At 41.3% G+C, this 72,089-nt stretch overlaps 3 protein-coding genes across 3 annotated transcripts; all 3 read left to right on the top strand.

Moving 5' to 3' along the window:
* Nucleotides 1-38,181: 38,181 nt before the first annotated feature.
* Nucleotides 38,182-46,052, top strand: LOC144308969 (odorant-binding protein-like). The gene is made up of 6 exons (XM_077889912.1): nt 38,182-38,259; nt 38,848-38,987; nt 41,541-41,611; nt 43,317-43,431; nt 44,441-44,538; nt 46,003-46,052. Exons 1-6 carry the CDS (start codon nt 38,182-38,184, stop codon nt 46,050-46,052), a joined length of 552 nt encoding a protein of 183 aa, XP_077746038.1.
* A 4,135-nt stretch (nt 46,053-50,187) lies between these two features.
* On the top strand, nt 50,188-56,035 carry LOC144308619 (odorant-binding protein-like). Its single transcript, XM_077889393.1, has 6 exons — nt 50,188-50,323; nt 50,901-51,040; nt 53,096-53,166; nt 54,406-54,516; nt 55,502-55,603; nt 56,013-56,035. Exons 1-6 carry the CDS (start codon nt 50,228-50,230, stop codon nt 56,033-56,035), a joined length of 543 nt encoding a protein of 180 aa, XP_077745519.1. The 5' UTR covers nt 50,188-50,227.
* Nucleotides 56,036-62,738: 6,703 nt separating this feature from the next.
* Nucleotides 62,739-68,354, top strand: LOC144307611 (odorant-binding protein-like). Its single transcript, XM_077887519.1, has 6 exons — nt 62,739-62,816; nt 63,298-63,437; nt 66,284-66,354; nt 66,855-66,965; nt 67,824-67,925; nt 68,332-68,354. Exons 1-6 carry the CDS (start codon nt 62,739-62,741, stop codon nt 68,352-68,354), a joined length of 525 nt encoding a protein of 174 aa, XP_077743645.1.
* The last annotated feature ends 3,735 nt before the right edge of the window (nt 68,355-72,089 follow it).

The raw sequence follows: 72,089 nt of genomic DNA, 5'->3' as shown, positions 1-72,089 counted from the left end.
TTTGCAAACTTTTTTTTTTTTTGAGCATTTGCAAACTTAATTCAAACTGCTCACCCTTCAGTTTTAAAAAATATATAGGCAGTGCCCAATGCACTGGATCTAACTCTGGTTTTAAGACAGTGGAGTGAATGACATTGTTTGCATGCTCGCGTGCATATTCTTCACACTGAAAATGAATAAAGTAAGGGGTGCCTGGGTGGCTCAGTCGGTTAAGCGCGGTTAAGTGTCTGACTTGGGCTCAGGTCATGATCCCCAGGTCCTGGGATGGGACCCTGCGTTGGGCTCAGCGGGGGGAGTCTGCTTCTCCCTCTCCCTCTGCCCCTCCTTCCTCGTCCTGCCCGTGCTCTCGCTCTTTCTCTCAAATAAATAAAACCTTTTAAAAAATGAGTAAGTTAAGAGAAGGAAAATTTGGAAAGGATGCCTCTGCCTGTCCACCTGCCTTATGCCAGGATAAAGGTAACTAAATGGTGCTTCGACCACTTGAATGAAATCACCCAATGGAAACAACTGAAAGACTAAAATACGGGATCGTTTACAAATTCAGAACGTGCACTCAAGGTGAAAAGATGTGCACACACAGGCATACACCTAATCCCCATGCATTAATGAAGCATTAATTTTCGCAGGAAGGTGGTAGTACATGTGGATTTAGCAAGCTGGTATTTATGAATGACGAGGAAGTCTGGAACACAGACGGGAGTAAGTGGTTCTGGAAAAATTCAAAACAGGTCACGAACACCTCTACTGAATAACGGCGATGTGCAGATGTCGAGTGATATTTGAATTCACACATAAACGGACTTGGATGTAGAAGAACCAAAAATTTCTCACATAGGTAAACATGTATGTAAAATTATTTTAGAAATCAAGAGTGATGGTCTAGCTAACTATAATTATCATTTTGGATATTTAATTCTTGCATTCAATAAATTATAATGCATCTTAAGGACTGGGCTATGTCTCTGAAGTCACGCTGCGTGTTATCTTTCTATCTGCTTTAGTGTATGAATCCACAGCCGTACGGATGTATCATTAAAAGCCAGGAGGCTGGTCTTCCGGAAGGGATGAGGTGATCATCAGGCGCTGTGTGTTAGGTAAGCGTCCACTCAATTACAGAGAGCATCACAACCTGACACGTGGATCAACGAGTCTTATAAAAAACCCATGCATAAATTCGACACAGAGACTTCCACATTTGAGATGAGAATCTAAAGAAAATTTAAAGAAAAACCCACGGATGATTTGACTCCTGGGCAAGTTGTAGAAATGAAGAGTCCTGACATCTACTCCGTTGTAACCTTCCTTATTACGTAGGCGCTCAACCGACGGATGGTACCTACCAACATATTCTCCGTCTACATAAACTCAGTTGGTAAAAGTGAAAATACAAAATAATAAGCTCCTGTTTTGAAAGAATGACTATTAAACAAAGTAGGTTAACTATTTCTCAAATGAATATTTTAATGTAATAATTAAACTGGAGAATCACCAGCCCTGCACAAGTATTGTTTCATTAACTTCCAGATTTCTGTAATTGACAGGTCCCCGAAGCAACCTGGTGTGTGCAGATAATAAAATGTTAACGCAAGAACATTCTGTTCACGCTCAGCTGCTTTTAGTTCCTGAAATAAATACTATTTCACTGGGTCCATTAGGTTTATTCCCCTTCTGCATGGAGCGTTGCTTCATCGTACTGGAAGCAACCACTGAGATCATCTTATTTTCTAGGAAAATGAGGCATTTAAAAGAAAAAGGACTTGCCCAAGGTCATCGATTTACCATTATGGCCGTACAAGTACGCTAGTTTAAAATGAGGCTTCTTTAAATAAGACACTTTCAGGTTGTTTTCCCCCTTTCAAATATGATTGTACAGTCAGGGAAAACTTATTTATCATTCTGAGAATTAGCTGGAAACCAATAAGCGGATGTATATTTTTAAGATTCCATTCTTACTGGCATATTTAGGGGAAAATCAATTTCTTCTATTTGTTTCCTATTAACATTTAAAAAAAAAAAACCGACGCAGGTGTTGAAAAATGGGCAGACTGTTGTATTTTATATGGGATACTGCCAAAATCCATTCAATGAAAATGATGGTGGGATCCCAATGACTAATCAAGATTGTTTAGATATAACTTTCTTGACATAAACATTTGGTAGAGATGACGTTAGACGGGGATATTCCAAAAACATCCATAGAGAGAATAATTATTAACTTTGGGATCCTCACATTTACTGCAATGACTGTTGTATTAACAGACTAGCAATATAGTTGGTGCCCACTAAATGTCTGCTGGATACATGAATGAATCGATGAGTGAATGAAGGCCCAGTGGGTGTTTCCAGTTGCCAATGCGCTTCTCATGCTTCCCCAAAATACAAGTTCAAGTAGATATTAGAGTATTTTTTTGCTGAGGCAGATATCTTAAACGCTGGAAGAATTAAATATCTTGAAAACATCTGTTAGCATAGCATGAAGCGCTTATGTGTCTTTCAACACCAGAAACTAGAGAAAAGGCAAGAGGAAAATGAATGATTCCAAAGCAAGGCATGCTAACGTGACAAGCGTAAAGGTGAGAGGAGCCGACTGCCATTACGATGGTCATCATATTACATGTGTAAAGGTGACCAATCAATATGTTGCACGACTTAAGTTCATACGTTCTATGCTGAATATGCCTTAATAATAAAAATAAATAAACAAAACAGTCAGTATACAACTAAGAAATAAAAAACGAGTTGAGGTCCAATTCCAATTTTAGCTTCCATTTTGAATTTCCACATCACTGTCTTACATTCAGATTGTTAGTATTTTCGTGTACATTGCCAAAATTTATATGTTCTTTGTTTATAATGCCATTCGCCTTTCATCAGGAATTAAAAATTGACCATAGTGGCGTTGCTGAGAACAACTGCGTAAAGACAGTTACTCGTGTTATTTAACACTGTGACCTTTGAATGGGATGACGCAACAAAGTTGAGCTCTGAACACGGATATATTTAAATATTTAATTTATTTATTCATGAGAGACACAGAGAGAGGCAGACACATAGGCAGAGGGAGAAGTAGGCTCCCTGTGGGGAGCCTGACGTGAACTCGATCCCAGGACCCCGGGGTCACACCCTGAGTCGAAGGCAGGTGCTTAACCGCTGAGCCACCCAAGCGTCCCTGAACAAGGGTATGTTTTGAAATAATCGAATCCACTGTTTCACACTAAAACTTATTTATATGTGACATCATCAACTCAACATTATCTTTCGAAACAAAAGTCTTGATTCTTTTCCCCACCTTTCCAGAAAGTGTTCTTTTTCTTGGGTTTTCCTTTTAGGAGATAACCGTTTCATCCAGTTGGTCAATCAGCCAAGCAAGCTGATAAGTCCTACCGTACTCCTGGATTACCACATTCACTTATCAGCACTCACATTGTGCACACCACTCCGTTTTCCATATAGCGGCCAGTAGGATGATCTCAAAATACAAATCAAATCATGGCACCCTCTACTTCAAACCCCCAATGTCTTCCCATAACACTTAAAGAAATTCCAAACTCGTAGCATGCCTTACTACCCCTGGCATGGTGGTAACGGTGTACTTCCCAGGTGTAACTTTATCATATCTTCTAGACCTCTTTTATTCCTCTAAGTTGCCGTTTCCACCTCAAAGATTTTTTTTGCCCATTTTTTCCAAATTCTTTTTCCTTTGTCTATTCAACTCCTCTGCTAGGACTTTTCGTGGCAACCCCAACCCCTCCTTTGGGGCTAGCTCAGATGTCCCATTCTGAGACACTGTCATTTGTCTGGTCTGCATGCGGTTTGTTGACTTTCAACGTCCCTCACTGGGATGCAAGTTTTATCAAGGGAGCTGTGTTGTCTTCTGTTTACTTTTACTGTCATATTTGGAGCCTCTAAATATACTTAGCACACACCAACCAATACAGGTAGGTACTTGCAATGGGCTGAATCGTGTCATGCAAAGTGCATATGTTGAAGCCATCATCCCCCAATACCTCTGGGTGTGGCTGTGTTTGGAGATACGGTCTTTAAAGAAGTAATTAAGGTAAACCGAGGTCATTTGGGGTGAACCCTAGTCCCATGTGATTGGAGTCCTTACAAGAAGGGATGAGGACACAGTATGCACAGAGGGACGACCACACGAGGACACAAGGAGAACATGGCATCTACACGCCAAGGAGAGAGGCCTCAGGGGGAACCTGTCTCAGCTCTGCCTGGATCTCAGACTCCCAGCCTCCAGGATGGGAACACGATACATGTCTGTGGTTTAAGCCATCCCATGTGTGGTATTTTGTTATGGCAACCCTAGCAGAACCAACACAGTACTGATCCAGGTTCATCAAACCTTCCAAGTAAAGGGGGAAAAAAAGAACTATTTCAGGGAATGTTGACTTTGTTTTGAGAGCTGGCTCTCTCCTTTGGCTTATTTAATATGTCACACCACTGTCGTTTATGACATCATGATTTTAATGTGGGCATAATTAAAATACCTACAAATAGTGAACATCTGTAAGAAAATAGCTCTTGGGAAGTCCTCTGTGACCCCGGAGTGTTACAACCCAGGATGCTTATTCAATGCCCGATCCTGCCACCAGTACAGATGTCAGAGTTCCTGGTATATAAGTAGGTGCAATCCAGGCTAGACAAGAAATGTACTTTTCTGATTTTAATAGATTCTAACATCAGAAAGCACTCCTGTTAAGCTCCAATAAGATGGAAGCTTGCACATAAAACTGTTTCTGATTTGCACTAAATCTCAGGTTTTGATCACTGCTGATTGAACGTTCTACGGGAGGAAAGTTAAGTGACAAAAGCTCATTTTTTCAATCGGCTTAGGCTGCAGAGATGAGGTGAGTAATCGCCAACTTTGGGACGGTGAACTCAGGAGCATCTCGATGTGAAGTGAGGCAGATCGCAGGACGTTCCCAAGCAGATTAACTCGCATCTGCGGAGAATCCTCCGAGTGCCGTGCTTGGAAAATAAATTTTTGCACAACGTGTAATTGAGGATTTGTATGTCGTCTACTGTAGGGGACCGATTTAAATGTGACTCGTTCAAGATGGTTTATTTTTTTATTTATTTTTTTTTTCAAGATGGTTTAGTAGGCAAAACGAGGGATGTGCATCAGAAGACACGGGATTAACTACTGCATTCACCCTTTTTTATGTCTGGGTGACGCAGGGTGAACGATTTAACGTACTTCTCTATTGATTTAGTTTTTTAAATAAATGTTTAATAGAATGAAACTGGAGTAATTTTTAAGGTCACTCGCTGTTCTGCAGGATTATGATTTTAAGTTCCCTACTGCCTGCTGGCTCATCTCAATAAACAGAGGTACCTCTTTCACAGATAAAGGAATTACCCCAAAAGGGACATTTCTAAAGAACACTGTGAAGTTAAAAGTAAGATCTGTCCCCACGCTTTAATAAAGCCTTTTGCACCAAGGCAGGCCCCGGGTGGCTCAGTGGTTGAGCGTCTGCCTTTAGCTCAGGTCATGACCCCGGGGTCCCAGGATTGAGTCCCGCATCGGGCTCCCTACATGGAGCCTGCTTCTCCCTGTGCCTGTGTCTCTGTCTCTCGCTCTGTGTCTCTCATGAATAAATAAATAAATACAATCTTTAAAAAAAAACTAACAACCTTTTGCACCAAAGATGGCTAAGGAATTCTTTCTTGGCCACTGGCTCTGGATCCCGCCATCTCAAATCACATTATTTGTATAAATGAACTCTTTCACTGATACTCATCTGGATGATAATCTGTAATACACGATAAAGCTGATGATGAGCATGATTATAATGACGGTGCTGGGGGCTGTGGCTTGATAAATACACGAGGGTTGGATATTTTGCTCGGACAGTGGTTTCTAAACTTCAGAACATGCAAGAATTACTTCAGCCCAGAAAGAAGTAAATCACAGGTCATCCTTGTACATATTATGAATCTGTAAATCTATGAAGCTCAGAAATCTCTCCATCATTACAGTGGTCAGAGTACACAACACCCCTATAGAGAAATCCTCCAGAAAATATACCCTCCTATCCTTTTGACTGTCACTAATTAATATAAAGGACTCTATAACAATCCCAGCAATGTCCAACAAGCTACTTTATCAACGAGCTGGTCACCTTTTAGTTGAAAGGAAGTAGTAGTTGCCTACAGGAGTGGACATCACTCACCTCTATCGTTTCTCATATAAAACAAATCCTTCCTCACTCCTTGTAAGTGTTATCTCAATACACAGGAGCCCGATCTCTCCAAATTTTCTCTTTCTTCTCTTCTCCATGTTAAGAGCAGAATGATGTTTCTGAGGTGTGGTGGCTTCCCTGATCCTCAGAGAAAGCCTAGTGGAATTATAGCAGCCAGAAGACCCTGCACAAGAGGATTCTTTAGGAAAACCTGTCTGGAATATGTAGCATTTATTTTTTTAGATGTATATGGTCCAGTGCCTACAACCCAGACCTAGTGATCACAGTTTCACATCACAGGTAAGGAAAGAGAATGTGGGGGATCCCAGGGTGGCTCAGCAGTTTAGCACCTGCCTTCGGCCCAGGGCGTGATCCTGGAGTCCTGGGATCAAGTCCCACATCAGGCTCCCTGCATGGAGCCTGCTTCTCCCTCTGCCTGTGTCTCTACCTCTCTCTCTCTCTCTCTCTTTCTCTCATGAATAAATAAATAAATAAAATCTTTAAAAAAAAAAGGAAAGAGAATGTGTACAAAGATATTGGAAGTACTTCTTGATTAACTCTTGTCAGCAGTATTCATCCACATGTCAGTCACTGGCGAGAACTCAATCATTAGGCCACACCATGTTTTAAGAGAGGATGACAAATGTGATTTATCTGCGTGCCCAGAAGATAGAAGGAGTGGGCGCGATGCTTCCGTAGCAAAGCTTACAGAGGTGGGGAAGATTGCCATAGAGAAGCAGTAGCTGAAGCAAGACATGCGGATGTGGAATGTGCACGATGGGTGTTTCACATCGTCCAACGTGACTGGAGTCTGGAGTGCGTGTGGGGGCAGAGGGTAAGTCTAAGAAATATACAGAAGGGACAAATCACAGAGCCCCTTACCTGTCATGTCAAGGAGTTTCCCTGATATCCTGTAAGCAGAGCAAGACCAGGGAATAATGACATGAGTCTTGGCCCCAGATCTGTTCTTTGAAAGATGATCCCACACAGCATTTGGAAGGGCACGTGGGAGGACTCCTGGGGTACCACAGTGGGTTCCCCGAAGAGGCCTCTAAGGCACAACAAATAGACCTTGCCTCAGTTCCTAGAAACATGCCCTTTAGCAAATGCTATATAGATATTTCCTCACAAGCAAAAGAAAATCTCAAAGTATTTCTCCAAAGGAACCGAGATCAGGATCTTGAGGAGATAGGTGCACCTCCATGTTAGTTGTAACACTGTCCACGATAGGCAAGATCAGGCTATAACCTGGATGTATGCTGGCAGGTGAACAGTGAAAGGCAATGGGTTACATACGCACAATGGAATGCTCTTCAGCCTTTCAAATAAATGGGTGATTCTGGACTCAAGGCCAACAATGCATGAACCGTTGAGGACACAACAGTGAGTGCAATCAGCCCATCACAGAAAGACAAATACTGCATGCTCCCACTTCCATGAGAATGTAAAATAGTCAGATACACAGAATCAGGGATGAGAACGGTGCTCACCACGGGCTGGGGAAAGGGGACAATGGCGCGTCATCATCAATCAACGGGCAGGAGGCTTCCGTTAATCAAGACGAGTAAGTTCTAGAGACCGACTGCACGGCATCATACATTTAGTCAACAATACCCTTTCGTACCCTTGAAACTTTAAGAGGGCAGATCTCTTGTTACGTGTTAAGTACGTGTTCTTACCAGGAGAAAAGAAGGCTTTGTGCAAAGAAAGCAAACCCCAAGAGCTAAAAATAATGCAAAATCAAAACAGCAACAATAATAAACATGAAATCCAGTGAGTTAAAACCAAACATGTAGGCAGTGGACCAAGTCAAAGGTTTGGAGCTTTCCTTTGTTTATTGAGATTATATGCCAGCACCAGAGAGGAGACTGCGAGCTTCAAGCCGGGGCCCAACCAACACGATGTGGGAGCAGGACTTGAGAATCCTGTAGGAGGCACAACTCTTGGCAGGAGCCACAGTGGCCTTATGTCAGTATTTACCTTTGCTCAAAGCGGAAGCAAGAGAAAACGACTTGGGAGAAAAAAAAAATTGTCCTGGAGTGTGCAGAGGCCAAAGATTACGGTGAATCAAATAATAGATCACAGAACGAACAGCGAAAATCAACGAGAAGAAGCCTCTGGGAAAGACAAACGCAAACACATCACTCAGGATCCCAAAGCCACCCTATACGGGGATGATCCTAGAATTATATCAAAGAATATACAAATTGCGTCTGAAATGTTTCAAAACGTTCAGAGGGTAATGAGAAATTCATCAGCGGGCAAGAGATTATCAAAAGTAATCAGAGTAATCCGAAAAAGGAACAGCACTGAAGATCCCCAGAAATCAAGCCTTTGATTTTAAAAATGCAAAAGGGACGAGCGACCATCAGTTTATCTGTGGGTCACGGGAGGGGATGCAAATAACAAAAGGGTTGGAAAATACATCCGGCGCAGAATGTCAAGATCGTCCACACATCTAACCTGCGAGAAAGGAAAAACAAAAAACAAAAAACAAACAAAACAAAAAGACCCAACAACAACAACAACAACCCAAAAAAACAAAAACAAAAACCAGGGAAATCAGGACAGGAGGCAATAAGTAATGTGTCTCTGGGATGGGGGCTGATTTTATTGGGTTTCTTTGTATGCTGTCCTAATCAGGAAACAGTCGATTAAGGATCTTTCATTAGGAGCCTAATTCTGTGTTGGTTTCTCTCACCTGTGCGAGGGATTTTGAGAAGCATTTTCTGTAGCTGGATAGTTTTGGATGGTTCGTTTGATTTGATTCAAAGAGCGGCTTCCTCTGAATGTCACCTGTCCTCTTTTTTTGCTCATTTGCCATTGGGCGAGTAGTCTCCAAGAGCGGATGCTCCAATGCGTGGGGTCGGGGCAGAGAGGTTTGGACAATCACCTGGTTTTTCTACTGAAGGACGTAGTGTTGGCTTCACTCAGTCAGGTTCCATCCTTCCAGATGGTTTGGGTGTGGCTTGGGTTGGGTTTTTGCTTGGCGGGTCCCCCAATGGTGGGACGGTCTTGATTCTGCCGAAGTCGTCGTTGTTACTACTTGCTTCTCGGTTTGGGTTCCTGTCTCGGAGGGGCAATTCCTGTCCCCAAAGTGCCCACTCCACGAAATGACGGTCAGTCTCTACCCTCACGTGCATTTGGATATAAATATAGAGGATCTTGCGTCTTGTTGTGGAAATGGATGTATGTCCCCGAGGCCACTGCTGGGCCAGAGCTGAAAAAGTGAAGACCCGTCCTAGTGCCACGTTTTTGATCATGAAGCACAGGATGGGGCCGAGTAAACCCCACAGAAACCAAGAGTTCTACTAAAAGGATAAACCTATGTCCTGCCTAAAGGAGACACCACAGCTGCCTTGCGATGTCTAGTAGTGAAGGAGACTGCAGATGTGGCCTGAAAAGGGAAAAAAAAATGCTCGATGTGGAGAAAAATGCTCAATGTGGAGTGGAAGAGAGCTTTCGCCATGCAGACCTGCATCATTTCATGAACGCACGATCGCCTGCAGATAAACGGAAATTCTACGTCAGGCCTGGCCTTCTGTTTGTTTCTGCTTTCGTTAAACACCAGGTTCCGTGAGATCAGTATCAATAAAAATGAAGGAATGCAAACTGTCTCCCCGACACCATGATACATTTGATTGCACTGGCACTTCACAACGAACGACACTGAGTTTTTGTGGTTATGTGTGTTTTCAACGAAAGGAAACAGAACACACAGTTGATGGTGCAAACGAGGTTCTGTACCCAGGCAGCTGTGTGCAAACAGGGGTTGCCCTTGTGTGCCGATGTGTGTATTGTATTCACTGGCTACCCTCTGAGTGACAAAACTAACGGCTAGAGAGACATTATTTCATAGTTTCTAAAGATTTAGAGAAACACAGAGAAACACAGGAAGCAGGGAACACAGAATACAGAAATCTGGTGCCAGGTGCACTTTAAATATCTGTTCAAACACGTCAAGCTTTGTACTGGTTTGAAGTCGAAGGTCCGGGTTATCTTTTTATTTTTTTTTTAAACACCTGGTTATTTTTTTCACATTTGTTAACCTGCTTTTTCTCTTGCTCTTAAAAATCACGAGCGTCCCTGAGAGATGATTTTCTATAATTGAAAGTAGAAGCTCTGGTTTTCCCAGGCTTTCCATGTTCACCTACTACTCCAGATGCTAAAGAAAACCAGTGCCTGCAGAGCTGGCGTTTTACATGCAATAAAGTGAGCTTCTTTAGAAGCGTGCACCTCACAGAGCACCTGCACACACCTTTATCCATTTGATAGAATATGAACTGGGTGTGCAGGGCGCCTGGGGGGTGCAGGTGGTTAAGCATCGGTTTTAGGTTTCAGCTCAGTCATGATCTCAGGGTCATGAGATGGAGCTCAAGACAGGCTCTGTGAGTCCATTTTCCTCCCTCTCTCTCTCCCTCTGCTCCTCTCCTTCCCACTTGTTTTCTCTCTAAAATAAATAATTCTAAAAATAAAAAAAAACTTATGAACTGGAAGGCACAAATATTTGTAGATAATCATTAACTTATAAATATGCACAATGAAATCAGACTTCAATAAAAACAAATAAAAAATAAAATAAATATGCACAATATTCTATACTAATATCATGTATTATAATAAGCATACTGTTATATAATTTGTAATAAATATAATGTTATGGGTAATTGACGGATAGTAATATTATATGCGCTGTGAAGAATACTGTTCCCAGGCATTGATTATACCGCACGCCGTGCGACGGCCACACTATAAACAGATATTACGAGATAACAGGTTTTCGTTTCCCTCAAATCATCTGCAAACAAGTGTCATGAAGTGATATTGCTCGTGAGTGATTTACTGAGACAAAACAAATATGTACAAAGCTCTGGCGTCCACATAACGAATACTGATGTGCAACAGTCACGCGCACAAAGCATCTGAACTCATGCTTCTCCCCGACACGTGCTTCGGCATCTCTCTGTAATGAGCGTTCGGTGATTTTCTTCTCACTACAATCGTGTTCTCAAGAAGACTGTTGTCTCATTTCTATTCTGTTCCACGTTACTGCGTCGCTGTCAGGGAGAGTTTTTGGGAAGCGGGGAGCATAGAATTAAGTGAAAGTCTTAGAAAAACAAATGAATAACGGGCCACGGATGAGCGTGACTGTGAGCAAGTGCATGTCATGAAAGCACTTGGCCGTTGGGTGTAGGGGTCCCGGCGAAGCCCGTCCTCCTGCTCTCTGCAGTTGGATGGGAACACGTTGGGTGCACATTCACAAACGGGGGCGCACAGACGCTTCCCTACCTCAAGGCTCATTCAGCATGCCGTAACGCCCGCCCTATTTCTGTTCATATCATTAGCTGTTATGGGCCTGTGAGGGTGACCAGGGTGTAGGCTGTCCTGGGTTGAGAGGATCCCCACCCCACGAAGCTCTGTGGGGCTCAGTGCCATTCCTGGCAGGCCCTCCATCCCGGCCTCTCGTGACAGCTCCTCAGGAGCACATCCCGGCACGCTGATATTTTTACTTTCGGGCCACTGGCCATGTTGTCCTCATGAGGACGTCCCCACTGGCTTGATAATTTGGGGTGATTTATTTTCCCAGTGATGTTTCTTAGAGAAGGCACAGCATCATTGTGTAGATGGAGGGCCGTGACAGAGCTGCAGAGCCTCCCAGATGATGTCCTGCGATCAGCTATAGACGTGGTGGTCTCAGTCTCCATGGTGGATGTCACGCTCGCGTTCGAGCATGGCTTTTGGGGGGGAGAAATCTGGACAGACACAGATACGGTACGGGTGGCCCTTGTGGGTTTGGGCAGACTCAAGCAGGCAGGCAGTGGTCTACTTACAGGACAGCATTAGTTTAGACCAGTGCTCAGGAGGGGTGGTGGTGGTGGTGGTGGTGGTGGTGGTGGTGGTGGTGGTGGTAGGGTTGACCAGAACACCAACATGTGCTTCCGTCATGGGATTTGTGTTTCTCATGGAATGAATTATGGGCTGCACCCCAGGAGACAGCACCTCATAAATGAGCACTGTGCAGAAACCAGGTGGAACCTGCAGGATCTTAAATGTGTGCACAGCATCATGGCGGCCATAACCAACCAGTCCAGGAAGACGCGGGCCGTCCCTGACTTAAAGGAAGGGGATTTTCTGCCACCTCCTATCTGATGGAGTCCATGACGAGGGTTTAATGGGCACTTTTTACAGTTGCTACAGAGAGACACACTCATGGGATTGACCCTCTACGGTCGGACATCACAGCCAAGATGTTGGGCCTCTGCCCTGTGGGAAACGGTGAGCTCCAAAGTTCTCAGCACTCCTCAGTGGGCTTCAAGAACCCAACGGGGAGGGCAGCCCGGGTGGCCCAGTGGTGTAGCACCACCTTTGGCCCAGGGTGTGATCCTGGAAACCTGGGATCCAGTCTCACATCGGGCTCCCTGCATGGAGCCTGCTTTTCCCTCTGCCTGTGTCTCTGCCTCTCGCTCTCTCTCTCTCTCTCTGTGTGTCTTTCATGAATAAATAAATAAAATATTAAAAAAAAAAAAGAACCCAACAGGGAGGCACATGGGAATAGTAGATCAAAGGTACCTTGGATTGCTCTGGCACGGCCAACCTCCAGCCTGCTGCTCTCCCGGGTCTCAGACCCTGGATATTTCCACAAGTGCGTGCAGACAACAGACTGTGAATGGTGCTATGTTTGCTCCTAGGAGGAAAATGAGAATCTTCGTTGCATCAGCGAGTGTGCGTGGCTCCTGGTAACCATGAGAGGATGCACATTTTGAGAAGGTGCACTAGCGGACAGACACCTCCAAGGATGGGCGTTTCTGGAATACGTAGGTTTCCAGTACTACAGGTGGTGACAAATACATGATTCCTTAAGGTTCCTTGCTTGGAGAAGATGTGACCTATCGTGTAGGACGCGTCTGCACGTTTCTTGATTTTGAAAGATTAAGTTGTAGCTATGAGAGGAGAGGGCAGGCCGTCCTGTTCCCTCTCTTACCCCAGCCGTCCTGGTATGAACCAGGTTGCCACACAGAATTATTTTTCCTTTCTAATTCTAAACGGGAGGCAATTGGGAAAATGACTTAAACTGTTACGTTTTCGCCTCCATGCTGTCATGACATCAACACCATAATGCACCCCTGGGATGCCCAGATGCCGCACATGTTAAATTCTGCAGATTGTCCACGAATATATGCTGCACTAAAATACTAAATTTCACTTGATTTTAGATTTTAGTCTGTTGATGGACAACTTGCCTTGCTGAAGGAACAAACCTTATACAGTGTTCTCCTTTCTCGTGGGACTTTGTAGACACGTCCTTGCCCTCACCTGCTAATGAGGTCACTCTGGGCGCACGTGAGACACATTCTATTTCATCTATTTTTATGAGACTCATTATGTTTCTCTTGAATGCACATTTAAATATTTTTGTCTTTTTTTTTTTTTTTTTTTTACTCCTTGCATTTCAGTACTTTCGTGGTGGATATTTTAGAATTGTTTTGTTCTTTTCCATCAGAACAAAAAACTTGACCATTTTTTTTTTTTAATTTCTGACATTGCTTTTTTGAGGGTATGCTATTTTCCCACTTAATTTTGCCGGGTTGCATTCTGCGTCTCCCCCTTGTCTATGAAGGTCTCCATCTGTGCTCTATTTATATAACCTACGCGATTTCAAATCCCATGGTGTTCAACTGTGCTTTCCATGTCTGTACGGACCCGTCTTGACTCCATTTGTTCCTCCTCCAGTCTCTTAACGTTCTCCTTTGAAACCAGTCACGTCAGTTGATTATCTAAGGAAGAGCACGCCAAGTGTACTTTACTTGGGTGTCTGGAGAGCAACTTGGTGAGCTCTGTATCTTTATAGAGTTGACCCGTAAACAACATGCGGTTGAACTGTGCAGATCCGCTTACCTGTAGAATTTTTTCCCCCAACCGTACAGATCTTTGTTCAATCGTACAGTCCTATAAATGTATTTTCTCTTCCTTACGATTTCCTTAGTAGCGTTTTCTTTTCTCCAGCCTACTCTGCTGTAACAATATGGTACATAACACCTATCACACACAAGCTATGTATTAACTGACTGGTCATATAATTGGTAAGGTTCCTGTCCACAGTTAAGCTATTAGTACTTAACTCTCGGGGTGGGGGTGGGGGTATCCAAAATTATATGGGGAAGGGATTTTCAACTGCTCAGGGGTGGGCATCCCAACCCTTGTGTTGTTCAAGGGTCAACTGTAGAATTCCCTTCTGTGCATGTGCTTTGCCCATCTGCTTTTTTCTTATGTCTTTGCTACCGGTTTTCTTATGTGAACACACTGCTGGCTCCTTTATGATCATCACCCACCGCGGAATGGTGGCACCTGATGGCCCAATTTTACTGGCGGGTGTGCCTCGGGGCAGCGTGCCAGGCAATGCTCTGGAGCGTTCCACCTCAGTTGTGCTCTTGAATGTCCTCACCCCCCACGTGGCATTGCCTTGTGCTGGGGCATGGATGCCCTCGGCGTGCAGTATTCCAGCTCTGTGTGGCTTGTCGCTGACGCCTGCTCATCTCAAGTGCTTTGTCTCACCCTAGACATCATGGTTTGTGTTCTGCGTTGAGTTCACGTCGCGCTTCAGATTTCTCAGCCTGCCGGCTAGGTCTTAAATAACAAAGGGGCATCTCAATATAAGGTATTATTGTGCCAAACCTTCCGAGCGACCCATGTCCCTCTTGGCTCCTGGGGGTCCCTAGATCACCTTCCTATATAGCTTCATGTGCTTTGGGGATTGTGGTCATAGCTCTTTGGAGAAATATGAATTCAGGCTGAGGTTTATAGTGGCTTATGTTGCTTCCTTCCCCTGCAACTCAAAGCCTGTACCCAACTGGGCACGCCGTACCCTCTGTGGCTCATGGTGTCCACTCTTACTTTTTTTTTTCTTTGTGTTTGTTTCCTAAGAATTTCACTGGAGAAGGAAGTCAGAAATCATGTCTCATTTTTCCTTTCTTAAAGAATATATGTTCTAATCTCTGGTGTTCTAGGAAAGCAATGATAAGAAACAAAAGCACACATTTAGAACACTAAATAGCTGACACGTTATAACTACAATGCTTTCCTCTGTAATTTTGTTTTTGCAACATCAGCTAAACTGAAAAATAGGACGCATGAAAAAGAATACATTAAATAAAAAGTGAAAACTAAAAAAATGGGAGTACTTTCTGAAAGAGGTCATTAGAACCGGGTCCCTCCCAGTCCAGCAGGTCCTAATACCATTTATTAATATGATTGGACATTTTCAAATCATACAGCGAGATCTATTTCTAATCTTTGTACACACTTTCTTCTTTGAGTCCTATTGTTTATTTTTTCTTTTTTCTCAGGTAAGCCTTTTACCTTTTATCTGAGACACATATTTATGTCGGTTGCTTTTGCTCTCAAATAATTATCCTGAAATCACATTCTTTTGTCTTGTTTCTTTGGTTTCTTGCTTTATTTTCATAGGCTTTATATTTTAGAGCACTCTGAGGTTTGCAGAAAAATCGAGAGGAGAGTAAATAACGTCTTGGGATAACGTGAACAATTACTAACTATTTAGAATTACTAAAAGTGATGTTTTGGAATAGCAATAGGTATGTATTTGTTCACCATACATCTGAAATTCTAGTCCTTTTTTTTTTTTAAAGGGCTGATTTATCTCTTTACAAACAAAGCAGCAGAACAGTGCTACTTTTATACTTTTCTCATCAATCTTAACTTCTCAAGATTTGCTAAACGACTGTTAATGATTCAATCTGTTCCTTCCCCTTCCATTAAATCATATTCTGTATAAGTAAACATAAGGATTGCTAATGCCTTTGCTTCTCAGAGGAAGGCAAACCTTACAACTACTACGTATCTGAAATCAATGTGTGCTTTATTTCCTCTTTACATCTCTGTAGTTGGCATTTTTTTTTTAAAGATATCTGCGCATGAATGGAGAAACAGCAATTCTAAAGCTCCCCAATGTGTTGGGTGATGTTTATGTTATAAGGATGCTACTGGTTTTATTAACTTGTTACCACTTGAGACTCCCAGGGGAAGGATTCCCCAAGGGCTGAGTTCAAGGAGGTGACCATCTGCAAGCAGAAGTTCAGCATAAGGGCATGTGAAGAAGCCAGTTCACGAGTCCGCTGCAGCAACAGAGCATGCTCCTGGACTGTCCTCGCTGTGTTCAGCAGCTGTCACTGTGCATAGCTTTTCACACCTCAGAAGCAATTTCTTTCTGTTTTTCTTTAAAGATTTTATTCATTTATTCTAATGAGAGACACAGAAAGAGAGGCAGAGACACAGGCAGAGGGAGAAGCAGGCTCCATGCAGGAAGCCCAATGTGGGACTCGATCCCAGGACCCCAGGATCATGCCCTAGGCCAAAGGCAGAGGCTCAACTGCTGAGCCACCCAGGCATCCCAGAAGCAATATCATTAAAAGGCAGAAATGATAAAATACCTACTTCCCAATGAGTTTAGCAGATAAAGGGTTCTGGTTTCCTCTCACAGACCGGTGAGAACTTTAGTTTCTTTACTTTCTAAACAAGTTTTATTTTTGCTTTTCTTTCTTTTCCCATCCTGTCTGTGTCTTCTCATCATTCCTTCCTTCCTTCTGGATTTTCCTCATCCACCTCTTCCCCCACTGACTGGCAGGGTCGGGGATCAAGAAGGACAGGTCCCCCCAGCTAGAACCTTACTTCATGGCACCCTCGTTGCACCCTTCATGGCAGCCTCAAGAAAGGCCCATGTTCCTCTAAACAAGTAGCACACATGTGTGTCTGCCTGCATAGGTCAGAATATGTTTTTCAGCGTTGTCACCTGTTCCTCTGCCTTATTCTGTGAAACGCTGGTCTCACACCAGTAGTATAATCCTTGCATTATCAAGTCATTGTTTATGATCAACATCTTGTTTAACTAACATCCTTATAGTTTATTCTTTCTTTTGCAACTTTTCACAGGTCATTCTTGGATTCGTTTATTGCATGCTCTGTAGAATTACTCTGTTTGGTATTCTTGATGTTACTAAAAATATATTTAAAAAAATTTTTTAAATAAATGTATATTTTATATAATTTATAGAAATTTCACGAAGGATGTATGTCATCCTGTTGTTCAATTTCTTCCTCCATTAACCCACTATGCATTTACACTTGATCAAATGCTATGCTCTACTCCTTAAGATCTATTTCTGTCCTATCCATATCCTGGATATGTTAAAAATTTAAACTTTCTGTTGTCCTTATAAAGTAGATCTTATCTTCGATTACATAGTGTAAATTGTTATTGCCTAAGTAGGTAAAAGGTATTGCTAAATATAATCATGTATGTGTATAGTCTATTTTCACGTTTTTTTTAAATAAAACATTCTCATCCTGTAGCACCTTCTCGATGATTTTACATTACTTGTTTAATATTATGCAACAGTGAGCACAATGATGTAGAAGTCGGCCATCCTGCATGACCAAGACTCTGCGTGGATTGATCAGCACTTCTCCCACTGCCCTTTGCTGCCACTTTTCTACATCCTGCTTCTGTGCATTGGAAACCATGCGTACTCTGTGTAAGTGGAATCATGAAGTATCTGTCCTTCTGTGATCTGTGTATGGCACTTAGTATACTGTCCTCCGGGTTCAACCTTTTTGGATTCATATATGATTTTCTACTTTTTTGAGGGTCTGTAATATAAATGCCAAGAGGTAGGATTCCTGGATGTTAGGGTGATTCTATTTTTAATTTTTTGAGGAATGTGCATGCTGTTCTCCAGGGTGGATGCACCAGTCTGCATTCCTACCAACCGAGCACGAGAGTTCCCCTTCCTACACATCCTCCCAACACTTGTTGTTTTTTGTCTTTTTAATGTTAGCCATTCTGACAGGTGTTGAGGTGATATTTCATTGTGGTTTCCATTTGCATTTCTCTGATGATGAGTGATATCTTCTTTGGAGAAATGTCTATTCATATTCTAGTCATTCAAGTTCTTTGTTTTTTTAAATCAAGTTGTTTGGTGTCTTGGTATTGAGCTGTACGACTTCCGTATGATTTTATTCTTTTGCGTTGGCTACTGGCAGAACAAATTCATTTAATACATGGTAAATATTGATACTAGTAGTGGGAATAAGCACTTTGGGATTTCCTTCACATTCATGGATAATTCCTTATCATTTCCTCTATAAGTACATGATAGCTTCTGAGCTAAACAAATTTAAGTTGGTATCATCATTCTGTTTGATTGTGTAGTTGGTTTTTATTTTCACCTAGGTTAGCAACACATGTGTGAATTTTCCCCATTAAAAAAAAATCAGGATTTAATTTAGATTATACTGATATTTTTGTGTGACTCATTTATGATCAGTTTTTATTAATATTTTCCTATGTTGTACATTAATATTGCAGTGATATTTGGTTGAATTTTTCTTTTCCTGATATTTAGGAAAGTTTGCATGTATTTTCCCTTTGACCCTTTATTATTTTTTTAAAAAATATTTATTTATTCATGAGAGACACAGAGAGAGAGAGAGGCAGGGACACAGGCAGAGGGAGAAGCAGGCTCCATGCAGGGAGCCTGACATGAGACTCGATCCTGGGTCTCCAGGATCACACCCTGGGCTGAAGGCAGCGCTAAACTGCTGCGTCACCTGGGCTGCCCCCCGCCTTGACCCTTTAGTTTTTGCTTAAAGCATGCACTCCGGAAATGTCCACAAAACACGTTCATGGTTACATTATGTTATCATTTTTTTAAATTGGAAATTATTTTATCATTATCTTGACACTCAAGACACAGTGCAGTTGAACGTAAAAAGCATTTGGTTCTCACTGTCTTATTTGCATTTTCTGTTACTCACTTGGAAAGGGCCTCTGCTACAGAGAAAGAGAGGTCAGTCTAAATCTCAGTGTTTATCAGCCTAGTATTTTTGTCATAGATACTTTGTACTGTGTTCAATAATATTTTTTTCTAATGTATGACTGGTTAATGACCCCTGACATGAGACCCTTCAAAGAGTGATATTAGGTGTTGTGTTCTCAAACACGTAGATTTGAGCTTTCTCTGTAGCATCCAATATGGAGCATGGTTTTGGTTTTCTGTTTCCCAATCCCCAAGTCTTTTAGAAATAGCCTGCCCAACCCTCCCAAATGACATTTTGTTTATATTTAATTGAATTTATTTCCACATTTTCCCCTACAGGCTGTAGTGTTTCTTGTGTTGCTTTAATCTCATCTCTGATTCTGTGACTTTTGTTTTTCATTATTGAGTTCCACTGCTTGTGATCCACATCCTGTTGTATCTTTGTCATGTCTTTCTTGAGCTATTGTATTTTGACTCTGTCCCCTTCTTTCATGGAAGGAATTTCTTTACTGAAGATGCTTAAGTGGTCCAGAAAGCAGTGTATATAAAGTTGTGTGTAAGACCGTTCGACTCTTTTTCTCTGTCTGAGCTCAAATCCTTGCTCTGAAGACAGTTCTATCTATGAGGGAGAGTGCAACCACACACTTCCCTCAGACTTCCAACATTAGGTCCCATTATCATTTGTAATTTCCCCTTGCCTCTTTTCTGTTTAGCCTGCTACCGTGATTACCTAAAATGCCCAGGGCTATCTAACAGGGTCAGAATCTACAGGATCCTTATTGTGAAACCCAGTGAAGTTATGAATCAGCTGCCAAATGTATCAGGATGTTTGAAAATGTGCTGCTCACACACAGTTGTCAACACTGTTTTCAGTGTAAATTAAGAACAAAATAATTAAAAAAAGAAGAGATAGTTTGCAAGGTTGAGTTATCCTTTGGGTGAACTTCACTTTCATATGAAAAGGCTGGATTAAATTCATATTGTAATCTCTCCAAAGTATCCATGTGATTTACTGACCCAGTATTGAACCTAACAGTCTTTGCAAAGATAGATGTTCCTTACTTTACGTTCCTGATTCCAGACTGCTGTAAGTGTAATGTATAGTTTTGTTCTAGTTGAAATATAGCTTACTAATGCATCTGTCACTCATTCAGTCATAATCATTTCAATGGTCAATAAACTGTGAGCATTCACACAGTGTCTTATTCTAGGCTCTCAGATAAGAAATCTACCAAGTTTGGGGTTTCTGCCCTCAAGGACTATAACCACCTGCTTAAATAAAATAATTATTTCATTTCAATTCTGATATATTTTTCTGAAAGAGATTACACTTGACCCAAATTATTGAGAAGGACATCCAGTAACCAGGGAAGGATGGGCAGTTCAGTGGGCAGAAGGTGGAACGTGCTCCTTGCCAAGACAGCTGGACACACCACATTTCACAAACACAGTTACTAATAACTCGAGGAGTCAATGGACACTGGGGCATGTGTGTGAGCACAAGGACAAACACAAGGGGATAAGAGTAGTAATATGCCTTTGAATGACCAAACACGATAAAGCAAGATTTTAAATCAAAGCGCCAAAGGTAAGGATCAGTGATTTTGGCAGGAGACTTATTTTTTGTAATACAGGTAAAGAAGTACATTTGTTTTCTAATGGAGACAGCACGCATACATTAGGGGGTAGGGATGGGACAAAGGGAGAGGGAGAGAGAATCTCAAGCAGACTCCATGTCCAGGGTGCAGCCCAACACAGGGCTTTGATCTCACAACCCTGAGAGTTGTGAGCCAAAATTGAGAGTCAGGTGCCCAACTGATTGAGCCACCAAGGCTCAATGTCCCAAGAACATTCATAAGTGGGCTGAGGTATAAAGGAGTGGGCACGTGGCTTCATGAGATGCAGGTGGCTGAAGAAGACCACCTGCCAAGAATAGGAAGGAGAGGGATAAGACACAAGATGGTGCTGGGACAAATCATGTTATGTATGGATGGTGTGGTTTGGTTTTGAGTTGGTGGTGGTCTGAAAACAGACAGGATCTGGGATCCCTGGGTGGCACAGCGGTTTGGCGCCAGCCTTTGGCCCAGGGCGCGATCCTGGAGACCCCGGATCGAATCCCACGTCAGGCTCCTGGTGCATGGAGCCTGCTTCTCCCTCTGCCTATGTCTCTGCCTCTCTCTCTCTCTCTCTCTCTCTATGTGACTATCATAAATAAATAAAATTAAAAACAAAAACAAAAACAGACAGGATCTGAAAAAATACGTTTAGCAAAAATTGATGGAGTGAGATTCCAGCATTTGGAAAGATGACAAGATCAAGTTTATAGAAGTGGATTCTGAACATTGTAAAGGTTATTTGAGGGTAGAGACCTTTTAAACCACTGAGACAGAACTAAACACTGGACTTGGTCGTTGGAGCTCAAGTCCTGCCTTGCAGACATCAGCGGAAATGAACTGTTGACACGTGCACTGGCCAAACTGAGAAATTCACAAGCAGGGCATTCTCTTGTAATGTGGCCAACCGTCTGAATGCAGTGGTGATGAGAACAGATGGCTTTACATCTTAGGATGTAATTTGTCCCAACATCAATGGGCATTCTGAAATACATACCCATTTGAAGAAATAAGATTAAGATATTGGGAAACAAAGTATGACAAGTGATTAGGGTATAAGTGAAAGATTATTTAAGTAGATAAATGATACATAGAAGATAGATGGAGAGACAGAGGTAAATGAAAAATACATATATGTGAATTTATAGAAATTAAAATTATATTTATATAAATACAAATATATGAAATAAAATTATATTTATATAAATATATACCTAAAGACTGAAAGATCGATCATGTTCTCTTATTGGAAGACTGTAATTCAGAGGATGCTAATGAAGATGTAAATTAGTGCTGATTTGAACAAATCAAGAGTTAGATGCTCAACTGACTGAGCCAATCAGGTGCCCTACCAAATATAATTTTTTAAGAAATATTCAATGGCTCAGTCAGTTGAGCATCTAACTCTTGATTTAGGCTCAGGTCATGATGTAAAGGTCCTGAGATTGAGTCCTGGATCCAAGGTTAGCGAGGAGTCTGTTCTTCCCCTCCCCCTCTGCCCACTCCCTTCCACCACTCGTGTGCTCTCTCTAGAATAAATACATCTTCTAAAAAATCACATTGACTAATGTGCATTTTCATTTTCTCCATGTCTTTTCATGACTTGAAAGCTCTTATCTGTTTAGCACTCAATACTATTCCATTGTGTGAATGGGGCACAGTTTATTTACCCATTCAGTTACTGAGGGACATGTTGTTTGCTTCCAAGTCTTGGCAAGTACAAATATAGATGCTAGAAAGGCTACATACTGTGTGATTCCAATTCTATGACATTCTGGGAAAAGGCAAAACCACAGAGACCATAAAGAGATGAGTGGTTTCCAGGAATTGAGAGGGAAGGAGGGATGAAGAGGTTGGCTCACAGAGGATTTAGGGCAGTGAAGCTACTGTTAATGGTACTGTCATGGTGGATGCATGTCACTAAACATCTATCCACACCCACTGAATGGACAACAGCAAGAGTTAGTTCTAATGTGAACTGTGCACTTTGGTGATGGTGATGTGTCAATGTAGGCTCATCCATTGTAGCAAATGCACTATTGGATGGGTAAGGGATGTTGATAATGAGGAGGCTATGCACATGGGGGAGCAAGGGGGGAGAATGTGACATCTCCGTACGTTCCACTCAGTCTTACTGTGATCTTAAAAGTGTTCCAAAAAATAAAGTCTATTTAAAAATATCTTACCATACAAGTGAAGCAATCTCTGTCCCACGTATTTACTCAAGAGGAGTGAAAACCACAAGACGCAGGCCACTTCAGCTAGAAGGATCTTGGCTATGCAATGAAATGGGACCAAATGAAAATGTGATTTATGTAGACAATTATGAAGAGATTTATATTCAGAAATTATTGACACACTGATATCTGCAGTTGCATGAAGGACTCTCAGAACCATACGCTGAGCCAAGAAGACAAACACAAAAGAGTACATCCTGTCTCTTTTCATATATCTGACATTATGTGCAATTGAATTTACAGCGACAGATAACATACCGTTGGTTGCCTAGGGCTTGTTTCAGAAGGAGGATTAGTGTGGAAAGGGGCAGAGGGAAATGTTCTGGGGTTACGGGGATTCTCCGCCTTGATCATGGAAAGCATGTGGTTATGCCGATTCACACATTTTCCCAAATGCACTCAACTGTATGTGGTAACTGGATGCAGTTCATTGTATGTGTTATACCTCAACAAACTGAACATACACATGACCTGAACATATGAATCCATCTATGTAACACAGGGACTGGACAACAATTAAAATCCATCATCATGCTATTGTAAAATATGCATATTAATTCTAAGAATCCCATATGTTCAAAATAAATGAATGGCAAAGCTACAGTACATTAGCCCTGAGCCCGAGAAAGCTCAGCCAGTTATGTTAAAATCAGACAAAGTGGATTTCAGGAATATATGAAGATGGGCATAAGACAGGACGTTTCCTTTTTTTCTATAGATTTTATTAATTTATTCATGAGAGACACAGACAGAGAGGCAGAGACACAGGCAGAGGGAGAAGCAGGCTCCCTGCAGGGAGTCCGATGTGGGACTTGATCCTAGGACCCCAGGATCACGACCTGAGCCAAAGGCAGAGGCTCAACTGCTGAGCCACCCAGGTGTCCCAACAGGACATTTCTTTTTTTGTATATATATATTTTTATGAATTTATTTTTTATTGGTGTTCAATTTGCCAACATATAGAATAGTGCTCATCCTGTCAAGTGCCCACCTCAGTGCCCGTCACCCAGTCACCCCACCCCCTGCCCACCTCCCCTTCCACCACACCTAGTTCACTTCCCAGAGTTAGGAGTCTTTCATGTTCTGGCAACAGGAAATTTCCTAATGATAAATGGGCCCAATCACCAAGACAGTAGAAAAATATTAAAAATGTATGTACATAATAACAGAGATGCAAAATACATAGAGCCTGATTCTGACAGACCAAGTCAACCATGAGCAAATCCTTAATGATGGACTCAGTGTGCACATGTCCTTGTTTAGTATCTGATCTAACAAGTAGGTAGGGTGTAAATAAGGAAGGGTAGGTATGATGTGAGCAGCCCTGTCACACACTCGATGTGAATGACATCAGCCAAACACACACCAGCAGCCGTGGGACACACCACCATTGTGTCCAGGTCTTTGTGGAAACGTGCACAAAGGCGGACCATCTCCTGGCCCGTAAAATAAATAATAGGACATTTTAAGACAATGAAATACCATCAAGTATATTCTCTTATCAAAAAAGAATTCAATTAAAAAATCAATGAAGACAATTATGTGGGAAATCCCTGGATATTTGGCAGTTCAAGCAAACTACTTCTGCACAGTCCATGGGTCACAGAAGAAAGTCCAGGAAGTACAAAAACTCTATTTAAAATGTGGGGGATGCACCTAATGTAGTCGTTAGAGGGATATTTACAGTCTTGTATTAGATTTTTATAAGGATTAAAATCAGTGTTCTCACTAGGAAGCTACAAAAGCAGAGAGGAAATTAAACCCAGCCTACAATGAAGGAAGCGTTAAACACATGAAGTAATAAATCCTTGGAATAAATCAGAAGACAATATAAATGTTTTGAGAATCATTTTTTAAGTGCTTTGAGCTTCCCTGGGGAGAAGCCTAGGGCCTGGGACATCGTTGTTCATTCTAATCGAGGTAAAACAGGTGCTAAGGAAACGAGGGCAAAGAAGAGAGCCCAGGATGAAGAGGGTTTAAAAGATACAAGAGGAGGACGAATTAATTATGCCGTGTTCGCTCTTGGTAACCCACAAGTTCATTCTAGACCCTCCTGAGAAGTCAACAGGAGGCGTCTGCTTCAGGGACCTTGGGAAGGAAAATGTCAAGACGCCATGTGCGGAGCAACGAGGTGGTGGATGCTTGTGTGAAGGCAGGGAGAGCATGAGGACTGGGGGCCCCACTGAAAAGCACGACTGTACATGGAAATGTGGCCTGTGTCTACTGCTAGGCCCGGGCCAGGCTGTGTCGGGAAAGCTTAGACGACCCTCTCCTTGGAGGAGGTGAGGAGTGGGATGCAGGCAAACAAGTGAGTGCTTATTGGGTGTTGACGGGAGGCCGTGCCCTAGGAAGCACAGAGCAGCTGAGGTTGGCGAATGGGCCCATTCGCATTTAGAAGGAGCATCAGGACACTGTGCCGGGAATGGTTTGCAGGAGAAACAGAACACAGGGGCGAGCCGCCGGGGTGCCGCTGACCGGCTCCACCACCGTGCGGGGGGCTGGCAGCAATGGATGAAGGATGAGATGTGTTTCAGGGGGAGAGAAGGAAGTGAAGCATGCCTGAGAACGTGGGGGACCCCGGTTGGACCTCCAAAGGCAGGGGATGCTGCGGGACAGACGGTCCCTGGGAAGACTCCGGAATTTTCCAAGTGCTAATGCGTGCCACAAGATTTGTTTGTGGTCCACGGTCATGGTAGTTGGTTTGTTAGCAATTCTTGTGCACGGGCCACAACGGGAGACAGGAGTGCTTTGCAAAGGACTGTGTGGTCTATAAAAGATACACCTTTCTTAGAGGCGTAGATTATGGCCTTTGTGCTCTGGTCATGCCAAATCTTTCCACAAATCTGTTATGGAGAAGTCCAGAGTGTCTTTTTTTTTTTAATTTTATTTATTTATTCATAAGAGAGAGCGAGAGAGAGAGGCAGAGACACAGGCAGAGGGAGAAGCAGGCTCCATGCAGGGAGCCCGATGTGGGACTCGATCCCGGGTCTCCAGGATCACGCCCTGGGCTGAAGGTGGCACTAAACCGCTGAGCCACCAGGGCTGCCCCCAGAAAGTCTCTATGTGATCTGTTTTATGTAAAGTATTAAGAGAAATCTCTGGAATATCTATTTTAATAGATATATTTTAAAAATATCTCCCTTTCAGAAAATAAATGTGTTCAACCAATTGCTCCCTCCTTTGAAACAACGGTCTTGGCCATGTGCCGTCTCTCACTAAAACGATACCATAAATGGAACGCCGACAAAACGTTTAAACTGGACTTAAAATTTGAACATATCTATATTTTACATATTGAGGTAATCTTTAAATTGTATGAACATCTGCTATACAAAGAAAACTGAACATAGTCCCTGATTCCTGGAATTTAATACTTAAGATAGTGATGATTTGGGCAACTTTATTGAATTTCTCTATAATGCTGTCCACTTTACCAGCAGTACATGGAAATGCATTTCAAGTGAGATCTTGTAATTCTGTTCTTTTTTATGACCGTAAACACCCATGGAAGTGAAGTAAAAATAAACACTCTTTTATTGAACTACATTTTATGGGGAATGGTGTATTGGGAAATTTTCGTACATGTAGAGAGATTCATTAAAAAAAAAAAAGATGCGTATACACAATATTCAAGAGTACTTGATGCAATGAAGACAATCACCAAAAATGCAATTTCCAATAGAACGAAAGAGGGAAACAGAAATTTGTCCATTTTTGACTTCTCAAGGAAAGAGGATTTGAGAAATTTGAATGACAATGAAAAAAGAGGCTTAAATTAAAAAAAAAAATGTTTTTGAGGAAGCCATAAGAATAAGCCCAAACAAGCATCTGGTATGTTTGTAAAGAAGTCTTAAAAGTGGAAGAGGATTTATTGAATGAAGTTTGGGAAGCCGTCTCCTTTGAATAGAACATCTTGCCTCAGGAGCAAGATTTGAAGCAGCTGTGTCTTACTGTGACTCCCCTGGTACTGGCGAGGCTCTTACGCAGAAGATTATCATATTCATTATGACCTATAGGTTGTAGGGAGAACTTGGGAAATGAGGCAGGATGATGAGCTTCGCCGTATTGTGCTCTGGTTCCGTCGTTCTGAGTCCAGCGGGTCTGCCCCCAGAGATAGCGATCGAGCTGCCCACATGATGGACTCTTATGTTCATGCATAAGATGATGAGGGATGGAGATGCTCAAAGGATTTTTCCAGCCGTATGGAAACTTAATATCAGGGCCTACTGAGCCATTGCAAAGTCGTGCTTACTTGATCCTAACACCCAACACAAGACAGCAGTTTTTTGGGGTTGGAGGTTCTTTTTTTGTTTTGTACTTGACAAAGAAACTCCACCCCGGTGCCTTGTTTTCAAAGATAATTTCAATCCACACTTGCACATCTTTCTGTGCACAGAGGTTGGTTATGCATGGGCTCAAAGGGACCAAACGTTGTTCTACTCTTATTTTATTTTATTTTTAAAGGTTTTATTTATTCATAGAGATACAAAGAGAGAGAGAGGCAGAGACACAGGCAGAGGGACAAGTAGGCCCCATGCAAGGAGCCCGACATGGGACTCGATCCCGGGTCTCCAGGATCCACCCCAGGCTGCAAGCGGCGCTAAACTGCTAAGGCACAAGGGCTGCCCCCAAATGGGTTTCGTAGTTAAATGGAATGTTTCTCATTGAAATGGGAGATTATGCACCCTTTCTAGATTTCATAGGGAGAAAGCCTCCTGTTATAGGTTCAAAGCCAACAACCCCATGGGTGCAATATATTGTAACCAGAGTAATTTGTTGTACGTACAACTGGTCAACCTTTTAACCACTTCTACTTCTAGACAATCCATTAGCACTATGCCAGTGACATTTACCTCGTTGACTTCTGCTGACCTTGAGGTTTTAGCTTAAATATCACCACCATTTACTTACTGTTGACTTAAGGGTTTTGAGTTTGCAAAGATGAGGATGAGCTTTACAAAATATGTTCCTGGTATATTTGATTATGTCAGTCTCCTGGATTATGGGTTTCTGTTGTTCTACTTATTTATGTTGACATATTCCTAACGACTAAAAAAAGTTTACTTAGTATAATTTTTGCCCAAACATATCATGCTTTTTGGCTTTCTTCTTGCCAATTTTTTTTTTCTTCAGGAGAGTTGTCTAGATCCGTGGACTCCTATTTCTCCTTTTCAAATCTCTCTTGGATGTACTCCAAAGCCTGGGGCAGAGTGAGTCTTCCTTGGGAATGTAGGTGAGCTGAAATATAAAGAAAGGCTGCCCCATGACTCATCAGGATGTGCCCAAATTTCAATGACCTCACATGGCTAAATGCAACAAATAGTGTCAAGTTCTTACTGTAGGAGATGCTCTGCATCAGGCACGCCACCTGCCAGGTGCCACGCCTGAGAAGAAATTTTAAACGAATGGTGGAGATCACAATAGACTCCTATTTTTTCCCCTCTGCCATGAGAGTGCACACATGCCACATAAAGATGTATTCCTTAGCTTGTACCCTAGAATGAGAAGACATACACCACTTGCATGGCCGCGAGATCCAAATAAATATGGCGTCATGCAAACCAGCACTGACATCAAGTGTTTGCCCCTCCAAGCCAAGTGGTTGATAGAAGCGTCCAGTGTATATCTCACACATGAAATGTGCAAACACGAGCTCAACACCACGTGCCCAAGCCTGCCTACATTTAGCGTCTGAGTATGAGAAAGCTTCAAACTTCCAGATCTTGCAATGCTCTTTGACTGTTTTTCATCTCTCACGAGTTATATTCACGACTTGAAACGCACTTTGTTCTTCATCTCTCACGAATATATATAATATGTATATATTCATCTCTCACGACGCAAGCAGGTCGTGAGGGGTGTATTTGAAAGTGTTTGTAGAAACCAGACACCAGTGGTGAGGAGCACCGTTACCACTCAGCTGCCATAAAACCCTCCTTTCCATCGATGTGCGGTTTAACAAGACCCCGGAGTGGTCTCCCTGCTGCCCCCTCCCCCTTGCCCAGCGACAGCCAAGAACCCATCTCGCTAAAGTTTAAGTCAAAACGTGGCATTTCTCGACTCAGAATGCACAGGTGATTTTTTCAATTCTGTGGGTAAAGGCCGGGATTTCCACAGTGGTTCCACACAATACTCCTGTTTGTACCTGATTCCAGAGACGGAAAGTGAAGCTCTGGGAAGTTACAACCAATTGTTGTTTATGTGGTTTCGGAATGGCCGCAATTTCTTTTTTTATGATGGCTTTATGGACGTCTTAACCCAATGTAACAGCTGTGTTTGATCAAGTGACAGAAACTTTCTATACCTCATTTCTTCACCCGTCACTTGGGAGTAATAAGCACACCTGCTCCAAAGGGGGGCTATAGACTCTACAGAGAGAAGTGTGAAGCATTTAGATCAGAAGTTAATTTGGAGCTTTTCATTAAGCTCAAAATACTTTCAAATGTCCACATCATTTCATCTCAGATGCATTATTTTATTTTATTTTTTATTTTTTTTGCATTTTTTTTAAAACACGTATTTCCAAATTCCAAACGTCTGAGCATTTTCTAGTTCTTCCTCTTGGTTGCAATACACTACTCGACTGCATAATAATTTATATGATTTTACTCTTTTATAGTTTTTCACACGTCCATTAGGTTGAAACAGCTAAAAGGTTCTGGTTTGCCTTTCAAAGCACACGCATTCTTTCTCCCATTGCTCTGTGTAGTGTTTTACATTTATTAATTCAATTTGATGCATTCTGTTTTTCAAATTTTCTCTATTTTAAGTGATATTTTAGTGAAGTTGACTCTCCGTTGTGAAACAATTGCGTAAAAACCTCCCCGTTCTAATTTTCAATGCATACAACTGTGATTTCAAGAGTTAATGTTCATTGCAGTTACTTTCAGGACTGTTACACCTTCCTGCTGTTTTTCATCTTTTACTGTTTTCCAGTGTTCCTTTTTTTTTGTTCCCTTTGCATTTTTCATTATTTTGTCTGATATTGCTATAACCTCTAGGAACTCACTGACACTTAGTGTTTTGAGGCTTTTATTAATTGTATCCTGCATGTGAACACAAGGTGTTATGTTTCAGAGATGGATTGCTTATTGAAAGTCTCACAGCACAGAATAAGTGTGTCCTCACCTTTTGCCCTTGGTCCTTATCCAGTGTGGATGCAATGAGAAGCAGGTCAATTGTGCAAAGTGAGTAGCCTAACACCCTATAGCCTGGGGAGTAGGAAAAAACAGTTTTTTCTGTGTATACTGGAGTAGGAGGCAGCCCTGTGGAGTCCTCTTACAACAGCCCTTTGGATGTAAATGCAGCCTTTGAAGGAGTCTGGGAGACCTTGATAGTTTTATCACCTACAAAGGGCTGTAAGGTCATGGGATTGTTCCTCCTTCAAGTGTAAATATCACAAGTGGACTCCAGGGCTCTAAAAGCCTCAGGACTTAACCCAGAGATACGTCTGTGCTGTAATCCCTTGCCTTCAGGGAGGTAAGAGAAGTTTTTTTTTCCCCCATTGGGTTACATCACTTATTCCTTTCATTACAGAAACAAGCATCTGCATATCTAAGCCTACGGTATATGAACATGTTTCTAGAAGTGCAAGTAAGCATTTCCTAATATTATATCATATACGTTTCAGTGTCCCAGGGAGCCAGGGCTTTTGTTTTTGTTTGTCTGTTTTTGTTTTTACAGGAACACTGAGAAAGCCAGAGAAGTTGTATTCCCCACAATATTTTTATGATTTTCATGGCATATGCTTTCCCAGACTTCCTGCATTTTTATTTCTAAGCAGTATATATGACAAATAACATGTACTGGATAGTTTTCATCCAGTCTAATTCTCTCTGTATCTTAGATGGAGACAGTTCTATATTTTAATGAATTTTATTACTATGATTATGTATACACAAATAGAGGGATACATATGATGGATGGATAGATAATGATGGATGGATAGACAGATGGATAGATAGATATGATGGAAGGATGGACAGATGGATAGATAAATAGATCAGTGTGATGGATAAATGGATAGATAAAATGCAGGTACACCATACAGTATAATATATAAAATTTTGTAGGGTTTTATATATACATACATATACATTTCAATGATTACCTTTGTTCTATCATTTTTTCAACTGATTATTCTCCCACCTTTTCTGTTCCTTTCCTATGAGCTCAGAACATACAAACTATTATTAATCTCTTTTTTAAAAAAATATTTTATTTATTTATTTGAGAGAAAGAGAGAGCGTCTGTCAGTGGGCAGAGGGGCAGAGGGAGAGGGAGATGCAGACACCCCGATGTGTGTGGAGCCTGATGCAGAGCTCGATCTCAGGATCGAGTCTTAGATCTCTCTCAGGATCTAAGTCTTATATCATGACCTAAGTCAAAATAAAGAATCAGACCTTTAACAGACTGAGTCACCCAGGAACCCCTTAATCTCTTACAGATATTCATAGTGATTAGGATGTGTGCACTATTGACTTATGAAAGTCTAATATTAACTCAATTTTTACGGTCACATAATACAAGGATATTAGAAAAACTTGGCTAAATCCACTTCAAATGCATCATAGTTGGCATTTATTTTAGTTCTATCATCGTTAAGCCCATCACATCACCATCAAAGTTCTAGTCCCAAAATCCTTGTGGCTTTCTTCTATATGTGCCAGTTTCCTTGATTTTCAATCCTTTCTGCACCTGCAACCTTTTTTTTTTAATTTTTATTTATTTATTTGAGGGAAAGAGTGTGAGTGGGAGCAGAGGGATAAGCAGACTCTACTGAGTGTGGAGTCCAATGTGGGTCTTGAGCCTAGAACCCTAAGTTCATGACCTGAGCCTAAACCAAGAGTCAGATGCTGAACCGACTGAGCCACCCAGGTGCAACCTTTCACCTGAGATCCACTTGTGTTCCTCCATTTCTCTAAGGACTGGCACACGAATGATGGATTCTCTTAGTTTTTGGTTGTCTGAAATGATCTTTATTTCTCTTTCAATTTAGTAGGATGGTTTGACAGTGGAACGTTTTACTAGATCATGACTTCCATTGTTTCTGTGGAGAAGGTCCATCGTGTTACCTCCTTCTCTGTACGTATGAAGATTTCCGCTAAGCATTTGTTTTGCCATTTTATTAGGGTAGGTCTCTGTAAATTTCTTTTTGCTTGTTCTCCTTGGGCTGGGAGGTGTTCCTGAGTCTCTAGCATGATGTCCTCCTTCAGGATTGGCAAGTTATGGCTCGTGACCTTTCAAATACTGCCTCTGCACCATTTAAGATTCCCTCTTTTTCTAGTATATTATATACTTACATGCTATTTTTTAAACTATACTCCTTTATCCCTTTCCTTCTCTATCATATTCTCATTCTTTGGATTCTTCATGTTTCATTTTGTCCATAGCAGCTTCATTCACAACGGCCAAAAGGTATCCATCAACAGATGAATGGATGAACAAGATATGATGTACATATGGAAAATTACCCAGTCATGAGAAAGGAGAGCTATTCTGATACCTGCTACAACACAGATGAACCTTGAGGTAGTTATGCTCAGTAGAATAAGACAGACACAAAAGAACAAATCCTGTGTGCTTGCACTTCAATGAGGAAATTTCTTCAAGCAATCAAATTCACAGACACAGAAACTAAAACAGTGGGTGTAAGGGGTTTGGGGAGGGTAACAGGGAGTCGGTGTTTAATGGGGGCAGAGTTTCTATTCTGCAAGATGACAAGAAGTCTGGAGATGGTTGCATGACAATGGGAATGCACTTCACATAATAGAACTGTATGCTTCAAAATGGTTAAGATGGTAAATTTTGGGTTATTAAATTAGATAAATTCTTCAACTGACTGTTAAAAGAACATTGGAGTTACTAGTCCTTCCTTCTGGAATCATTTTGCTCAGATAACTATATGACTTTCTCTTTCCGTCTTCTTGGATCTCTACTACATGGCTACCTGTGTTATGTGTTATGTTTCCATGTGACCCTCATTGATACCTGCAATTTTCTCCATTGAGGGTTTATTTATTTCCTGTTTCCCCTCATGGGAACAGAAGCTTGGAGGACCATACCTGTGTGGGCCACTGCTTTCTCTGCTACAGACCTACAACCCAATCCAGGCTCAGCAGAGACCCAGTGAACGCACACCAAACCCCTGGTATCAGCACTTGTCAAAATATACTTTTTTTTTTTGCACTGCATACATAGCGATAGATGACTACATTGCTCTCACTATACTTTCTAATAGTTAATTCTAAAAACTCCGAGACACTCATTCTACTGAAAGATAATGGGTTAGTGTCCTGACACTGCCTAACATGGCTACAATTTGGGGAGGTGCTACCCCTGAGTGCACCTGTATATAGATCCTGCTAGGAAGGTTTTGAAAAGGAGCTTTCACACATTTCCACTGTGATTTATTGGTGCTGATGGGGGCTTTTTCTTCAAATGTGGGACTAGATCCTATTGAACCATTACTCAAGGGGGAGAAAAAACAATCCACAGTTCATGGACAATAAACATGGCAATAAAGAAAGGCACTCAATGGCATACCACCCCAGGAATACCATGCCCATCAGTTGGCAAAATAATTGCACACCCTGAAACTAAAATAAAGAACTGAGAAGCAAATGAAAGCTAACTAAATTAAAACAAATGCACGAACTGTGGGAGACACAGGCAAGAAGCTCCCCCACCGGCCCGCTGACATTTGCAGGAACTGTGGGAAATCTCATCCAGTCCTATCAATACCCATTCTTATAACTACAGCCCACCACATGTTAGAACGGCCGTCGGACGTGTCATAGAGATTCTTTTTCCTGTCTCCGCATGGAGGGATTTGTGGGATTTTGTCTGACTTTGTAAGCTTAAAAGAGGCAGAGACAGGAGAGAATTTTTGGACAGAAAAGTGCACAAAGGGGTTGATGTGTGTTTGTGCTGCTACTGTTCACATTTGGAGATATGAAATTTACCCCATCCATGAATGAGAGGAATGCAGGAGTGCAAGTAGCGACTTACCGGTTGGATTTTCTCTGGGACATGCATTTTCAACGGCAGGCAATCGTGCCCTGCAAAGGGGCAAAAATTCATTCTCGGTGGGTGAAAAAAAAGGTCACATATTTGCAATGTATAAGGTCGAGATTTGCAAGGCGTACATAACCAGGTCTACAGTTCCAGTAGATCTAGATCCAGTATGGATCCAGAGGTGATCTACACAGCAGACCTACAGGGTGGTGTTCAGAATTCATGCAGGTGGGGCTGGCTACATAAGTAAAAAAAGCCAGAACAAGAGTAAATTTGCTGTTTCCTGTGACAGCGAACTGGGACACAGGTCTTGTGCCCTTGGACTGGAATTTACACCATTGGCTCTCCCGAGTCTCCAGCTCTCCGACTGCTCCTCTTGGGACTTGTCAGCACCATAAGCCGGTGAGCCAGATTCAGGGAATACAAATGCACACAGCAGCTACGTTTGAATGTGAGATGAACGGCAAAGCTTTCTCTGTCCAGCATATGTAGGCCCACGCTCTTTGTGCAATTCAAATGTAACGAGGCAGCCTGTATTTTATCTGCCCCGTCCGATAGGCAGCAGGAACTGTGTCTGGCACAGGGCTTCGACACCAAGGAATAATGGAAACAGGCAGCTGGAGCTGATATTCCTGTCCAAGGACAGAAATGAGGAGGAAGATGTATTACAATTGGGGGTGGGGGGGAGGTGGGGGGGTAGGGGCGGATAGGAAAGTTAATCTTGAAGCATTTACGTTTGACACCGATTGTTCAGTGGCATTTATGCTCAAGGACTGGCAGCCGACTTTCAGAATCACGCAGGTGCCCATGTGTGCTTTGGAGGAGAGGATGGCACGTTTGCAGGTGTGTGGACCAGGGTAGGGTTGGTAAGGAACATTGGGGAAATTACACAAGGCTTTGCAGACTTGGCAAGAATAGTGGCCTTTATTGCCACCACCATGAACTTCTTAAACACACACAGGTAAGAAAGCCATGCCCCAGATCAAGTGACCCAGGACCTCCACAATTCTGGGTGGTTCACGTATACCTTTTTCTGTTCCTGGCACTTAGTGAAACAAGTCAGCTAATGGATTTAGCTAAGGGCTATGTGTTTATTTTACCATGAATATGTAGACAAGAAAAGGCAAAAGGCAAAGAGAGGAGACCTAAGCTCCTAGAGATAATCCTAGAAAAAATAAGAATATTGAATTCATTGTGAGATCAGAGTCTTGACCGGTATCCAAACAAATGCATGAATTAGAAAGCAAAGAACATGGCATCCCTTGTAAATCTGAAGAGGGGTCTCAGGTGTCTAAAACAATCCCATTTTATAGGAAAAGAAAAAAGAAGGGAGATCAACACAGAATCTTTTGAATATTAACAACTGGGCCTCCAATGTACCTGTTCTACCTTAGTGTGCGCGGAGTGAAAACACCCAGGTAATTGACATAATTAGGACCCAAATGGCATGTTGAGGGGAAGTGAGTGTATTTCAAGGGAACCACGCAGGACAGCATTAAATTAAATATTAAACTCAATCCCCCTCTTGGTTGATGACAATCGTATCCACGTCCTAATGTTGAAAATGGATGAGGTTGCCAGATACAGAAATGATTGATTTTTGTTTCCGTGCAAGACACAGCCAGTATGGGATGACCCACACAGTGGAGTACAAAACCTAGAAAAGTATCAATGGGTTGAAAACCAAAGAGAAAGAGAAGTGAAAGAATTCAATTCGATGACCCAAACTGGGTCAGCTGAAGAAGAAGGTCCTGAGATCGTCTCATCAAAAGGTGATGAAAAGCCAAAGCCCAAGCAAGAAACAGTAACTCAGAAGCTATGACAATCTTGGAGAATTTTGAGTCCTTGCTATGGATAATTAATTACACCCTTTTGGCAGGGAAGTCCCTCCTCAGTTGTCTTTGTTGCCTTTGTGGGAAAACAAAGTATCTTGGAAATCAACAAAAAAGAATTTGTGAAATCAAGATAGAACAGACTGTCCTGTGCCTGGAGCATAATCAGATCTCTGGAGGAAGGAAAACCACCCAAGAATGTGGGGCCCACATGGTCCCTCGGAAGAAATACATCGAGTCAATAATTTTAACCTGTCACCGTTTTCAATGTCGACTAAAAAAAAAAATGGAAGGGAAATGAAAACCAATGAAAATGCATTGTTTGTGTTTTCCTTTGTTTAGTTGAAGCTGGTCAGGCATTTTTAGGAATAGTCTCCTGATGCCTTCCAAGAAGCTGGCTTGGGAATTGACCTCTCATGCCCTCCTGTGTTCTTCACCTCTGACGAAAGTGTCATCCATGAGTTCACCTGACTCAGCCAGAGGAGAAAGGAGCTGCCAGGGAAGCTAGTCTGCGTGGCCTACCTCCAAGTCCCTATCAAATCCCAAGAGCTATATGAGTTTGCAAGGGCTGCCATGGAAACAATCAATCCATCCATCAATCAAACTGGCTTAGAACAACAGAGATGCCTTATGTTGGAGACGCAGAGGCCAGAGAGTGTGAAGGGATGTGGGTAGAGCTGTGCTCTGTACCCAGGCTCTAAGGGAGAGTCTGCTCTACCTGTGTCTTCTTGCAGGTGGAAGGTCGCTGGGCTGTGGCAGCATCAAACCTCACACTCTATGGGCACGTGTGTCCAAATAAGGACATCAGCCATGTTGGGTTAGGGGCCCACCCTACTCCACCATGACCTGGTCCTAACTACCTATATCTTCACGATGACGCTATGTCCAAAGTGCATCCCACTCTGGGGTTCTGGAGGCTAGGATGTCAACACACGAGTTTGGAGGGGGTCAAAGGTTCATGACAGACTGGGTTTCACACGATATTAACCCTGGTCTTATCATACTTAAAATAGATACTCATTTATTATGGATATTCCAGTCTTACTCTTCTTATTCCATGGCCCACTTATCCTGTTCCATAACCGACCAATTCTTACCCTACAGCCCACTTACCCTATTCCATAACCAACCAATTCTTACCCCACAGCCCACTTACTATATCTTGTAACCAACCAATTCTTACCCTAAGGCCCACTTACCCTGTTCCATACTGACCAATTCTTACCCCAGGGCCCACTTATCCTGTTCCGAAACCGATCAATTTTACCCCATGTCCCACTTACCTTGTTCCATAACCGACCAATTCTTACCCCATGGCCCACTTACCCTATTCCATAACCGTCCAATTCTTACCCCATGGCCCACTTACCCTGTTCCAAAACTGACAAATTTTACCCCACGTCCCACTTATCCTGTTCCATAATGGACCAGTTCTTACCCCACAGTCCGTAACCAACAAATTCTTACCCCATGGCCCACTTATCCTATTCTGTAACCGAACAATTCTTACCCCACAGCCCACTTACATGTTCCATAACTGAAAAATTCCTACCCCCCAACCCACTCTTACTATTCCATAAATGACCAAATGTGAGCGAAAGGATTGCAAGATCCCTGTTCTTTTGTTATTTCATTTTATTAACCTGTAAGGATGAGTGGCAAATTATTGAATGTTGAATGAACTGACCATGGTAACAGCTTCCTAAAAGACTCTTTTATCAACCGAATCCGCAATTTTATTAAAAATACTAATAACAAAGTAAGATATGTTTTCTCCAAGCTAAACACTTTCCTATGAGCTTTCCATAGATACATATTTATCTGATATTCATAAGCTCAGAGGGGCAGACATGCTCAGGAGACTGCACATCTTGGTCCCTAAAGAACCTCCAAAGTGATGTCACCCCCAGCTCACCCACTTCAGACACTTGGAAAGAGAGGGCGACCAGATGACTGCATATTTGCATCTTGACATTTGCATCTATGCGTTTGTATGCTCCAATATTCACATGTAGATCTCCCCATCTTTCCACAAGGAATAGGGAGCAGTTGTGCTGGGACAGGAAGGTCATCTCCATGAAACTCACTGAACAAAAAGTGAAGGTGATGTTTGATTTTTCCAAGACTGAATTAGTATCCATGTGACAGGAGATATATAGCAGGCTTGACCCAAAAAAGACTAGAGGTGGACAAGCTTCTAAATGTCATTTCTAGAGATACGGGAGAGATGATCAACATACCCAGGGTCTGACAGATCTTTGGGATATATCGCTGCCAACCAGGATGTTTATGTTCAGTGTTGCACAATGATCTCGTGTGAAGAATGACAAGAAGTCAAACATTGCCACATCCATAGACATATAATATATAAAGTGATGAAAACTGAGAATCTCGTCAACAGGTAACCCAACTCTGAAGCTTCTCCAAAGGAGAAATCGAGAGGTTCTGGAGACATGAAGATTCTACTGCTGTGTCTTATACTTGTTTTGGCTTGTGATGCCCACCTACCCCTTCCTAATGTACTGACACAGGTATTGTGTACACGCTGACCTGACAAGGTGGTCTTTTTTTTAATGATTTTATTTATTTACTTGTGAGAGACACAGAGAGAAAGAGAGAGAGAGAGAGGCAGAGACATTGGCAGAGGGAGAAGCGGGTTCCATGTGGGGAGCCTGATGTGTATGTGTGTTTGGTTTCCATGGGGAGGGGAGTTTAATATGTATATCCAAATGTATGTACTCCAAGGTTAGCCGTCTACTTGGAAACTCAGAATGCCTCTGTTAATCGTGTCTTTACATATTTCTCCTGGACGTGTCTCCTATGCTCTAATAATTGCACATTTCTACATTTCTCCTGTAGTATAAGAGAGAATGTGCATCAGCCAATGAGCTGTTGGGGTTGAGGCCTTGCAGTTGATAAGCATGGTTATGCTATTTTAGGAATATGTCGATTTGTGGTTTTGTTGTTGGCTTGGGTTTTCCCAGTATTTTATAAATCTTGAGTCACTCAATAAAGTTAGGTCTGTGCTGATGCAAAAGAGAAAAGAGGGCCATGATGGCCAATGTTGGAGAAAATGAAAAGAAATTGAGTAAAGTTGCTAATGAGAAGTTTACTTTTAGATTTCAGGACCATGGAAGACCTTGTACGTATCATCCAACAACCTTGACAAGATTGGCGAGAATGGCCCGTTCAGGGTTTATATGAGAGGTATCAACGTGGACGCACCAAGACTCAAAATGTCATTCAATTTTTATGTCAAGTAAGTAACAATAACACAGACTAAAACTGCCTGTAAATGCTTGGCCCTCAGGGGGCATCTGATTCACTGTTTGCACTGAAATGTCAGGATGTGAACAAGTTAGTACACCTTGTTGTTTAAAGAGATGGTTCTCATGCTTCGGTGACCATAGGGTTCCTGCCACTGGCTCAATTATTCTGTATCCTGAAGAACTCACAAGTAGCATATTTTAATCATTGCTGCCTCAAGTCTTATTTATAAAATGACTGCTCTACTCCAGGCACTTTATTAAGAACTCACAAAACTAAGAGAACATGAGGAAATTTATTTGTGTTTTTTGAGCTTCATTGGTCAAAATAGAGCCTTACAGAGATCTATAAACTAGTAACGACACTATGCATGAAATTCTATTATAAGAGTGAAGACGAAGTGGAATGAGAGTAGCAAAAATTGGCCAATGTTTGCATGAGGGAGTCTACAAAGTGTGACTGGCACAGGGCAGGTGTAGGGTGCTTCTGAAGGTGGACTGGGATGTTCAAACAAAGAAGGAGCAAGGGGACAGATGTTGGCACCCAGATCAATGGAAAGGGCCTGAAATCAATGAGAAAATTCGAGCACCTGCACACATCTCTCTCTGTGTCTCTGTCTCAGACATGGACACACATCCTTGAAATTTATTGCTACATTGGAGGTAACCGTAAGCACATACTTTGATGACTCCATCTGCAAATAGCAATCATTTCCATACCAACATTTAAGTTTCATCAGAAGGTCCTGAGAAGTATACAATGAAGCAAGAGGGATCATTTAATGCAAATAAATGGAGAGCGTCCAGAACCACCAAATCTTGCAAACAGATCCACCGCCCATAAGATTAAAAGCTATATTTACATTCGAGGTGGAGAGCTGTTTCTTTTTACTGTTTGCTGTCCTTTGAATCCAGATAGAACTGTGCTGCTGACCGATGCTCCCTTAGGAGTTCAAAAAGGAGGCAGTATAGAGAAACAGGAAAGTTTGCAAGGCGGAGGGAGACTCAAGCAGAAAACAAGATGTGAAGTATTGCAAGGCTGAGAAATGCTTGGGCAAACCTACTGGCTGGAGGACTGAAGCCAGGAAAAGCTTGAAAATAAGGAGAGAAAGGTGTTCGTCTGTCAGGTTGGGGGAGAAACGGGAACAGGAATAAAAGGGAGGATGATGTTTCTAATGATATATATCAAAAACCATGCCTTAGCAGAAACGGAATGAAGTCTGTTTCTGAGGATCGCAGTTGTAAAGCTGTAAGTGGGCTCCAAGATGTCACACACAGTAGAGACAGACTGTGAGGAATGAAAAACCGAAAAGGATGAGCATTAAGACATTAAAATAAGAGGGTTATGTTTGGAGGGATGCATTTATAAATATACACGTATAATTGATGATGTATAAAACATGTTATAGAATTATAAGGTAAAACAACATATAATAATTATTTTAAATATCTTTTCTTCTTTTTTTAATTTTTATTTATTTATTTATTTATGATAGTCACAGAAAGAGAGAGAGAGAGAGAGAGAGAGAGGCAGAGACACAGGTAGAGGGAGAAGCAGGCTCCATGCACCGGGAGCCCGATGTGGGATTCGATCCCGGGTCTCCAGGATCGCGCCCTTGGCCAAAGACAGACACCAAACCGCTGCACCACCCAGGGATCCCTAATAATTATTTTACATTCACATGTATATATATGCAGTATAGTGAGCATTCCATTAATAATACTCGAAGGCTTCCCTAAGTTTTAGTGGATAAATCTGCTATACATAATATACAATAATTATATTAATGTGTGCAATGTTATGTAATTGTAGAATTGATTATGCATGATACATAATACAGTTGATTTTAATGTTATATATATGGACAATCAGATTGCACACATTCCTATCTCAATAGATACTAAATTGATTATGGGTAATACACAGTATGATTGATTATATGTTATATGTACATAATATCAAATTGCAGACACCCCAATCCCAAGAGATAAACTTGTTAGCTTTTAATTATTTTTAAAGAATACCATATGATCTTTTTTGGTCATTTTTACAAGTTTTGTGTCCATCTGCATTTAGTTGACTTTGCATGTGGCCTCTCCTTCTGCAAGGAGGTTTCCTGGAGTGTAGTGTACACATGATTCTGGGCATCCACATGAAGGATAGTTCACTCAGTTCGCACATATGTGTGCATCTACTGACCTTTCGAGGCAACATCTAGTATACTTGTATTCGTGGAAAACGTCACCTTTGTTTTTTCTTCTTTCCTAATATTTAAATTTCATGTTTAATTGGCTTTAATACGACCTGTTTTGAATCTGTTGCTGGTCTTCAGACCTACTGATCTGATTCTATGTGTAGACAAAGACATCCTTGCGAGGTGATATTTGATCCTGGAAAACCTATTTCTTGTCTTTCCAATGTCACACTGTGCATAGGCACTCAATGATGCCTCAAGCAGGGCCTTGGGGGGTGGAAAGAAAGAAAATGTTAACCATGGACCAAAGTTTGTTTTCAACCATCCACTTGAAGGTTTTTTGTTTTTAAGGGTTGACGGAGAATGCGTTGAAAAGTCTGTTGAGGGATCATTAGGACAAGACAATCTTATCAATACTGGTTGTAAGTACAAGCGTTCGTTGATATAATAGGGTTGAAATGGGATTCTCGACTTCTCTCCAGAACTCTGTCTACCTGAACTCTAGTTTGACCAATGCTTTGAAGTGAGACTGTGCCCATGTCCCTAAATCTTCTGAGCACTGTATTTTGTGGTGTGCAGACAAGTCAATCAAGGGACACCAGTGGCCCCTTCCAATTCTGAGTATTATTCATGGTGTGCTTAGGATACTCAGTTCATAAGGTTCTCAAGTGAAGGAAAATGTTTCCAGATCACTTAAAATGACCTTAGGAACTAAATCAAACAGGCCTATCCCGAGTTTTTTTATTGACATCGTTTTGCTTAACGGAATACATTTTATTTTTTTATTTTTTTATCAGAGCAAAACAGACTTTATTTTTTAAAAATTGGAGTTCAATTTGCCAACATATAGCATAACATCCAGGGCTCATCCCATCAAGTGCCCCCCTCAGTGCCCATCACCCAGTCACCCCTGCCCCCTGCCCACCTCCCTTTCCACCACCCCTTGTTCATTTCCCAGAGTTAGGAATCTCTCATGTTATGTCTCCTTTTTCTGATATTAATGGAATACATTTTAAACCATAATCTTAAAACCTCTTATCGATTCCATGTATGGGAGATTAACTTAGAATCCAAGGAAATCAGAGTGATTTCAAACAGCAGCCACATTTCTTCATAAGCTCAGCGTGTGTCTGAAGCAAGGGGCTGCTGCTTAAGATTTAGATGCCTAAACTCCTCTCAAGGATCCTAAACAACTTTCTGATTTTTAGTGGCCAGATGTCTAAATATGCGATCAAAATTGAAGCGTGTCAATCTGTAGTTACAACCCTCGTCTGAGATTACAATAGATAACGAACATGTAAGTAAGTAAAATATACATCAATCAAGCGAACTATATGCCTGCCCTTCTGCACCACACATATTCATCAGTAACTTTTATTACCAGTGTATTTTTAAATAACATTGTCACTTTCCTTACTCTTACGTGATCTTTCTGTTTGCCTGAATCATCAATGTTCTCTTCTTTAATTTTCTACATTTTGTAACCTTTTTAAAGATAGATTTGGACATGGCAAATTTAAGAAAGGAGAGAAACAGAATGACTTTACTGGACTTACTGTAACAGGCCTTGGGGAACTAGGAATTGTAACCAGAAACTGTAACTAGAAACATTTGTTTGAAATTGTAACTAGAAAACATTTTAACAAGACTGGGAAGTGTGAAATGGTTAAGTGCACATGTGAAATATTTAATTGCAGGAAGGCAATGTACCCCCTACCCCCCTTGATGTCATTGGCATAAGCAACATTAATGTTCACTGAGCTGTTGAGGGGACGCATAAACAAATACAAAATGTGACCAATACGGTAACCACACCATGGTAAAGCCAATCTACAATAAATTAACAAAGGGAGGGCAGCCCTGGTGGCCCAGTGGTTTAGCCTCACCTTCAGCCCAGAGTGTGATCCTGGAGACCCAGGATCAATTCCACGTCGGGCTCCCTGCATGGAGCCTGCTTCTCCCTCTGCCTGTGTCTCTGCCTCTCTCTCTCTCTCTCTGTCTCTCTCTCTGTGTGTCTGTGTTTGTCATGAATAAATAAATAAAATTTTAAAAAAATAAAGTGAAGAGAATAATATATATATATATATATATGTAAGTATTTACATATTTTTTTCTTCTGTCCTACAGATGAAGGTGACAATGTATTCCAGGTTGTTGAAGTGACCCCAAATTTTCTGCTAGCCTATGATTTCAATGCTGATGACCAAGGTGGAATGACAAAAACAGTTTTTTTCTTCGGTATGTATTACATCCTGATGATTTTCATGGCCATATAACACATCCACCGTCAGCATTTTCATTGAGAAAACCAGTACATCTGCACATTACTAATTATCCTGCAAACAAATCTGAAGTCTCTAGGTGCTTTGTGTCAAGGATCCTGGAATTATTCTAAAACACAAATGTGGAAACAAGGGCTGGTAACTGTGGCAGCTATTAAATCACCAGACATATAAAAATAAGTCCAATGTTAAAACTGAATATTTTTTTAAAAAAAGATTTCTATTATAAATAGTTCCTTAACAGGTCAACAAATTTCAGTCTCAACTATTGTCAGGTTGACCCCAATTCTTGCAATTTATGACCATTCTTCTCATACACTCTTCAGCTTTGCAGCTGAAGCTTCTCAAATAAACCTTCACCACATTTAATCCTCCCAGTGCATTGCTGTCATGATACTACTGACTCTTTCGCCGGTGAATAACCACACACAGGCACTGAGATGGGTGTTGTGGCCTCTGGGACAGTAGGTGTCAATTTGGATACAGGCATCTGAGAACTGTAGTTTTAATGAAAACAAAAACCAACGAAGCTGTCTCCCATACGGGAGACATTACCATTACATCCCATTACCATGGGAGACACGGCTGCTATTGGTCTGGAGGGTGAGAACGGTCCTTCCAATTGCTTTGGGTCCAGAAGCAACGTGCATGTCAGATCTAGATTCTGAGGCACAGGCCGAGGTGCAGTCGATTGGATTTCTTGCTGGATTGGGTCCAAGATTCATGGAGTTCCTACTGCGTCCCTGGAGTCCTGCTGCTGATGCTGGACAGTGCACGGCTGTGCAGTTGGACAGGGTTTCACGGCTCTTACCCACCAAGTCAGGCAGCTGACATTGCCACAAGGGCAATGGTCATTGTTTGGGACTCCATGAAGGACTAGATTTCCCCATAAGTGATTCTCATTCTGTATTCAGAAATTCTTAGGGCTTCTAACGGGCAATTTCCACTTTATACATGATTTCCAGTCAGAGGACCTGGTGTTCATAAGGAAGACGTTGCAAAGTTCAAGAAGCTGAGTAGCGAAAAGGGTATTCCAGAAGAAAATATTATATACTTAGGCGACACTGGTAATGTGACTCCCGATATATAATTTTTTGAATACTTCCTTCACCTGATACATAACTCTGCTTTTTCACCTTTCTCTTCTGTGGATGATCTTGTATAAAATCTACAATTGAGAAGAAGAAATCATGGGGAGTCTGGATGGCATGGGTGGTGAAGCATCCGATTCTTGATTTTGGCTTGGGTCATCAATTCTGGGTTGTGGGTTAGAGCCCTGCATCAGATGCCACACTTCTCCATCACCCTCTTGTCCTCTCTCCTTTGCTCTCTCTCTTAAATAAATTTTAAAATATTAAGATTACAAAAGAATAAATTCTTACAAATACTGGGATGTTATCATTGGTTCTTCCTCTTTTCACGTTTTGTATTTTTGTTACCAGACAATTGTCCAGCCCAGTGATGCCAACTCCTCCTAAATACTGTAAGTAACAATGACCTGTCATGAGTGCCTTATGTCAACTAACCCAATACTTGTGTCAGTAGAGAACTGTTTTGTTATAAGAGATTACACTGTTTACCCCGAGTCCTATGAGTTTGAAAACCAAATGAGGTGATTGATGCTAAAAAACAGATTTGGTTTCAATGTGCAATCACGCAAAATTCACGCCAATGATAGTCATTCAGAGACGGGCAGGAGATGACACATTTTGGTGGGGATGACTAGAAAAGCACTGGAGAGCCTCTACCCATGAGGTGTACCACATGCCTTTAAGGCATATTCACCAGCAAAAGGTGTTTTCCTTAAAATGTGATTTTTAAAAAAGATTTATTTATTTATTTATTATTTATGATAGACACACACACACACACAGAGAGAGAGAGAGAGAGAGAGAGAGAGAGAGAGGCAGAGACACAGGAGGAGGGAGAAACAGGCTCCATGCTAGGAGCCCGACGCGGGACTCAATCCCGGGACTCCAGGATCTCACTCTGGGCCAAAAGCAGGTGCCAAATGCTGAGCCACCCAGGGATCCCCAAAATACGATTTTTGAACTTTCTAAAGTCAGATGAGCCTCAAACCATGATGCTGATATAGCCTAAAGGGCGCCTTGTGTCACTGCTCTTGGGAAGCAATGGAGGATACAAGAGCAAATGGAGACATTAGCTTCCAGGCCACATATAACATCTTGAAGCCACAGAGCTTTTGGAATTGGAAGAGCAGAGTGTGAGTCCTTCAAAGATCCTGTAAAATCATTTTTGATGGGCCATCTCCATGAGCATGCATTCTGAAATTATCCAGGTCCTGGCAGGGATCTTCATCATGAAAGGTCCCATCCAATGTACATCCACAAAAAAAAAAAAAAATTCTCATGGTTCTTCCTATATTGTAGGGATGGAGCGTCTGAAGTTTCGTCAGAACATGTGTGCTGGGTTAACTTGAACCCTTGACATTATACTCCTTGAGGCCCACCGTCGTAGGCTATTATATGGTCAACTCACTTGAACCTTCTGTCCTGTTTCCTTCCCTCTAGCTGTGTCACGTGTCGTCTTCCTCATGGAATCAGGATCAACAGTAGGATGAAAGCACTCCTTATTTCTGCTCGGCATCATTTCTCTTTCTTCATAAACATGTTTCCTTTTGCCATTTCATCTCTCTCGCTACCATTCATGCCTATTGGGTGTTACTGGAATTCATATGATGGAATAAATTGACTAAACATGTGTTCTGTATCCGTATTTCTGTGCAGATAGTCACTTATTTATAAATACCCAAATATCCACTTTCAATATAACTATCCAGAAATGCATGGCTATAACAGGATCAATATCATATCAGAGACATTTTACATTAAGACTAAATGTGCTATAGAGATATCATTAAGGGAGGGAGAAAGAGATCTAAACCATAAGGAGAAAGAGGAAATTCTGATGGATATATTTCCTTCCCAGAGCAGTGGACACTGCGATGTGTAAGGAATGGCCATTCCGACTGCAATAGGCAAACTCGTTGATCAGCTATCTGTGACACACAGGTGTTCACCATTGAAGAGATTAGCAGTCTGGATGCAAAACTTGTTCTGATGGCTGAGCCAGAGTTCAGAGATCTACTCCAGGCCCCAGGAAAATAAAATTAGATCTAAACAACCTTTAATAGAATAAATAGTGTTTTTACTAACACAGAACTAGTTTTTTTTTTTAAGATTTTATTTATTTATTCATGAGAGACACAGAGAGAGAGAGAGAGAGAGAAGCTGAGACACAGGCAGAGGGAGAAGCAGGCTCCATGCAGGGAGCCCAACGTGGGACTCGATCCTGGGTCCCCAGGATCACACCTTGGGCTGCAGGTGGCGTTAAACCACTGCACCACCAGGGCTGCCCACACAGACACAGTTTCGAAATGGGCTACAGTATGCACACGTCGAAAGCATCAGTAAAGAATACTATCTTGGTTTTTGTTGGAAGTCAGAAACATGCCAAGGGCAATGTTTCATTTGTGCTTTTTGAATAAAAGACTGTATGCATTTGGAGTTCTGACTCTGGTCACAAGAGTGTGTCTGGAAATGCTGGGGAGTGAAGTAGATCAATCAATCCTCAACCTCGTGGGCATGTTGAAAGGTGAGCCCCGGTAATAATGTGTTTAAAAAACTGTGAACTATAACACACATACCCATATACCATTGTGTGTGTGTATGTGCATATATACATGTGCATAAATATCATGTGTAAAAATTACAGAAATCTTGTAAGAATAGAAGCCATAATCTGCATTTTTTTGACCTAGTTTCTTTCACTCTTTCATGAAGGTATGTGTGTGAGACTAATGTTAATAAGGAACGGAAGGTTGTCACCACGGATGGCATAGAAATGAATAATCACAGAAAACTATTAACAAAATGATGGCAACCAATTTAACACCTTTAATGAAATGGGTACATTTCCCAAAGACACGTTACCAATGTTGACATAAGAGGAAGAAGAATCCTTCCCTAGTCCTTCATCAACTAGAGAAACTGGATTTTCCACCATAGTCATTTCCATAAGGAAGCTGCTGGTCCAGAAGTTTTCAGCGTGGATATAGGTATAAAAATAAGGGATATTAAAACTCATGGTCTTTTGTCAGTTCACTAGGAACTCCTATGGGAACCTGCATTCTGGGACATAATTTTGATGAGTGTTGCCGTGGAATAAGTAGTCAAGGGGATGAGTGAAATTAACATTTTAAGAAGAATTTGGACTAAGAATTGAGAGGTTAATTCTCAGAATAAATGCTCATGTTTGAACTGGTCCATCTGTAGAAATGAGGATATCGGTAAATGAAAGCAGAGCATAACACAGCAGTGCAGAAAGCAAGGACTGAAAGAAATAATAATGTTGTGGGTAAGCTGGAGGTGTGACTATTGCATTCATAAGCACCAGACCTGTGCACGGTGTTTGGAGATAGAGTTTATTTCTCTCTGCGTCTGTCATTCTATCACTACCCAGAGCTGATCAATGAACAAAGCAGGCGCTGGGAGGTCAATCCCCCCTGCCGCATACAGTTTAAACTCTCTGTGTAATTTTTGAGTCCCACAGAACTTACATACAGCAGCCTACTAAGGACCAGAAGCCTTACCAGGAACATATACTGCTGAGCAACACATAGTGTGTCTACGTCTCACATACCACATTCTTGCAACAAAGTGATCAGGGAAAAGAAAATGACTAAAACAACAAATACTGATAACACTTAAACCCGGTGAACTAGCATCATTCTGCGCAGAAATCTAAACTGAAACAGCCACTCTGAAGATTAATCTTAGCAGTTTCTGGGTTTTAAGCCAAAACAAATTGTATCTTCTAGCAATCATACTCTTGTAAGTTTGTCATCCTTAAGGGGAAAAGGGGTCAGTTAAGTTATGTGTGTAAGAAAGAGTGCGATCTTGCCATTTGCAACAGTGTGGATGGAGGGAGAGGGTATTACACTAAGTGAAATAAGTCAGAGACACATATCATAGTTTCATTTTATTTTTTAAATCTATTTTTAATTAATTAATTTTTACTGGAGTTCAATATGTCAACATACAGCATATCACGCAGTGCTCATATCTAGTGCCCCCCTCAGTGCCCATCACCCAGTCACCACAACCCCCAGCAAACCTCCCTTTCCATTACCCCTTGTTTTCTTCCCAGAATCTAAAAATAAAAACATATGGACAAACAAACCCAAAGAAGAAAAGGCCCATAAACACAGAGACCAAACTGGTTGTTGCCTGAGAGCAGGAGATGGGGGATGTACAAAATGGGAGAAGAGGAGTGGGAGGCACAGGCTCCCAGTTATGGCATGAACACGTTCGAGGGGGAACACGTGTCATGTCAGGGTAACCCACATGTAGGATTTCATAAGTTGAGAAAATAAATTTTATTATAATAGTTAAGGAATTATCTTCTTTTAAGTTTGTGGCTTCATTATAACATGATTTAGGGTATCTTTGTAATACCAGAATTTAATCTAAGGGCACCTGGGTGGCTCAGTGATTGACCATCTGCCATTGGTTCAGGGCGTGATCCCAGGGTCCTGGGAGAGAGTCCTGCATCAGGATCGCAGAAGGGGCCTGCTTTTCCCTCTGCTTACTTCTCTACCTCTGTGTCTCACATGAATAAATAAAAAAATAATCTCTAAAAAATTAATCTAAACACTTTTAATATGTTTTATGGCTTGTGGTTTTCACGTGAGAAAGTCTCTAAAGAAGCCCCAAGGTGCACATGTGCGTTCCTCTAAGATTTATTATCATTTTGTTTTTTGTCCTTAGCTCTTACAATCACCTTGAAGATATTTTGGGGCATAATTTGAGCTAGAATCTACTTTTAAAAGTATCCTATTCCATGACTGACCTATTCTTACCCCATGGCCCACTCATCCTATTCCATAAATGACCAAATGTGAGCAGAGGATTGCAAGATCCCTATTTCATTTTAATAGCCTGTAAGGATGAGGGGCAAGTTCATTCAATGTTGACTAAACTGACCATGGTAACAGCTTCCTAAAACACTCGTGTTTTATCCACCGATTCCCTCGTTTTATTAAAAGGCATTAATGACAAGGTAAGACCTCTTTTCTCCAAACTAAACACTTTCCTACGTGCTTTCCATAGATACATAATTACCTGATATTCATTACAAGCTCAGGGGGTAGACATGCTCAGGAGACTGCACACCTCGGTCCCTAAAACAACTCTAAGGTGGTGTTATCCCCAGTCAGCTCACCTACTTCAGGGACTTGGAAAGAGAGGGCGACCGGATATCTGCATATTTGCATCTTGGCATTTGCATTTATGTGTTTGCGTGTGCCAATGCCCACATGTAGATCTCACCATCTTTCCCCAAGGAATAGGGAGTTGTCCTGGGGCAGGAAGATCATCTCCATGAAACTCATCCAACAAAAAATGAAGGTGATGTTTGGTTTTTCCAAGACTGACTAAGAAATGTATCCACGTGACAGGAGATATGCAGGCTTGAGCCAAACAAGACTAGAGGCAGAGGAGCTTCTGAATGTCATTCCTAGAGATACAGGAGAGAGGAGTTACATGTCCCGGGTCTGAGAGGTCTTTGGGATACATCGCTGCCAACCAGGATGTTTATGTTCAGTGTTGCACAATGATCTCGTGTGAAGATGACAAACAAACATTGCCACATCCATAGACAGATAGTATATAAAGTGATGAAAACTGAGAATCTCATCAACAGGTAACCCAACTCTGAGTGTCTCCAGAGGAGGCAATGAGAGGTGCCGGAGACATGAAGATCCTACTGTTGTGTCTTGCACTCGTTTTGGCTTCTGATGCCCAGCTACTCCTTCCTAATGTACTGACACAGGTATTGTGTACACGCTGAGCTGACAAGGTGGTCTTTTTTTTTTTTTTTTTTTTTTTTAGGATTTTATTTCTTTATTCTTGAGAGAGAGAGATTGGCCGAGGGAGAAATGGGTTCCATGTGGGGAGCTTGATGTGTATGTGTGTTTGGTTTCCATGGGGAGTGGACTTTAATATGCATATCCAAATGTATGTAATCCAAGGTTAGCCATCTACTTGGAAACTCAGAATGCCTCTGTTAATTACCTCTGTCCTTACAAATTTCTCCTGGACGTGTCTCCTATGGTCTAGTAATTGCACATTTCTACATTTCTCCTGTAGTATAAGAGAGAATGTGCATCACCCAATGAGCTGTTGGGGTGGAGGCCTTGCAGTTGCTAAGAATGGTTATGCTATTTTAGGAATATGTTGATTTGCAGTTTTGCTGTTGGCTTGGGATTTCCCAGTATTTTATAAACCCTATGTCGCTCAATAAAGTCAGCTCTGTGCTGATGCAAAAGAGAAAGGAGAGCCATGACGGCCAATGTTGGAGAAAATGAAAAGAAACTGAGGAAAGTTATTGATGGGAACTTTGCTTTTAGGTTTCAGGACCATGGAAGACCTTGTACGTATCATCCAACAACCTTGACAAGATTGGCGAGAATGGCCCGTTTAGGATTTATATGAGAGGTATCAATGTGGACATACCAAGACTCAAAATGTCATTCAATTTTTACGTCAAGTAAGTAAAAATAACATAGACTAAAATTGCCTGTCAATGCTTGGCCCTCAGGGGGCATCTGATTCCAGGTTTGCAGTGAAATGTCAGGAGTGAAAGGGTGTGATGGTCTGAGTTCTTTATCAAGTTAGTACACCTTGTTGTTTAAAGACATGGTTCTCATGCTTCTGTGACCATAGGGTTCCTGACTTTGGCTTTAACAGTCTACCCTAAAAACTCACAAGTAGTAATTTTTAATCATTATTACATTGCTAAATTCACCAGAGCCTTTGTTGCTTTAAGTTATTCATTAAGAGACCACTCTGCTGTAGGCATGTATTAAGAACTCAGAAAACTAAGAGGAGATGAGGAAACTTCTTTGTTCTTGTTGAGCTTCATTGGTCAAAACAGAGCCCGATAGAGATCTGTAAACTAGTCTCAACACTATACATGAGAGTGAAGACGGGGTGGAATGAGAGCAGCCAAAAAAGGCCAACGACTGCATGCGGTGAGTTCAAAGAACACTGGCACAGGGCAGGTGTAGGGTGCTTCTGAAGGTGGACTGGGATGTTCAAACAAAGAAGGAGCAAGGGGACAGACGTTGGCACCCAGATCAATGGAAAGGGCCTGAAATCAATGAGAAAATTTGAGCACCTGCACACATCTCTCTCTGTGTCTCTGTCTCAGACATGGACACACATCCTTGAAATTTATTGCTACATTGGAGGTAACCGTAAGCACATACTTTGATGAGTCCATCTGCAAATAGCAATCATTTCCATACCAACATTTAAGTTTCGTCAGAAGGTCCCGAGAAGTATACGATGAAGCAAGAGGGATCATTTAATGCAAATAAGTGGAGAGTGTCCAGAAGCACCAAATCTTGCAAACAGATCTACCGCCCATAAGATTAAAACCTGTATTTACCTTGGAGGTGGAGAGTTAACTGTTACTTTTTACTGTTTGCTGTCCTTTGATTCCAGATAGATCTGGGCTGTTGACCAATGCTCCCTTAGGAGTTCAAAAAGGTGACAGTAAAAACAAAAACAAAATCAAAAAGGATGAAGATTCAGACAGTTAAACAAGAGGTTTATTTTTGGAGAGATCCATTTATAAATGTACACATATGACTGATGACGTATAAAGCATGTTTATAATTATAATGTATAATAATCTGTAATAATTATATGCATGCCTGAAGTAGAGCCAGCATTCCATTAATAATACCTTAAGGCTTCCCAAAGTTAGTAATGGATAAATCTGCTATATAAAATACATAATGATTACAATAACGTGTGCAATGTTAGGTGGTTGTCGAATTGATTATGATAATACATAGGACCCTGGGTGTCTATGTCACATATACAGAAAATCAAATCACGCACACATCCTGTCTCAACAGATACATAAAGGATTGTCTACAATATACAGTATGGTTGGTTTTAGGTCATATATACGGATAAGCAAATTAAACAGACCCTATTCCAAGATATAAACCTGTTAGGATTTATTTATTTGTTTGTTTGTTTATTTATTTATTTATTTTAAGAACACCATATCATCTTCTTGGTCTTGTTTACATTTTTGTGTCTGTCTGCATTTAGTTGACTTTGCATGTAGCCTCTGCTCTGCAAGGAGGTTTCCTGAAGCGTAGCATACATGTGATTACGGGCATCCACGTGAAGGATTGTTCACTCAGTTTGCACATATGTGTGCATCTACTGACTGTTGCCAGGCAACATGTAATTGATTTGTATTTGTAGAAAAAGTCAGCTTTGTTTTTTCTTCTTTCGTAATATTTAAATTTCATGTTTAATTGGCTTTCATATGGCCTGTTTTGAATCTGCTGCTGGTCTTCAGACCTACTTATCTGACTCTATGTGTAGACAAAGACATCCTTGCGAAGTGATATTTGATCCTGGAAAACCTATTTCTTGTCTTTCCAATGTCACACTGTGTATAGGCACTCAGTGATGCCTCAAAGAGGGCCTTGGGGGGTGGAAAGAAAGAAAATGTTAACCATGGACCCAAGTTTGTTTTCATCCATCCACTTGAAGATTTTTTTTTTTTGTTTTTAAGGGTTGACGGAGAATGTGTTGAAAAGTCTGTTGAGGCATCAATAGGACAAGACAATCTTATCAATGCTCATTGTAAGTACAAGCGTTCGTTGATATAATAAGGTTGCAATGGGATTCCCGACTTCTTTCCAGAACTCTGTCTACCTGAATTCTAGTTCGAGCAATGTTTTGAAGTAAGACTGTGCACATGTTCCTAAATCTTCTGAGCACTTTATTTAATGGTGCGCAGACAGGTCAAACACGGGACACCAGTGGCCCCTTCCAGTTCTGAGTATTATTCATGGTGTGCTTAGGATGTTCACTTCATAAGGTTCTCAAGTGAAGGAAAATGTTTCCAGATCACTTAAAATGACCTTAGGAACTAAAGCGAACAGGCCTATCCTGAGTTTACGTATCGACGTCGTTTTGCTCAACGGAATACATTTTAAACCATAATCTTAAAACCTCTTATCGATTCCATGTATGGGAGATTAACTTAGAATCCAAGGAAATCAAAGTGATTTCAAACAGCAGCCACATTTCTTCATAAGCTCAGCGTGTGTGAAGCTTAGATGCCTAAGCTCTTCCCAAGGATCCTAAGCGAACTTCCGATTTTTAGCGGCTGGATGTCTAAATAGGCGATCAAAATTGAAGTGTGTCAATCTCTAATTACAGCCCTCGTCTGAGATAACAATAGATAACAGACAAATAAGTAAACTATACGTCAATCAAGCGAACTATATGCCTGCCCTTCTGCACCACACCTATTTGTCAGTAACCTTTATTACCAGTGTCTTTAAATAACATTGTCACTCTCCTTACTCTTATATGATCTTTCCATTGCCTGAATCATCAATGTTCTCTTCTTTAATTTTCTCCATTTTGTAACCCTTCTTAACCTAGATTCAGGTTAAACCTAAATGGCAAATTTAACAAGGGAGAGAAACAGAATGACCTGGACTTACTGTAACAGGCCTTGGAGAACTAGGACTTGTAACCAGAAACTGTAACTAGAAACTTTTGTTTGAAATTGTAACTAGAAAACATTTTAGCAGGACTGGGGAGTGTGAAATGGTTAAGTGCACGTATGAAATATTTAATTGCACGAAGGCAGTTACCCTCCTTGATGTCATTGTCATAAGCAACATCAATGTTCACTGAGCTGTTGAGGCGTCGCAGAAAGCAATACAAGAATGTTGTGACAATATGCTAACTACACCTTGGGAAAGCCAATCCTCAACAAATTAACCAAGGCAACGTCTATATATAAATAAATAAATATATATATATAAACTTTACTTGACTATACATACATATTTTTGTCTCCTACAGATGCTGGTGGCAATTATCATCAAATTCTTGATGTGACCCCAAATGCTCTCATAGGCTATATTGTCAATGTGGATGACAAAGGGAGAATCACAAAATTAGCTTCCTTGGTTGGTATGTATTACGTCCCGACGATTGTCGTGCCCATATAACGCATTCACTGTCGGCATTTTCATTGAGAAAATCAATACCTATGAACATTATTGATTATCCTGCGAACAAACCCTACGTCTATAGGTGCATTGTGTCAAGGATCCTGGAATTATTCTAAAACACAAATGTGGAAACAAGGGCTGGTTGCTGTGGGAGCTCTTAAACCACCATACATTTAAAGACAAGTCGCAATTGTTAAAATTGAAAATTAAACGAAATTGAGTTTTATTAGAAATACTTTCTAGCAGGTCAACAAATATCAAGTCTCGACTAGTGTCAGGTTGACCCCAATTCCTGCGATTTATGACCATTCTTCTCATACACTCTTCAGCCTTGCAGCTGAAGCTTCTCAAATAAACCTTCACCACATTTAATCCTCCCAATGCATTGTTGTGATACTGACTCTTTTGCCTGTGTATAACCACACACAAGCCCTGAGATGGGTGCTGTGGCCTCTGGGACAGTAGGTGTCAATTTGGAAACAGGCATCTGAGAACTGTGGTTTTAATGAAAAACAAACAAGCCAACTAAGCTGTCTCCCATTATCATGGGTGACACGGCTGCTATTGGTCGGAGGGTGAGAACTGTCCTTGCAGTTGCTTTGGGTCCAGAAGCAACGTGCATGTCAGATCTAGATTCTGAGGCACAGGCCGAGGTGCAGTCGATTGGATTTCTTGCTGGATTGGGTCCAAGATTCATGGAATTCCTACTGCGTCCCTGGAGTCCTGCTGCTGATGCTGGACAGTGCACAGCTGTGCAGTTGGACAGGGTTTCACGGCTCTTACCCACCAAGTCAGGCAGCTGACATTGCCACAAGGGCAATATATGGTCATTGTTTGAGACTCCATGAAGGACTAGATTTCCCCATAAGTGATTCTCCTTCTGTATTCAGAAATTCTTGGGGTTTCTAATGGGCATTTTCCACTTTATGCATGCTGATTTCCAGGCAGAGGAGCTCATGTTAATGAGGAGGACATTGCAAAGTTCAAGAAGCTGAGTAGAGAAAAGGGTATTCCAGAAGAAAATATTATATACTTAGGCGATACTGGTAATGTGACTCCCGATATTTATTTTCTTGAATCTATCCTTCACTCGATACATAGCTCTGCTCAGGAAAAAAAAAAAAAAAAACCTCAATTTCACCTTTCTCTTTCATGAATGATCTTGTATAAAACCTACTATTGAAAAGAAGAAATCATGGGGCACCAGGGTGGCTTGGGTGGTGAAGCTTCCGATTCTTGATTATGGCTCAGGTCATCACTTCTGGGTTGTGGTTGGAGCTCTGCATCGGATGTCATACTTCTGCCTTACCCTCTCATCCTCTTCCTCCTTGCTCTCTCTCTAAAATATTTTTGAAAAAATTTAAATTAAAAAATAGAAGAAATTCTTACAAACATTGGGAAATGGTCGTGATTGGTTCTTCCTTTTTTCACCTTTTGTATTTGTTTTGTTCCCAGACAACTGTCCCAACCATGAATAACAACAGTAACACCAACTCCCCCTAAATATTGTAAGTAACAATGACCTGTCGTGAGTACTGCTATGTCAACTAACCCAATCGTTTTCCGTAGAGAACATTTTCCGTTACAAGAGCTCATTCTGTTTACCTTGAGTCTGTTGAGGTTGCATATCAGATGGCGTGATTGATGTTAAAAAGCAGTTACGGGGTCAATGCAGCATCATGCAGGGTCATGCCAATGATAGTCATTCAGAGACAAGCAGTGGAGACAGAAGTTGGCAGGGATGACCGAAAAAAGTTGGAGAGCCTCTACCCATGCGGTGTACCACATGCCTTTAAGGCATATTCTCCTGCAGAAGGTGATTTCCTTACAAGGTGATTTTTGAACTTTCTAAAGTCAGGTGAGCCACAAACCACGATGATGGTATAGCCCCAAAGGCCGCCCTGTGTCTCTGCTCTTGGGAAGCAATGGAGGATACAAGAGCAATTGGGGACATTAGCTTCCAGGCGACATATAACATCTTGAAGCCACAGAGCTTTTGGAATTGGAAGAGCAGAGTGTGAGTCCTTCAAAGATCCTGTAAAATCATTTTTGATGGGCCATCTCTATGAGCATGCATTCTGAAATTGTCCAGGTCCTGGCAGGGATCTTCATCATGAAAGGTCCCATCCAATGTATATCCACAAAAAAATTCTCGTGGTTCTTCCTATATTGTAGGGATGGAGCGTCTGAAGTTTCCTCGTACCATGTGTGCTGGGTTAACTTGAACCCTTGACATTATACTCCTTGAGGCCCACTGTCGTAGGCTATCATATGGTCAACTCACTTGAACCTTCTGTCCTGTTTCCCTCCCTCTAGCTGTGTCACGTGTCGTCTTCCTCATGGAATCAGATCAACAGTAGGAAGAAAGCACTCCTTATTTCTACTCGGCATCATCTCTCTTTCTTCATAAACTTGTTTCCTTTTGCCATTTCATCTCTCTCGCTATCATTCAGATCCTGTTTGGTGTTACTGGATTTCATGTGATTAAATAAGTTGACTAAACATGTGTTCTGTATCTGTGTTTTTGTGCAGATAGTCACTTATTTATAAATACCCAAATATCCACTTTCAATATAACTATCCAGGAATGTATGGCCATGATAGGATCAATATCCCATCAGGGACAGTTTACATTAGGACTAAAGTGCTATAGTGGTGTCATGAAGAGAGGGAGAAAGAGATCTAACCCATCAGGAGAAAGAGGAAATTCTGATGGATATATTTACTTATAGGGATGAGGCAATCTGGTCAAGAAAATGTTCCCTAGATGCCTCTTATCCACCACAAGGGAAGGGCATGGGTGCCCATCACTGAGATTTATACTGAGACTGTCCTGCACTACATGAGTCATAATCCAGGGGAAATGCGACTCTCACAACACCATCACCTATGATCCTGATGAGAAGAACTGATATTTCTTTACAATTACATTGTCAGTCATCCAAGGTGGGGCAGCAGCTGAGACCTGGTCAATGCCTAGGGTCATGAAGTCGATGTGATACTTGCAGAAACAGTCAGACTGAGGGCTCAGTTGGGAGGCTGCTAACCTCGTACTTGAGATCTAAGATGTGCCGTTCCATTCAGCTTCCCAGAGCAGTGGACACTGCGATGTGTAAGGAATGGCCATTCCGACTGCAATAGGCAAACTCGTTGATCAGCTATCTGTGACACACAGGTGTTCAGCATTGAAGAGATTAGCAGTCTGGATGCAAAACTTGTTCTGATGGTTGAGCCAGAGTTCAGAGAGCTACTCCAGGCCCAGGAACATAAAATTAGATATAAACAATATTTAAACAATAAATAGTGTTTTTACGTACAGAGGCATAGCCTCCAAATGGGCTGTAGTTTACACATGTCGAAAGCATCAGTAAAGAAGATTATCATGGCTTCTGTTGGAAGTCACAAACATGTCAAGGGCAATGTTTCATTTGTGCTTCTTGAATAAAACACTGTATGCATTTGGAGTTCTGACTCTGGTTACAAGATTGTGTCTGGAAATGCTGGAGAGTGAAGTAGATCAATCAATCCTCAACCTCGTGGGCATGTTGAAAGGTGAGCCAGGGCAATAATGTGTTTAAAAAACTGTGAACTATACCACACATACCTATATATCATCGTGTGTGTATGTGCATATATACATATGCATGAATATTATGTGTAAAAATTATACATAATTACAGAAATCTGGTAAAAATAAAAGCCAGAATCTGTTTGTTTGTTTTTTTTTACCTAGTTTCTTTCACTTTTTCATGAAGATATGTGTGTGAGACTAATATTACTAAGGAACGGGTGGTTGTCACCACGGATGGTCTAGAAATGAATAATCACAGAAAACATTTAACAAAATGATGGCAACCAAGTGGGCTTGGTTGAAGTCAGTGAGGGCATCGGGACAGAATTCTATATGCATCCTTTAAACTAACTGCCAATAATATTCAAACACCAATGCTGTAAAAGTCTTGGGCAAATGCCTAAATGTTTTATTTCTATGGAAAGCAACGTACAATGTTGTGTTCTCAGGTTGGTCGGGAAGGTAGTTTTAAAGTATGAATATGCAGCAAGGGGATCTAGTTGGAATATGATGATAGAAATTCATGTGCAGGGCAGCCCGGTGACTCAGCGGTTTAGTGCCACCTTCAGCCCAGGGCGTGATCCCAGAGACCCAGGATTTTGTCCCACGTTGGGCTCCCTACATGGAACCTGCTTCTCCCTCTGCCTGTGTCTCTGCCTCTGTCTCTGTGTCTCTCATGAATAAATAAATAAAATCTTTAAAAAAAAAAAAGAAATTCGTGTGCGATACTGTTCAACCGCCTCAATGGTACCTCTCTTGTTGTTTCTTTTTACTAAGAGATGGTATGTTTTTGTTGTGTATGGCTTCCTGACATTAAAATGGTTTATTTAGATGTAAGTTTAGACCTTGGTTTCAATAATAGCTGTAGTAGACAGTGGGGTTGCACAATTCTTGCAAATTTCACTATGAGACCTCGTGAGGAGCTAGGAGAGGGCCGGAGCCCACCCCCTATCATATGCCTACAATCATGCAACAAGGAACTTTGCTCTCATTAAGCAACTGCTTAGCTTGAGGGCAAGTCCTGCTCAAAGTTAGGTGGGTTTGGAAAGTGTAAATCTGCATCAGCTGAAGAAGAGGAAGATGTTTTAAAAAGTTTCATTACTTAACAACTGGTGTGGGGGTCAATCAACTGAGGAATACGCGGGCTGCAGAAGCCATATTTTCCGACGGGGCAATATCACTAGAATGCAATAATTTATCACTTAAGATCGACAACCAAACACAGGACCTTTCACGTTTGTCTGAAAGGATAAACGACATAAGAACCTGGCTATCAAACCACGAACGAGGAGCGTATGCTGAAAATAACAAAATCCTGATGAAAGAATTCAATGAAGCCCCAAAGAAAAGGAGAGTCCTCTCATGTTCAGTGGACTGGAAGACTCAAAATAGTAGAGCTATTTCCTCATCAAATGGCTGTTTAGATTCCACACAAGTAGTCTTCTGTGGAATTGTCAGCAGTGACTTTGGCTCATCGAGACAAGTTTATCTTACACTTTATAGAGGAAGCCAAAGATCTAGACTAGATAGAGAGCAATGCTGAAAAGGAAGGATGAAGTTGGAGGACTCATGCAACCTATGCTTAGACTTTTCTGTAAAGCTACACCAAGTAGTAGAATATGCTATTGTGGTAAATAGGCCTACACATCAATGGATAGAAGAGGAAATCTAACAATACGCTCACAGAAATATACCCAAGTGTTACAGAGAAAGCGATTAAAGGAAAAAATAACAGACTTTTCAACAAATTCAGATAGAGGGATTGGAGAAAAACATTACACCTGAATGCAAACCTTACACCTTACGGAAAAGTCAAGTCAGTTTCATCATCTTTACGAGTTTTGAATTCGCATGCAGTACATCTGAAACTAATATTATATGTGAACTGTGTTTCACCTAAATTGTTTTTCAGGATACAACACAATAAACTCCATATAGATCATAAATATGGTAGTCAAGCAAAATTACATCACATTTTTAAAAAGATTTTATTTATTTATTCACAAACACACACACACACAGAGGCAGAGACACAGGCAGAGGGAAAAGCAGGCTCCATGCTGGGAGCCTGACATGGGACTTGATCCTTGAACCCCAGGATCATGCCTGGGCCATAGGCAGGCACTAAACCGCTGAGTCACCCAGGGATCCCCTGCATCACTTTTTATAAGGAAATGTGGAGGAAAACCTTAGGACAGAAGTCATTCAAAGAGATTGCAGAATCAACACCAAAAAATGACAATTTAAAATAGATTCCTCAAATGATCCATCAAAAAAAAAAAAAAAGTACTATAAGCAACAGGCTTTAGAAAATATTTGCCCATCCCACAGTGACAAGGACATGTATCCTGAGTGTGTAAAGAATTCTCTAAACTCAACAATAGGTAAACAACCAAGAAAACGCAATCAGAAAGGGGGCAAATTACTCCAATATACATTTCATCAATACAAATGCTGTAGGAGATAGGCCAATCACCACTACACACCTAGTAGAATGACTAAAACAACAAATACCAATAACATTTAAACCCGGTGAACAAGCATCAACCCGGGTAGAAATCTAAACTGAAACAGCCACTCTGAAGATTAATCTAGCAGTTTCTGGGTCTTTAAGCCAAAACATATTATATATTCTAGCAATCGTACTCTTGTAAGTTTGTCCCCTTAAGGGGAAAAGGGGACACTTAAGTTTACACGTAAGAAAGAGTGCGATCTTGCCATTTGCAACAGTGTGGATGGAGGGAGAGGGTATTACGCTAAGTGAAATAAGTCAGAGAAGGACACATATCATACAGTTTCATTTTATTTTTTAAATTTATTATTAATTGATTGATTTTTTTGGAGTTCAATTTGTCAACATATAGCATATCACCCAGTGCTCATCCCAAGTGCCCCCCTCAGTGCCCTTCACCCAGTCACCACAACCCCCAGCAAACCTCCCTTTTCATTACCTCTTGTTTTCTTCCCAGAATCTAAAATAGAAATGTATGAACAAACAAACCCAAAGCAAGAAAAGGCCCATAAACACAGCAACCAAACTGGTGGTTGCCTGAGAGGAGGGGTTGGGGGATGTGCAAAACGGGAGAAGAGGAGTGGGAGGCACAGGCTTCCAGTTACGGCATGAACACGTTCGAGGGCGAACACGTGTCATGTCAGAATAACCCACGTGTAGGATTTCATAAGTTGAGGAAATAAATTAAAAAAAAATAGTACAAGGAAGTATCTTCTTTTAGTCTCTGGTTCAGTATAACATGATTTAAGGTATCTTTGCAATACCAGAATTTAATCTAAGGGCACCTGGGTGGCTCAGTGATTGACCATCTGCCATTGGTTCAGGGCATGATCCCAGGGTCCTGGGAGAAGTCTTGTATCGGGCTCACAGAAGGGGCCTGCTTTTCCCTCTGCTTATTTCTCTACCTCTGTGTCTCACGTGAATAGATAAATAAATAATCTCTAAAAAGTAATCTAAATACTTTTATTAGGTTTTATGGCTTGTGGTTTTAAAGTGAGAGAAATGTCTCTAAAGAAGCCCAAAGTTGCACATGTGCGTTCCTCTAAGATTTATTATCATTTTGTTTTTTGTCCTTAAATCTTCCAATCACCTTGAAGATACTTGGGGGCATAATTTGAGCTAGAATCTACTTTTAAAAATATCCTATTCCATGACTGACCAATTCTTACCCCACAGCCCACTCATCCTATTCCATAAATGACCAAATGTGAGCAGAGGATTGCAAGATCCATGTTGTTTTCTTATTTTATTTTATTTTTTTCTTATTTCATTTCAATAACCTGTAAGGATGAGGGGCAAGTTCGTTCAATGTTGACTAAACTGACCATGGTAAGAGTTTCCTAAAAGACTCGTGTTTTATTGACCGATTCCCTGGTTTTATTAAAAGGTGTTAAGGACAAGGTAAGACCTCATTTCTCCAAACTAAGCACTTTCCTACGTGCTTTCCATAGATACATAATTACCTGATGTTCATTATAAGTTCAGAGGGACAGACATGCTCAGGATACTGCACACCTTGGTCACTAAAAAAACACCACGGTGGTGTCACCCCCAGCTCACGACTTCAGTGACTTGGAAAGACAGGGCGACCAGATGTCTGCATATTTGCATCTTTGCATTTACATTTATGTGTTTACACGTGCCAATGCCCACATGTAGGTCTCCCCATCTTTCCCCAAGTAATAGGGAGCAGTTGTGTTGGGGCAGGAAGGTCATCTCCCTGAAACTCATTCAAGAAAAAGTGATGGTGATGTTTGGTTTTTCCAAGACTGACTCAGAAATGTATCCACGTGACAGGAGATATGCAGGCTTGAGCCAAACAAGACTAGAGGCGGACGAGCTTCTAAATGTCGTTTCTAGAGATACAGGAAAGAGGTACAATATGTCCCGGGTCTGAGACATCCTTGGGATACATCGCAGCCAACCAGGATGTTTATGTTCAGTGTTGCACAATGATCTCGTGTGAAGAATGACAAGAAGTCAAACATTGCCACATCCATAGACATATAGTATATAAAGTGATGAAAACTGAGAATCTCGTCAACAGGTAACCCAACTCTGAGCTTCTGCAGAGGAGGAATTGAGAGGTGCTGGAGACATGAAGATCCTACTGTTGTGTCTTGCACTCGTTTTGGCTTCTGATGCCCAGCTACCCCTTCCTAATGTACTGACACAGGTATTGTGAACACGCTGAGCTGATAAGGTGGTCTTTATGTGTGTGTACGTGTGTCTGGTTTCTGTGGGGAGGGGAGTTTATATGTATATCCAAATGTATGTACTCCAACGTTAGCCGTCTACTTGAAACTCAGAATGCCTCTGTTAATCGTGTCTTTACATATTTCTACTGGATGTGTTCCCTGTGGTCTAGTAATTGCACATTTCTACATTTCTCCTGTAGTATAAGAGAGAATGTGCATCAGCCAATGAGCTGTTGGGGTGGAGGCCTTGCAGTCGATAAGCATGGTTATGCTATTTTAGGAATACGTCGATTTGTGATTTTGCTGTTGGCTTGGGTTTTCCCAGTATTATATAAATTGTGTGTTGTTCAATAAAGATACTCTGTGCTGATGCAAAAGAGAAAGGAGAGCCATGATGGCCGATGTTGGAGAAAATGAAAAGAAACTGAGGAAAGTTACTGATGGGAACTTTGCTTTTAGGTTTCAGGACCATGGAAGACGTTGTACATATCATCCAACAACCTTGACAAGATTGGCGAGAATGGCCCGTTTAGGATTTATATGAGAGGTATCAATGTGGACATACCAAGACTCAAAATGTCATTCAATTTTTACGTCAAGTAAGTAAAAATAACATAGACTAAAATTGCCTGTCAATGCTTGGCCCTCAGGGGGCATCTGATTCCAGGTTTGCAGTGAAATGTCAGGAGTGAAAGGGTGTGATGGTCTGAGTTCTTTATCAAGTTAGTACACCTTGTTGTTTAAAGACATGGTTCTCATGCTTCTGTGACCATAGGGTTCCTGACTTTGGCTTTAACAGTCTACCCTAAAAACTCACAAGTAGTAATTTTTAATCATTATTACATTGCTAAATTCACCAGAGCCTTTGTTGCTTCAAGTTATTCATAAAGAGACCACTCTGCTGTAGGCATGTATTAAGAACTCAGAAAACTAAGAGAAGATGAGGAAACTTCTTTGTTCTTGTTGAGCTTCATTGGACAAAACAGAGCCCGATAGAGATCTGTAAACTAGTCTCAACACTATACATGAGAGTGAAGGCGGGGTGGAATGAGAGCAGCCAAAAAAGGCCAACGACTGCATGCGGTGAGTTCAAAGAACACTGGCACAGGGCAGGTGTAGGGTGCTTCTGAAGGTGAACTGGGATGTTCAAACAAAGGAGCAAGGGGACAGACGTTGGCACCCAGATCAATGGAAAGGGCCTGAAATCAATGAGAAAATTTGAGCACCTGCACACATCTCTCTCTGTGTCTCTGTCTCAGACATGGACACACATCCTTGAAATTTATTGCTACATTGGAGGTAACCGTAAGCACATACTTTGATGACTCCATCTGCAAATAGCAATCATTTCCATACCAACATTTAAGTTTCGTCAGAAGGTCCCGAGAAGTATACGATGAAGCAAGAGGGATCATTTAATGCAAATAAGTGGAGAGTGTCCAGAAGCACCAAATCTTGCAAACAGATCCACCGCCCATAAGATTAAAACCTGTATTTACCTTGGAGGTGGAGAGTTAACTGTTACTTTTTACTGTTTGCTGTCCTTTGATTCCAGATAGATCTGGGCTGTTGACCAATGCTCCCTTAGGAGTTCAAAAAGGTGACAGTAAAAACAAAAACAAAATCAAAAAGGATGAAGATTCAGACAGTTAAACAAGAGGTTTATTTTTGGAGAGATCCATTTATAAATGTACACATATGACTGATGACGTATAAAGCATGTTTATAATTATAATGCATAATAATCTGTAATAATTATATGCATGCCTGAAGTAGAGCCAGCATTCCATTAATAATACTCGAAGGATTCCCAAAGTTAGTAATGGAAGAATCTGCTGTATATGATACATAATGAGTATAATAATGTGTGCAATGTTAGGTAACTGTCGAATTGATTATGATAATACATAGGACCCTGGGTGTCTATGTCACATATGCAGAAAATCAAATCACGCACACATCCTGTCTCAACAGATACATAAAGGATTGTCTACAATATACAACACGGTTGGTTATAGGTCATATATGCAGATAATCAAATTAAACAGACCTTATTCCAAAAGATAAATCTGTTAGGATTTATTTATGTATGTATGTATTTATTTATTATTTATTTATTTATTTATTTATTTAACGAACACCTTATCATCTTTTTGGTCCTGTTTACATTTTTTGTGTCCGTCTGCATTTTGTGACTTTGCGTGTAGCCTCTGCTTCTGCAAGGCTTCCTGAAGCGCAGTGTACACATGATTCCGGGCTTGCACGTGAAGGATAGTTCACTCATTTCTCACATATGTGGGCACGTACCGACGTTTTGAGGCAACACGTGAAACATTTCTATTTGCGCAGAAAGTCTGCTTCTTCCCTCTGCATTAACTGTCCACCCATGCGGCCACGCAGAGAACACCTGACGTGCTTTTCGTCCGCTGCTCCAGAACTTCACACAGAGGAAGCACACACCCTGCTTTTTCTTTCCTCCTGCTCTCTTTGCTGCCCATGGGGTTTTTAATATTTTTCGCCACAGCTCCCCATACACGGTAATTTTTGCCATTGCCAAGTGAAAGTACTCCGTACAGTAACAGTGTGTCCGTGGGTACCATGTGAACGTACTCGTACTTCGTACAAATAACAGTGTGCACGTGGATAATTTTTCCACTTTGGGGTTATTTTGAATTAGTCTGATAGGAATAGCTGTGCGGGAATGTTTGGGTTGACGCGGAATGCAGTTCTCTTGGGTTGTGTGCAACTGCTGCATCACAGTACAGGGGCACCTTAACCACAGGAAACTTAAACTGTTTGCTAACTGACAGCGCCTTTTGGATTATCGCCCGTAATAAAGCAGATATTCAATGGCAACATGGTCTTTCTCAACCCTCCTATTGACATTGTCTGTGATTTTATCCAGTGCTGTGAAAGGGAAATGGGATGTCACTGTGGTTTTACTTTGCACATCCCTAAGGACCCTTGCTCGGACCACGGTTTCCTGTGGCCATCTTCTGTGACATATCTGCTCAAGAAATTGCCGCATTTTAGTTGGATTGTTTCCTCTTTTATTATTTGTCCTGTATGCATTCTTCGATTTTTCCAATATACGTTTTCGTCATATATACTCACAGAGACATGAAAAAAGGTTTCTTATGTATGTGACATATATAAAATTGCTGTATGTAATGTACAAAAAGTTTCCATATATAACAAAAGTGTATCACATATATTCATCTATTCCTGTATGCGTCTCTATATCAGACCAGTAGGTAGACAAAGACATCCTTGTGAGGTGATATTTGATCCTGGAAAACCTGTTTCTTTTCTTTCCAATATCACACTGTGTATAGGCACTCGGTGATGCCTCATGCAGGGCCTTGTAGGATTGAAACAAAGAAAATGTTAACCACGGAACAAAGTTGGTTTTCATCCATCCACTTGAAGATTTTTTGTTTTTAAGGGTTGACGGAGAGTGCGTTGAAAACTCTGTTGGGGCATCAATAGGACGAGACAATCTTATCAAGGCTGAATGTAAGTACAAGCGTTTTATTACCAGTGTCTTTTTAAATAACATTGTCACTTTCTTTACTCTCACATGACCTTTCCATTTGCCTGAATCATCAATGTTCTCTTGTTTAATTTTCTCCACTTTGTAACCCTTTTTAACCTAGATTTGGACATGGCGAATTTAAGGGAGAGAAACAGGTCTTGGGGAACTAGGCATTGTAACCAGATAATATAACTAGAGAGAGTTGTCTCAAATTGTAACTAGAAAACATTTTAGCAACACTGGGAGGTGTGAAATGGCTTAGTGCACGTGTGAAATATTTAATTGCACGAAGGCAATGTGCCCCCTATGCTCCTTGATATGATTGTCACGTTCACTGAGCTGTTGAGGGGACGTAGACACCAATACAAGAATGTGGTGACAGTATGCTAACTACACCTTGGGAAAGCCAATCTCAATAAATTAACCAATGCAATATATAAATTTTGTCTAGACTATACATATATATTTTTGTCTCTTACAGATAATGGTGGCAATTATTTCCGAATTATTGGTATGACCCCAAATGCCCTCATAGGCTATGATGTCAATGTGGATAGCAAAGGGAAAATCACAAAAGTGGCTTCATTGATGGGTATGTATTACGGCTGACAATTTTCGTGGCCATACAACACATCCACTGTTGGCATTTTCATTGAGTAAGTCAGTACATATGCACATTACTAATTAATCTGCAAAAAAACCTAAGTCTCTAGGTGCATTGTGTCAAGGATCCTGGAATTACTCTAAAACACAAATGTGGAAACAAGGGCTGGTAGCTGTGGGAGCTCTTAAATCACCAGACATTTAACAACAAGTCACAATTATTAAAATTGAAAATTAAAAGAAATTGAGTTTATTAGAAATAGTTTCCTAACAGGTCAACAAATTTCAAGTCTCGACTACACACTCACTGAGATGGGTGCCGTGGCCTCTGGGACAGTAGGTGTCAATTTGGAAACAGGCATCTGAGAACTGTGGTTTTAATGAAAAACAAACAAACCAACTAAGCTGTCTCCCATACGGGAGACATTACCATTACATCCCATTACCATGGGAGACATGGCTGCTATTGGTCTGGAGGGTGAGTACGGTCCTTCCAATTGCTTTGGGTCCAGAAGCAACGTGCATGTCAGATCTAGATTCTGAGGCACAGGCCGAGGTGCAGTCGATTGGATTTCTTGCTGGATTGGGTCCAAGATTCATGGAGTTCCTACTGCGTCCCTGGAGTTCTGCTGCTGATGCTGGACAGTGCACGGCTGTGCAGTTGGACAGGGTTTCACGGCTCTTACCCACCAAGTCAGGCAGCTGACATTGCCACAAGGGCAATATATGGTCATTGTTTGAGACTCCATGAAGGACTAGATTTCCCCATAAGTGATTCTCCTTCTGTATTCAGAAATTCTTGGGGTTTCTAATGGGCATTTTCCACTTTATGCATGCTGATTTCCAGGCAGAGGAGCTCATGTTAATGAGGAGGACATTGCAAAGTTCAAGAAGCTGAGTAGAGAAAAGGGTATTCCAGAAGAAAATATTATATACTTAGGCGATACTGGTAATGTGACTCCCGATATATATTTTCTTGAATCTATCCTTCACTCGATACATAGCTCTGCTCAGGAAAAAAAAAAAAAACCTCAATTTCACCTTTCTCTTTCATGAATGATCTTGTATAAAACCTACTATTGAAAAGAAGAAATCATGGGGCACCTGGGTGGCTTGGGTGGTGAAGCTTCCGATTCTTGATTATGGCTCAGGTCATCACTTCTGGGTTGTGGTTGGAGCTCTGCATCGGATGCCATACTTCTGCCTCACCCTCTCATCCTCTTCCTCCTTGCTCTCTCTCTAAAATATTTTTGAAAAAATTTAAATTAAAAAATAGAAGAAATTCTTACAAACTTTGGGAAATGGTCGTGATTGGTTCTTCCTTTTTTCACCTTTTGTATTTGTTTTGTTCCCAGACAACTGTCCCAACCATGAATAACAACAGTAACACCAACTCCCCCTAAATATTGTAAGTAACAATGACCTGTCGTGAGTACTGCTATGTCAACTAACCCAATCGTTTTCCCTAGAGAACATTTTCCGTTACAAGAGCTCATTCTGTTTACCTTGAGTCTGTTGAGGTTGCATATCAGATGGCGTGATTGATGTTAAAAAGCAGTTACGGGGTCAATGCAGCATCATGCAGGGTCATGCCAATGATAGTCATTCAGAGACAAGCAGTGGAGACAGAAGTTGGCAGGGATGACCGAAAAAAGTTGGAGAGCCTCTACCCATGCGGTGTACCACATGCCTTTAAGGCATATTCTCCTGCAGAAGGTGATTTCCTTACAAGGTGATTTTTGAACTTTCTAAAGTCAGGTGAGCCACAAACCACGATGATGGTATAGCCCCAAAGGGCGCCCTGTGTCTCTGCTCTTGGGAAGCAATGGAGGATACAAGAGCAATTGGGGACATTAGCTTCCAGGCGACATATAACATCTTGAAGCCACAGAGCTTTTGGAATTGGAAGAGCAGAGTGTCAGTCCATCAAGAGTCCTGTAAAATCATTTTTGATGGGCCATCTCCATGAGCATGCATTCTGAAATTATCCAGTTCCTGGCAGGGAACTTCACCATCCAATGTACATCCACAAAAAAATTCTCGTGGTTCTTCCTATATTGTAGGGATGGAGCGTCTGAAGTTTCCTCGGACCGTGTGTGCTGGGTTAACTTGAACCCTTGACATTATACTCCTTGAGGCCCACTGTCGTAGGCTATTATACGGTCAACTCACTTGAACCTTCTGTCCTGTTTCCTTCCCTCTAGCTGTGTCACGTGTCATCTTCCTCATGGAATCAGATCAACAGTAGGAAGAAAGCACTCCTTATTTCTACTCGGCATCATCTCTCTTTCTTCATAAACATGTTTCCTTTTGCCATTTCATCTCTCTCGCTATCATTCAGATCCTGTTTGGTGTTACTGGATTTCATGTGATTAAATAAGTTGACTAAACATGTGTTCTGTATCTGTGTTTTTGTGCAGATAGTCACTTATTTATAAATACCCAAATATCCACTTTCAATATAACTATCCAGGAATGTATGGCCATGATAGGATCAATATCCCATCAGGGACAGTTTACATTAGGACTAAAGTGCTATAGTGGTGTCATGAAGAGAGGGAGAAAGAGATCTAACCCATCAGGAGAAAGAGGAAATTCTGATGGATATATTTACTTATAGGGATGAGGCAATCTGGTCAAGAAAATGTTCCCTAGATGCATCTAATCCACCTCAAGGGACGGGCATAGGTGCCCATCACTGAGATTTATACTGAGACTGTCCTGCACAACATGAGTCATAATCCAGGGGAAATGCGACTCTCACAACACCATCACCTATGATCCTGATGAGAAGAACTGAGATTTCTTTACAATAAGATTGTCAGTCATCCAAGGTGGGGCAGCAGCTGAGACCTGGTCAATGCCTAGGGTCATGAAGTCGATGTGATACTTGCAGAAACAGTCAGACTGAGGGCTCAGTTGGGAGGCTGCTAACCTCGTACTTGAGATCTAAGATGTGCCGTTCCATTCAGCTTCCCAGAGCAGTGGACACTGCGATGTGTAAGGAATGGCCATTCCGACTGCAATAGGCAAACTCGTTGATCAGCTATCTGTGACACACAGGTGTTCAGCATTGAAGAGATTAGCAGTCTGGATGCAAACCTTGTTCTGATGGTTGAGCCAGAGTTCAGAGAGCTACTCCAGGCCCAGGAACATAAAATTAGATATAAACAATATTTAAACAATAAATAGTGTTTTTACGTACAGAGGCATAGCCTCCAAATGGGCTGTAGTTTACACATGTCGAAAGCATCAGTAAAGAAGATTATCATGGCTTCTGTTGGAAGTCACAAACATGTCAAGGGCAATGTTTCATTTGTGCTTCTTGAATAAAACACTGTATGCATTTGGAGTTCTGACTCTGGTTACAAGATTGTGTCTGGAAATGCTGGAGATTGAAGTAGATCAATCAATCCTCAACCTCGTGGGCATGTTGAAAGGTGAGCCAGGGCAATAATGTGTTTAAAAAACTGTGAACTATACCACACATACCTATATATCATCGTGTGTGTGTATGTGCATATATACATATGCATGAATATTATGTGTAAAAATTATACATAATTACAGAAATCTGGTAAAAATAAAAGCCAGAATCTGTTTGTTTGTTTTTTTTTACCTAGTTTCTTTCACTTTTTCATGAAGATATGTGTGTGAGACTAATATTACTAAGGAACGGGTGGTTGTCACCACGGATGGTCTAGAAATGAATAATCACAGAAAACATTTAACAAAATGATGGCAACCAAGTGGGCTTGGTTGAAGTCAGTGAGGGCATCGGGACAGAATTCTATATGCATCCTTTAAACTAACTGCCAATAATATTCAAACACCAATGCTGTAAAAGTCTTGGGCAAATGCCTAAATGTTTTATTTCTATGGAAAGCAACGTACAATGTTGTGTTCTCAGGTTGGTCGGGAAGGTAGTTTTAAAGTATGAATATGCAGCAAGGGGATCTAGTTGGAATATGATGATAGAAATTCATGTGCAGGGCAGCCCGGGTGACTCAGCGGTTTAGTGCCACCTTCAGCCCAGGGCGTGATCCCAGAGACCCAGGATTTTGTCCCACGTTGGGCTCCCTACATGGAACCTGCTTCTCCCTCTGCCTGTGTCTCTGCCTCTGTGTCTCTCATGAATATAAATAAATTCTTTAAAAAAAAAAAAAGAAATTCGTGTGCGATGCTGTTCAACCGCCTCAATGGTACCTCTCTTGTTGTTTCTTTTTACTAAGAGATGGTATGTTTTTGTTGTGTATGGCTTCCTGACATTAAAATGGTTTATTTGGATGTAAGTTTAGACCTTGGTTTCAATAATAGCTGTAGTAGACAGTGGGGTTGCACAATTCTTGCAAATTTCACTATGAGACCTCGTGAGGAGCTAGGAGAGGGCTGGAGCCCACCCCCTGTCATATGCCTACAATCATGCAACGAGGAACTTTGCTCTCATTAAGCAACTGCTTAGCTTGAGGGCAAGTCCTGCTCAAAGTTAGGTGGGTTTGGAACAGTGTAAATCTGCATCAGCTGAAGAAGAGGAAGATGTTTTAAAAAGTTTCATTACTTAACAACTGGTGTGGGGGTCAATCAACTGAGGAATACGCGGGCTGCAGAAGCCATATTTTCCGACGGGGCAATATCACTAGAATGCAATAATTTATCACTTAAGATCGACAACCAAACACGGGACCTTTCACATTTGTCTGAAAGGATAAACGACATAAGAACCTGGCTATCAAACCACGAACGAGGAGCGTATGCTGAAAATAACAAAATCCTGATGAAAGAATTCAATGAAGCCCCAAAGAAAAGGAGAGTCCTCTCATGTTCAGTGGACTGGAAGACTCAAAATAGTAGAGCTATTTCCTCATCAAATGGCTGTTTAGATTCCACACAAGTAGTCTTCTGTGGAATTGTCAGCAGGGACTTTGCCTCATCGAGACAAGTTTATCTTACACTTTATAGAGGAAGCCAAAGATCTAGACTAGATAGAGAGCAATGCTGAAAAGGAAGGATGAAGTTGGAGGACTCATGCAACCTATGCTTAGACTTTTCTGTAAAGCTACACCAAATAGTAGAATATGCTATTGTGGTAAATAGGCCTACACATCAATGGATA

This window comes from Canis aureus, chromosome X, assembly GCF_053574225.1.
Source record: "Canis aureus isolate CA01 chromosome X, VMU_Caureus_v.1.0, whole genome shotgun sequence".
NCBI classification, from domain to species: Eukaryota; Metazoa; Chordata; class Mammalia; order Carnivora; family Canidae; genus Canis; species Canis aureus.
This window is presented reverse-complemented; position numbering and strand designations above follow the sequence as displayed.

What these genes read in the sequence shown, in the direction of transcription:
- LOC144308969 (XM_077889912.1), top strand. Translation starts at nt 38,182, where the DNA reads ATGAAGATTCTACTGCTGTGTCTTATACTTGTTTTGGCTTGTGATGCC. An exon ending in ACAGTTTTTTTCTTCGGTAT is followed by an intron (nt 43,432 to 44,440) that starts GTATTACATCCT and finishes ATTTCCAGTCAG; the next exon opens with AGGACCTGGTGTTCATAAGG. An exon ending in TATATACTTAGGCGACACTG is followed by an intron (nt 44,539 to 46,002) that starts GTAATGTGACTC and finishes CCTTCCCTCTAG; the next exon opens with CTGTGTCACGTGTCGTCTTC.
- LOC144308619 (XM_077889393.1), top strand. Translation starts at nt 50,228, where the DNA reads ATGAGAGGTGCCGGAGACATGAAGATCCTACTGTTGTGTCTTGCACTC. An exon ending in TTCCTAATGTACTGACACAG is followed by an intron (nt 50,324 to 50,900) that starts GTATTGTGTACA and finishes CTTTGCTTTTAG; the next exon opens with GTTTCAGGACCATGGAAGAC. An exon ending in TCATTCAATTTTTACGTCAA is followed by an intron (nt 51,041 to 53,095) that starts GTAAGTAAAAAT and finishes TTTGTTTTTAAG; the next exon opens with GGTTGACGGAGAATGTGTTG.
- LOC144307611 (XM_077887519.1), top strand. Translation starts at nt 62,739, where the DNA reads ATGAAGATCCTACTGTTGTGTCTTGCACTCGTTTTGGCTTCTGATGCC. An exon ending in TTCCTAATGTACTGACACAG is followed by an intron (nt 62,817 to 63,297) that starts GTATTGTGAACA and finishes CTTTGCTTTTAG; the next exon opens with GTTTCAGGACCATGGAAGAC. An exon ending in CAATCTTATCAAGGCTGAAT is followed by an intron (nt 66,355 to 66,854) that starts GTAAGTACAAGC and finishes TGTCTCTTACAG; the next exon opens with ATAATGGTGGCAATTATTTC.